The 72,089-nt window shown below is 36.4% G+C and overlaps 3 protein-coding genes across 11 annotated transcripts in view; 2 read left to right on the forward strand and 1 right to left on the reverse strand.

Moving 5' to 3' along the window:
- The first annotated feature begins 20,481 nt into the window (after positions 1 to 20,481).
- Positions 20,482 to 41,019, forward strand: LOC110452648 (peregrin-like). Of its 8 annotated transcripts, none has more exons than XM_021501289.1 (18): positions 20,482 to 20,516; positions 21,973 to 22,652; positions 22,963 to 23,825; positions 25,565 to 25,603; positions 26,721 to 26,874; positions 27,236 to 27,379; positions 28,416 to 28,544; positions 28,936 to 29,124; positions 29,850 to 29,967; positions 30,300 to 30,392; positions 30,743 to 30,856; positions 31,603 to 31,839; positions 32,305 to 32,880; positions 33,427 to 33,522; positions 36,509 to 37,111; positions 37,620 to 37,726; positions 37,898 to 38,040; positions 38,682 to 41,019. In XM_021501289.1, the coding sequence occupies exons 2-18, from the start codon at positions 22,008 to 22,010 to the stop codon at positions 38,890 to 38,892; spliced, it is 4,461 nt and encodes a 1,486-aa protein (XP_021356964.1). In that variant the 5' UTR covers positions 20,482 to 20,516; positions 21,973 to 22,007; the 3' UTR covers positions 38,893 to 41,019. The 8 variants fall into 8 exon arrangements, 7 of the variants coding, with proteins under 7 accessions (XP_021356964.1, XP_021356965.1, XP_021356966.1 ...); XM_021501290.1 differs by having other exon boundaries at positions 30,743 to 30,850; XM_021501291.1 differs by having other exon boundaries at positions 27,248 to 27,379.
- A 911-nt stretch (positions 41,020 to 41,930) lies between these two features.
- LOC110452650 (selenide, water dikinase-like) lies at positions 41,931 to 58,462 on the forward strand. Of its 2 annotated transcripts, none has more exons than XM_021501297.1 (8): positions 41,931 to 42,048; positions 50,402 to 50,643; positions 51,978 to 52,081; positions 52,840 to 52,989; positions 54,025 to 54,137; positions 54,707 to 54,897; positions 56,605 to 56,817; positions 57,588 to 58,462. In XM_021501297.1, the coding sequence occupies exons 1-8, from the start codon at positions 41,984 to 41,986 to the stop codon at positions 57,770 to 57,772; spliced, it is 1,263 nt and encodes a 420-aa protein (XP_021356972.1). In that variant the 5' UTR covers positions 41,931 to 41,983; the 3' UTR covers positions 57,773 to 58,462. The 2 variants fall into 2 exon arrangements, with proteins under 2 accessions (XP_021356972.1, XP_021356973.1); XM_021501298.1 differs by lacking the exon at positions 41,931 to 42,048 and adding an exon at positions 50,222 to 50,293.
- A 5,436-nt stretch (positions 58,463 to 63,898) lies between these two features.
- LOC110452651 overlaps positions 63,899 to 72,089 on the reverse strand; it is an 18,251-nt gene continuing 10,060 nt past the window's right edge. Inside the window, exon 3 of the mRNA XM_021501300.1 lies at positions 63,899 to 65,986. Within this exon, the coding sequence (XP_021356975.1) occupies positions 63,988 to 65,986 (1,999 nt within the window). The 3' untranslated portion in view covers positions 63,899 to 63,987. The remainder of the gene's footprint in view (positions 65,987 to 72,089) is intronic.

Below are 72,089 nucleotides of genomic sequence, written 5' to 3' on the forward strand. Positions count from 1 at the left end.
TACATCGGCGGCCACGCAGGGACCCAGTAAATTTACACAAAAATACTCAGCGATACTTTTAAAAGAATCGCAATGAACTGGAAGATTCGGGACAGGTTCTTTCCGGAAAGGGGAGTATGTCCTCCTGGTACACAATACTACCCGTTTAGAACTACCGACTCGGCTAGGGAGAATTTCTCTTTAGCTCATTCAGTGCGTAAGAGTAGTAAGCTAGAGAACCCGGGTTCGACTCCTGGCGGAGGCACCGAAAAAAATGATCACCTCTGTTAAATAGTGAAAACTGTACGATATCGGGCTATTAGCCAAACATTACAACAACGCGGTTAATAGGGAGAAACTAAGCTATCTTATACCCAAAAAATCAGCCATACTGAAATGTACGCATATACCTATTCATCTAGAGGGGGGGTATTTCAAGTCCCCTCTTTAAAAAAATGAACGTAAAAAAGAGGATTAATAACAACCGAAAAGCAAAAGGTACAGGCCTGCATATCCTTCCCATCAATATTCAAAAGGCTAAGTAGCACTACAATACCAGGAAAATTACTATGACAAACAAATAAGCATATAAACATTAAAAAGAACCCTCGAACTTTCAGCCACCCACCCAGAAATCATTAAGTACTGAATGTTCTTCGATATTGATACACAAGTTGTCCGGGTACGTTATATGTCGGTTAAGGACCATAAATCTTCCCTAACTCTGACGTCACATACCTTGAGTACGACACTACAAGCAATCCCCGATGACGTCCCCTACTGATAAATGTCTCTCTCAGAGACGTGTCACCGGTCAAATTTAACTATCGGCGGCTGGTTTATAACATTGTTTAATTTTCATATGCCTGAACAACAACAAGACCCCCTACATCTTCAAAATGACGAAAGCCAGCTTTACACTTCCGTAAACATTCTCTTTCTTTTAGACACGTGTACTACAGCGCCTCTGATAGATCCGTTGCTGCCAGCCGTGCACACGGCGAATACCATCAGAGGAGATGACGTCACAGCACATGGAGTGATTGGGTACACGTTCGTTACATACACAGCACACACATTGTTCGTGCTTTCATCAGAGTGTAATATATATCTGATAATTTGCGGAGACGTTCCGTACGATCTTTCAGATATTCTTGGTCATTTCGGCGCTCTATTTCCTACTTCCCTTCCTCCTTACGCGTGTAATTCACCAGACGTTGATACATTAAGGATAATATCACAGGATCTCCTGTAACAACTAGTACTTTCTGATTCGTCAATTAAACAAACTCTTTCGTCTTTGCTAATCCAAATCTTTCATATTGCGAAGCCTTCGTTTAGATTTTAGACAAGTGCTTGTGTGAGTGTTATACTCGGTACGACGGATGGGAAACAATACAGATAATACGAACCAATAGTTCCCGTTTAAGATGTATGCATAAATTGCAAATTTCTAAACGAAGGGACCTCACTCGGCAGTTGTCGTCCTGAGCGTGCGCCTTTTATATTCCTGGCTGGCGCGAACAATCTTTAAGAAGAGACGGACATGACCACTGACAAAGGGATGGACATGTGGACACACTGTAGTGGACTAGACATTAGAAGGGACGGACTCGCATATACGGATAGGTTACGGACGTCAGGGACAGATTCGAATATGGATAAAATTTTCTGCAGGTGAAAACGTAGGACGGTTGTGAGAACGAATGAAGCTTTCGAGACGAACATGAATACGGACGTGAGAACCAATTTGAAACGGATCTCGATGGTATAACCGGAATTAGACATGTTCCTGTCTTCGAACTGGGTCGCGGGTTCGAGACCTACGTGGGGCAGTCGCCAGGTACTGGTCGCAAGTCGGTGGGTTTTTTCTCCGGGTACTCCGGCTTTCCTCCACCTCCAAAAACTGGCACGTCCTTAAACAAACCAAACCCGTCATCGACGTTATATATGAGGTGAATTCTCTGGAGTCATCGACGTTATATATGTGGTGAATTCTCTGGGGGCATCGTCGTTATATATGTGGTGAATTCTTTAATCACTGTCTTTGTCTGTTTGCTACTTCTCTAAATTCATCGTCCTCACATGTAGTAACTTTTCAGAGTCATTGCCTTTGAATAATGACTTCCTTAGAGTCACTGTCTGTGGAGACAGGTTGGGTGATATAGATGTCGATAAGGGGTATTGGTATAACCGGAATTAGACATGTTCCTGTCTTCGAACTGGGTCGCGGTTTCGAGACCTACGTGGGGCAGTCGCCAGGTACTGGTCGCGAGTCGGTGGGTTTTTTCTCCGGGTACTCCGGCTTTCCGCCACCTCCAAAAACTGGCACGTCCTTAGACAAACCAAACCCGTCATCGACGTTATATATGAGGTGAATTCTCTAGAGTCATCGACGTTATATATGAGGTGAATTCTCTAGAGTCATCGACGTTATATATGAGGTGAATTCTCTGGAGTCATCGTAGTTATATATGTGGTGAATTCTCTGGAGACATCGTCGTTATATATGTGGTGAATTCTCTGGTGTCATCGTCGTTATATATGTGGTGAATTCTTTAATCACTGTCTTTGTCTGTTTGCTACTTCTCTAAATTCATCGTCTTCACATGTAGTAACTTTTCTGAGTGATTGCCTTTGAATAATGACTTCCTTAGAGTCACTGTCTGTGTAGACAGGTTGGGTGATATAGATGTCGATAAGGGGTATTGGTATAACCGGAATTAGACATGTTCCTGTCTTCGAACTGGGTCGCGGTTTCGAGACCTACGTGGGGCAGTCGCCAGGTACTGGTCGCGAGTCGGTGGGTTTTTTCTCCGGGTACTCCGGCTTTCATCCACCTCCAAAAACTGGCACGTCCTTAGACAAACCAAACCCGTCATCGACGTTATATATGAGGTGAATTCTCTAGAGTCATCGACGTTATATATGAGGTGAATTCTCTGGAGTCATAGACGTTATATATGAGGTGAATTCTCTGGAGTCATAGACGTTATATATGAGGTGAATTCTCTGGAGTCCTCGACGTTATATATGAGGTGAATTCTCTGGAGTCCTCGACGTTATATATGAGGTGAATTCTCTGGAGTCATAGACGTTATATATGAGGTGAATTCTCTGGAGTCATCGACGTTATATATTAGGTGAATTCTCTGGAGTCATCGACGTTATATATGTGGTGAATTCTCTGGGGGCATCGTCGTTATATATGTGGTGAATTCCCTGGAGTCATCGTCGTTATATATGTGGCGAATTCTTTAATCACCGTCTTTGTCTGTTTGCTACTTCTCTAAATTTATCGTCTTCACATGTAGCAACTTTTCTGAGTCATTGCCTTTGAATAATGGCTTCCTTAGAGTCACTGTCTGTGTAGACAGGTTGGGTGATATAGATGTCGATAAGGGGTATTGGTATAACCGGAATTAGACATGTTCCTGTCTTCGAACTGGGTCGCGGTTTCGAGACCTACGTGGGGCAGTCGCCAGGTACTGGTCGCAAGTCGGGGGGTTTTTTCTCCGGGTACTCCGGCTTTCATCCACCTCCAAAAACTGGCACGTCCTTAGACAAACCAAACCCGTCATCGACGTTATATATGAGGTGAATTCTCTAGAGTCATCGACGTTATATATGAGGTGAAGTCTCTGGAGTCATCGACGTTATATATGAGGTGAAGTCTCTGGAGTCATCGACGTTATATATGAGGTTAATTCTCTGGAGTCATCGACGTTATATATTAGGTGAATTCTCTGGAGTCATCGACGTTATATATTAGGTGAATTCTCTGGAGTCATCGACGTTATATATGAGGTGAATTCTCTGGAGTCATCGTCGTTATATATGTGGTGAATTCTTTAATCACCGTCTTTGTCTGTTTGCTACTTCTCTAAATTCATCGTCTTCACATGTAGTAACTTTTCTGAGTCATTGCCTTTGAATAATGACTTCCTTAGAGTCACTGTCTGTGTAGACAGGTTGGGTGATATAGATGTCGATAAGGGGTATATGGTAGTGGGAAATACTACACGTACACATGTCACGGGTACAAACAGATATACGTGCATGTTAAACGCACGTGAAACTTCATTGCCAGGATGATATTTGATTCATGTCCTAGAATCTCATTGAAACCTACAAAACTTTTAGCTTCCCTTTAAATACTTCCATCACAACTCTCCCATATAGGAGGAAAACCACACTAATATAATGATCGTCTTGTTCTATATTGACCTTTATGTGATGCTAACATTTTATTAACATGTAGAGTCTGCACGCAGCTCCGCCACCCATAATTCGATTTTTAAATCCGTGATACTCAGTAGACAAATTAAGACTCGCTGTTTTTATGTTCTCTTTTTTTAATAACACCAGTGTAACCATGGAAACCCATTAACCTGGTGTCATTTACAGATCTTTGTTGAGAAAACAAAGCTGATTTATATAATGCTATAAAGTATGCCGCTATAAGGTTGTATATTAAAATATTAGATGGAAACAGAATGATTTTATAGACGTTTTCCATATCAGAACCGAAGTCTGTTGCTCGGCAAAATGGCCGACTGGTTTCCAGGCCCTATGGCGGGTCTCCGGGCGGTGCAGTGTGATCCTTTGGGATCCGTTCGAATAAATCCACTATAGAATCTGTAGCCAGGAAGTACTCCACGGAATTCATTGACGTGATACTAGAAGAAATCACGCTATCTGTCCTCGCGGAACAAAAGCGTTTGGTTGGAGCCGGGAACATCCGCGATTGTAGCCGTAAACAGTTAACTGTGGACCACTTCGTCTCCAACATACCAAATATCATTTTTTTTTCATGACAAATTGAGAACATCGTATAAACGGCGAGAAATAGGAGCGGAAGAAAGTTCGAAAACAGGACTGAGAAGTTGGAATAACATAATTATAAACATAATCGCAGACTTGATTGCAGATGACATGTCTTATAAAACAAAGGGTTTGTTATCAGTCACAGACACAAGAGAGGAATCGGGTTAAATTGTATGATTCTGTGTGGTGTAATACGGTCCTATAGAACGGTCTAAATGAGCCCGATCATGCGCAATGTGCAGCCTTGCTCTCTGAACCTGATACAGAGCACACGTACGTACCGACAATTACGGGAGTATTCCATACCGTGTACCATGCATATATAGAGCCGAACGTGTCATTACAATAGCCGGGCTTCATAAATATTATCTTATCACCTAACATAAACTAGGCCCAGTGGTACGTACAAATAATTCATTTTGTCCACAAACGACTTTGATGGAAATTGACAATGATGTTGCATAAACACAGGTTTGCTTTCCCGACCAGCGTCCACGATGTTCCCGCGAGACCCGAGAGCTGACGTGTGGTATAAACAGGGTTTGATGGATGCTTAGTCTATGTCCGTTTGAACTTCTCGTCTGACAATTTAAGATGGCGGTGACCTTGACCTTTGAGGTATTATTTGGTATCAGTTCTCCCTGATTGATGATTGGACCAGGTGTGTCTGAACTTTCCGTCGGGGAATTATGCATAAAACGTCAGCGACAATTAAAACCCCTTCCCTTTATCAACCAGACAAAAGTATTTGGATGTAATGCTGATCCGGCTTGGTAGTTTAACAGAAAATAAAATGGTAAGGTCAGAAACAGATGGATATTGCTTCACGTCATATACAAAATCAATGTCGGTTTTAGTATAGTACACATAATACATGGTTCTTAACCTCCAATGTCGGTTTTAGTAAAATACACATAATACATGGTTCTTAACACGCATTGTCGGTTTTAGTATAGTACACATAATACATGGTTCTTAACCTCCAATGTCGGTTTTAGTATAATACACATAATACATGGTTCTTAATCTCCAATGTAGGTTTTAGTATAGTACACATAATACATGCTTCCTAATCTCCAATGTCGGTTTTAGTATAATACACATTATATATGGTTCTTAACATGCATTGTCGGTTTTAGTATAGTACACATAATACATGGTTTTTAACCTCTATTGTCGGTTTTAGTATAATACACATAATACATGGTTCTTAACATGCATTGTCGGTTTTAGTATAGTATAGTACACATAATATATGGTTCTAAACATGCATTGTCGGTTTAAGTATAGTACACATAATACATGGTGTTTAACCTCTATTGTCGGTTTTCGTATAATACACATAATACATGGTTCTAAACATGCATTGTCGGTTTTAGCACATAATACATGGTTCTTAATCTCCAATGTAGGTTTTAGTATAGTACACATAAGACATGGTTTTTAACCTCTATTGTCGGTTTAAGTATAATACACATAGTATATGGTTCTTAATCTCCAATGTCGGTTTAAGTATTATACACATAATACATGAGTCTTAACATGCACTGTCGGTTTTAGTAAAGGACACATAATACATGGTTCTTAATCTCCAATGTTTAACCTCCAATGTCGGTTTTAGGATAATACACATAATACATGGTTCTTAATCTCCAATGTAGGTTTTAGTATAGTACACATAATATATGGTTCTTAATCTCCAAGGTCGGTTTTAGTATAGTACACATAAAACATGGTTCTTAACTTCCAATGTCGGTTTTAGTATAATACACATATTATATGGTTCTTAATCTCCAATGTCGGTTTAAGTATTATACACATAATACATGAATCTTAACATGCACTGTCGGTTTTAGTAAAGTACACATAATACATGGTTCTTAACCTCCAATGTCGCTTTTAGTATGGTACACATAATACATGGTTCTTAACACCCATTGTCGGTTTTAGTATAGTACACATAATACATGGTTCTTAACCTCCAATGTCGGTTTAAGTATAGTTCACATATTACATGGTTCTTAACCCCCATTGTCGGTTTTAGTATAGTGCACATAATACATGGTTCTTAACCTCCAATGTCGGTTTAAGTATAAAACACATAATATATGATTCTTAATCTCCAATGTCGGTTTTAGTATATTACACATAATACATGGTTCTTAACCTCCAATGTCGGATTTAGTATAATACACATAATATATGGTTCTTAATATCCAAGGTCGGTTTTAGTATAGTACACATAATACATGTTTCTTAACCTCCAATGTCGGTTTTAGTATAGTACACATAATATATGGTTCTAAACATGCATTGTCGGTTTTAGTATAGTACACATAATACATGGTTCTTAAACTCAAACGTCGGATTTAGTATAATACACATAATATATGGTTCTTAACCTCCAATGTCGGTTTAATATAATCACATAATATATGGTTCTTAATCTCCAATGTCGGTTTTAGTATAGTACACATAATACATGGTTCTTAATCTCCTATGTCGGTTTTAGTATAATACACATAATATATGGTTCTTAATTTCCGTTGTCGGTTTTAGTATAGTACACATAATACATGGTTCTTAACCTCCCATGTCGGTTTTAGTATAATACACATAATATATGGTTCTTAACCTCCAATGTCGGTTTTAGTATAATACACATAATATATGGTTCTTAACCTCCAATGTCAGTTTTAGTATAGTACACATAATATTTGGTTCTTAATCTCCAATGTCGGTTTTAGTATAGTACACATAATATATGGTTCTAAACATGCATTGTCGGTTTTAGTATAGTACACATAATACATGGTTCTTAACCTCCAATGTCGGTTTAAGTATAAAACACATAATATATGGTTCTTAATCTCCAATGTCGGTTATAGTATAGTACACATAATACATGGTTCTTAACCTCCAATGTCGGTTTTAGTATAGTACACATAATACATGGTTCTTAAACTCAAACGTCGGATTTAGTATAATACACATAATATATGGTTCTTAATCTCCAAGGTCGGTTTTAGTATAGTACACATAATACATGTTTCTTAACCTCCAATGTCGGTTTTAGTATAATACACATATTATATGGTTCTTAATCTCCAATGTCGGTTTTAGTATTATACACATAATACATGAATCTTAACATGCACTGTCGGTTTAAGTATAAACACAAAATATATGGTTCTTAATCTCCAATGTCGGTTTTAGTATAATACACATATTATATGGTTCTTAATCTCCAATGTCGGTTTTAGTATTATACACATAATACATGAATCTATACATGCATTGTCGGTTTTAGTATAGTACACATAATAAATGGTTCTTAAACTCCAAAGTCGGTTTAAGTATAGTACACATAATACATGGTTCTTAACCTCCACTGTCGGTTTTAGTATGATACACATAATACATGGTTCTTAACCTCCATTGTCGGTTTTAGTATAGTACACATAATAAATGGTTCTTAAACTCCAAAGTCGGTTTAAGTATAGTACACATAATACATGGTTCTTAGCCTCCAATGTCGGTTTTAGTATAATACACATATTATATGGTTCTTAACCTCCAATGTCGGTTAAACACATAATATATGGTTCTTAAACTCCAATGTCGGTTTTATTATGGTACACATAATACATGGTTCTTAACCTCCAATGTCAGTTTTAGTATAGTAAACATAATACATGGTTCTTAATCTCCAATGTCGGTTTTAGTACATATTATATGGTTCTTAATCTCCAATGGCGGTTAAACACATAATATATGGTTCTTAATCTCCAATGTCGTTTTAAGTATAAAACACATAATATATGGTTCTTAATCTCCAAGGTCGGTTAAACACATAATATATGGTTCTTAAACTCCAATGTCGGTTTTATTATGGTACACATAATACATGGTTCTTAACTTCCAATGTCGGTTTTAGTATAATACACATATTATATGGTTCTTAATCTTCAATGTCGGTTAAACACATAATATATGGTTCTTAAACTCCAATGTCGGTTTTATTATGGTACACATAATACTTGGTTCTTAACCTCCAATGTCGGTTTAATATAATACACATAATATATGGTTCTTAATCTCCAACGTCGGTTTAAGTATAAAACACATAATATATGGGTCTTAATCTCCAATGTCGGTTTAAGTATAAAACACATAATATATGGGTCTTAATCTCCAATGTCGGTTTAAGTATAAAACACATAATATATGGGTCTTAATCTCCAATGTCGGTTTAAGTATAAACACATAATATATGGTTCTTAATCTCCAAGGTCGGTTAAACACATAATATATGGTTCTTAATCTCCAAGGTCGGTTTTAGTATAGTACACATAATGTATGGTTCTTAACATGCATTGTCGGTTATAGTACACATAATACATGGTTCTTAACATGCATTGAGTACACATAATACATGGTTCTTAACATGCATAACCTTCAATGTCGGTTTTAGTATAGTACACATAAGACATGGTTCTTAAACTCCAATGTCGGTTTTATTATGGTACACATAATACATGGTTCTTAACTTCCAATGTCGGTTTTAGTATAATACACATAATATACATGCACTGTCGGTTTTAGTAAAGTACACATAATACATGGTTCTTAACCTCCATTGTCGGTTTTAGTATAGTACACATAATAAATGGTTCTTAAACTCCAAAGTCGGTTTAAGTATAGTACACATAATACATGGCTCTTAACCTCCAATGTCGGTTTTAGTATATTACACATAATACATGGTTCTTAACCTCCATTGTCGGTTTTAGTATAGTACACATAATACATGGTTCTAAACATGCACTGTCGGTTTTAGTATAGTACACATAATACATGGTTCTTAGCCTCCAATGTCGGTTTTAGTATAATACACATAGTACTTGGGGCTTACCCTCCAATGTCAGTTTTAGTATAATACACATATTATATGGTTATTAATCCCCAATGACGGTTTTAGTATTATACACATAATACATGAATCTTAACATGCACTGTCGGTTTTAGTAAAGTACACATAATACATGGTTCTTAACCTCCACTGTCGGTTTTAGTATGATACACATAATACATGGTTCTTAACCTCCAGTGTCGGTTTTAGTATAATACACATATTATATGGTTATTAATCCCCAATGACGGTTTTAGTATTATACACATAATACATGAATCTATACATGCATTATCGGTTTTAGTATAGTACACATAATAATGGTTCTTAACATCCAATGTCGGTTTTAGTATAGTACACATAATACATGGTTCTAAACATGCATTGTCAGTTTTAGTATAGTACATATAATACATGGTTCTTAACCTCCAATGTCGGTTTTAGTATAGTACACATAATACATGGTTCTTAAACTCCAATGTCGGTTTTATTATGGTACACATAATACATGGTTCTTAACCTCCAATGTCGGTTTTAGTATAATACACATATTATATGGTTCTTAATCCCCAATGACGGTTTTAGTATTATACACATACTACATGAATCTTTACATGCACTGTCGGTTTTAGTAAAGTACACATAATACATGGTTCTTAACCTCCAATGTCGGTTTAATATAATACACATAATATATGGTTCTTAATCTCAAATGTCGGTTTTAGTTTAGTACACATATTATATGGTTCTTAACATGCACTGTCGGTTTTAGTTTAGTACATATAACACATGGTTCTTAACATGCATTGAGTACACATAATACATGGTTCTTAACATGCACTGTCGGTTTTAGTATAGTACACATAATACATGGTTCTTAACCTCCAATGTCGGTTTAAGTATATTACACATAATACATGGTTCTTAATCTCCAATATCGGTTTTAGTATAGTACACATAATAATGGTTCTTAACCTCCAATGTCGGTTTTAGTATAGTACACATAATACATGGTTCTTAACCTCCAATGTCGGTTTTAGTATAATACACATATTATATGGTTATTAATCCCCAATGACGGTTTTAGTATTATACACATAATACATGAATCTTTACATGCACTGTCGGTTTTAGTAAAGTACACATAATACGTTGTTCTTAACCTCCAATGTCGGTTTTAGTATAATACACATACTATATGGTTATTAATCCCCAATGACGGTTTTAGTATTATAAACATAATACATGAATCTTTACATGCACTGTCGGTTTAAGTAAAGTACACATAATACGTTGTTCTTAACCTCCAATGTCGGTTAAACACATAATATATGGTTCTTTATCTCCAAGGTCGGTTTTAGTATAGTACACAAAATACATGGTTCTTAACCTCCTATGTCGGTTTTCGTATAGTACACATAATATAAGGTTCTAAACATGCATTGTCGGTTTTAGTATAGTACACAAAATACATGGTTCTTAACCTCCAATGTCGGTTTTAGTATAATACACATAATATATGGTTCTTAATCTCCATTGTCAGTTTTAGTAAAGTACACATAATACATGGTTCTTAACCTCCAATGTCGGTTTTAGTATAGTACACATAATACATGTTTCTTAATCTCCAATGACGGTTTTAGTATAATACACATAATACATGGTTCTTAATCTCCAATGACGGTTTTAGTATAATACACATAATACATGGTTCTTAACCACCAAGGTCGGTTTTAGTATAGTACACACAATATATGGTTCTTAACATGCATTGTCGGTTTATCTCCAATGTCGGTTTTAGTATAGTACACATAATACATGGTTCTTAACCTCCAATGTCGGTTTTAGTATAATACACATAATACATGGTTCTTAACCTCCAAGGTCGGTTTTAGTATAGTACACACAATATATGGTTCTTAACATGCATTGTCGGTTTTAGTATTATACACATAATACATGAATCTTAACAAGCACTGTCGGTTTTAGTAAAGTACACATAATACATGGTTCTTAACCTCCAAGGTCGGTTTTAGTATAGTACACACAATATATGGTTCTTAACATGCATTGTCGGTTTTAGTATAGTACACATAATACATGGTTCTTAACCTCCAATGTCGGTTTGAGTATAAAACACATAATATATGATTCTTAATCTCCAATGTCGGTTTTAGTATAGTACACATAATACATGGTTCTAAACATGCATTGTCGGTTTTAGTATAGTAACCATAATACATGGTTCTTAACCTCCAATGTCGGTTTAGTATAGTACACATAATACATGGTTCTTAAACTCAAATGTCGGATTTAGTATAATACACATAATATATGGTCCTAAATCTCCAATGTCGGTTTTAGTATTGTACACATAATGTATGGTTCTTAACATGCATTGTCGGTTTTAGTATAGTACACATAATACATGGTTCTTAACATGCACTGTCGGTTTTAGTTTAGTACATATAATACATGGTTCTTAACATGCATTGAGTACACATAATACATGGTTCCAATGTCGGTTTTAGTATAATACACATATTATATGGTTCTTAACCTCCAATGTCGGTTAAACACATAATATATGGTTCTTAATCTCCAATGTCGGTTTTATTTTAGTACACATAATATATGGTTCTTAACATGCACTGTCGGTTTTAGTTTAGTACATATAATACATGGTTCTTAACATGCATTGAGTACACATAATACATGGTTCTTAACATGCATTAATACATGGTTCTTAACCTCCAATGTCGGTTTAATATAATACACATAATATATGGTTCTTAATCTCCAATGTCGGTTTTAGAATAATACACATAATATATGGTTCTTAATCTCCAATGTCGGTTTGAGTAGAAAACACATAATACATGGTTCTTAACATGCATTGTCGGTTTTATTATAGTACACATAATACATGGTTCTTAACCTCCAATGTCGGTTTAATATAATACACATAATACATGGTTCTTAACCTCCAATGTCGGTTTTAGTATAATACACATAATATATGGTTCTTAATCTCCAATGTCGGTTTTAGAATAATACACATAATATATGGTTCTTAATCTCCAATGTCGGTTTTAGTTTAGTACACATAATATATGGTTCTTAACATGCATTGTCGGTTTTAGTATAGTGCACATAATACATGGTTCTTAAACTCCAAAGTCGGTTTTAGTATAGTACACATTATACATGGTTCTTAACCTCCAATGTCGGTTTTAGTATAGTACACATAATGCATGGTTCTTAACATGCATTGTCGGTTTTATTATAGTACACATAATACATGGTTCTTAACCTCCATTGTCGGTTTTAGTATAGTACACATAATACATGGGTCTTAACCTCCAATGTCGGTTTTAGTATAATACACATATTATATGGTTCTTAACCTCCAATGTCGGTTAAACACATAATATATGGTTCTTAATCTCCAATGTCGGTTTTATTTTAGTACACATAATATATGGTTCTTAACATGCATTGTCGGTTTTAGTATAGTACACGTAATACATGGTTCTTAAACTCCAAAGTCGGTTTTAGTATAGTACACATTATACATGGTTCTTAACCTCCAATGTCGGTTTTAGTATAATACACATAATACATGGTTATTAACCTACAATGCCGGTTTTAGTAGAATACACAAAATACATTGTTCTTATCCTCCAATGTCGGTTTTAGTATAGTACACATAACATATGGTTCTAAACATGCATTGTTGGTTTTAGTATAGTACACATAATACATGGTTCTAAACATGCATTGTCGGTTTTAGTATAGTAACCATAATACATGGTTCTTAACATCCAATGTCGGTTTAGTATAGTACACATAATACATGGTTCTTAACATGCATTGTCGGTTTTATTATAGTACACATAATACATGGTTCTTAACCTCCAATGTCGGTTTTAGTATAATACACATATTATATGGTTCTTAACCTCCAATGTCGGTTAAACACATAATATATGGTTCTTAATCTCCAATGTCGGTTTTATTTTAGTACACATAATATATGGTTCTTAACATGCACTGTCGGTTTTAGTTTAGTACATATAATACATGGTTCTTAACATGCATTGAGTACACATAATACATGGTTCCAATGTCGGTTTTAGTATAATACACATATTATATGGTTCTTAACCTCCAATGTCGGTTAAACACATAATATATGGTTCTTAATCTCCAATGTCGGTTTGAGTAGAAAACACATAATACATGGTTCTTAACATACACTGTCGGTTTTAGTATAGTACACATAATACATGGGTCTTAACCTCCAATGTCGGTTTTAGTATAATACACATATTATATGGTTCTTAACCTCCAATGTCGGTTAAACACATAATATATGGTTCTTAATCTCCAATGTCGGTTTGAGTAGAATACACATAATACATGGTTCTTAACTCTTAAACTCAAATGTCGGATTTAGTATAATACACATAATATATGGTTCTTAATCTCCAATGTCGGTTTGAGTAGAAAACACATAATACATGGTTCTTAACATACACTGTCGGTTTTAGTATAGTACACATAATACAAGGTTCTTAATCTCCAATGTCGGTTTTATTATAGTACACATAATATATGGTATACACATAATATATGGTTCTTAATCTCCAATGTCGGTTTGAGTAGAAAACACATAATACATGGTTCTTAACATGCACTGTCGGTTTTAGTATAGTACACATAATACATGGTTCTTAATCTCCAATGTCGGTTTTATTATAGTACACATAATATATGGTTCTAAACATGCACTCTCGGTTTTAGTATAATACACATAATACATGGTTATTAACCTCCAATGCCGGTTTTAGTAGAATACACAAAATACATGGTTCTTAACCTCCAATGTCGGTTTTAGTATAGTACACATAATACATGGTTCTTAACATGCATTGTCGGTTTTAATTTAGTACACATAATACATGGTTCTTAACATGCATTGTCGGTTTTAGTATAATACACACAATACATGGTTATTAACCTCCAATGTCGTATTTAGTATAGTACACATAATACATGGTTCTTAACTTCCAATGTCGATTATAACATAACACACATTATCACATTGTACATGGTGCTTAACATTCACTTTCGGTCTTTATATGAATTTTTTTTGTATATGATTCTTAACACATACTGTCGGGTTGCAATATAAGCTCTAATGAAATACGCATTATACACGGTTCTTAGCGTGCAATTGTGACATACACTTCCGGGGTTTATGTAACACACAACACATATAAATGGTTCTTAACACACTGTCAACTTTAATATAATACATACACGAGGCACAAAAACCGCCTTGAAACGCTCACCTTAAGCTTTTTGACGTTTTTAAAGAAAGGTTGAAACTGTTTACATCTATTTCGAGAACAGCCCCTATAAATTATTATTTTTGTTATCACCACCGTATTTTGTTTGAAACCTTTGAAGTAGTTTGGGAGGATTGACCTCTTTTTATTTCGTTCCCCAGCCCGAAGAAGATCCTTTATTGTTTAAAGCATTTAATTTTCGTGGGCTAATATCCCCATTACACACAGCCATGTTCCCTCTTAGTCTACGTCATCAAAACATTGGGTGAACGCAGAAAGAAATTTCACAATATAGTAGGACCGCAGTAGAAACCGATCAGGACAGGATGACCCGTATTCATGAAAGCGTTGTCATGCTCAAGAGCATGTATTTTATGCTCAAGTCTAAATTCTTGTTCCGGTTATAACTTGATAATAAAATCTTATTTTGTCAAAGATTTAACAAACTTTAAGAATCTTAAAGCTGAATATTGTTTTCAATGTTTTCTTTCGTCGTTTTGTTCGTTTGACATGAATTACGTGAGTTACAAGAAAGTTAGTTTGAGCACAAAATACATGCTTGAGCATGAATACGGGCCCTGGTATGTTCTCCGTGGACATGGAGGACGTGGTCGAACTTTCCACATGGTAAAACAATGGTAGAGAAGACGTGCTTAACTCGGGACACGATTAGAACTGGGCATAACGTAGTAACGACGGCATTGACGAAGTAATGACATAGCTAAAACCTAGAAGGGGTTTCATTGACGTAAGATTTTTCTCGCTGCGCTGTCACTGTGTTGCTATGTCAACAGAGCTTTCACTACCGAACCTCTCCACGCTTGTGCTGTGGCCATGGTACGTCCATGTGACGTTGTAGAAGACCGCATTACGTTGGTAATACGCCTGTGCCTAACGTTTCTAGCTGGTTATCATCTCGCTTATATCACATTCAGAGAAGTTAAGATCAATACTGGATCCAACTCAAATTCCTCCATCACCTCCGTTCCAATCAACTTTGGATCTGAACACACAGAACCTAAGGATCTTCTTCTGAAACTTTTTTTTCTTCAAGGAAATCAGACTCTACTCCACGCATAAGCTGCACCCCATTACAGGAGCCTGAAAGTCTGTCAAAAATTAATAATAACTGTAATACACAAAACATACGTATAATATGCTTAGAAATAGAGCCTGAAATTTTGTCAAAAATTAATAATAACAGTAATACAAAAAAATACCTATAATATATGCTAAAAATAGATTCTGAAATTTTGTTAAACATTAATAATAACAGTAATACAAAAAATACCTTTAATATGCTTCTTGTATTACTGTTATTATCAAATAACGAAAGGACAAACACGTCCGTACTTGGAGAATTACTATCTTTTTCTGTCGGAAGATTGGATGACCAACGTGCCCCGCCTTCGGGTTCAGACTGGCAGTCAGGGGGTTAGTTCAGCCTACGTTGAAATCGGCATAATTATGGCGTCATATAAAGCATGCAACGTCATATTTTCCCGTCTATTTCACTACTTTCCATGTGTTGCATGGGCCGAACTTCCCAAGGTATCATGGGCCGGACTTGTTCCTAATTGTTATTTCAATAAATTCGTATATTACAGCCATACAAAAGTCAATGTATACCATTATTTGAATAAGAAGCGATTCGGTTTACCGCAAGTTCACGAGAGAAATGAGGTAATTTCTTCTCTCCCAAAACTTTCTCAATTTAAGTAATTTAATGATTGAGTTATCCTCTCCATTTTTTTCGTGTGAATGTCTCACCCAGTCAGTAAAACTGTTAAGATCCTCAAGGTTGTAAATAACGAAATAACTGCTTATGACGAAAATATTAGGGGTGGCCGGACTTACCCCGGGCCGAACTTGTCCCGATTTCCCCTATTTAATTGTGACGACTCTGGAGTCCTCGTCTTTATACATGAAGACTTCTCTGGAGTCATTGTCGTTATACATGTAGTGACTTCTCTAGAGTCATCGTCATTATATCTGTAGTGACTTCTCTGGAATCATCGTCATTATACCTGTAGTGACTTCTCTGGAGTCATCGTCGTTATACATGTAGTGACTTCTCTGGAGTTATCGTCATTATACATGAAGACTTCTCTGGAGTCATCGTCGCTATACATGTAGTGACTTCTCTGGAGTCATCGTCGCTATACATGTAGTGACTTCTCTGGAGTCATCGTCGTTATACATGTAGTAACTTCTCTGGAGTCATCGACATTATATCGGTAGTGACTTCTCTGGAGTCATCGTCGTTATACATGTAGTGACTTCTCTAGAGTCATCGTCATTATATCTGTAGTGACTTCTCTGGAGTCATCGTCATTATACCTGTAGTGACTTCTCTGGAGTCATCGTCGTTATACATGTAGTAACTTCTCTGGAGTCATCCTCATTATATCTGTAGTGACTTCTCTGGAGTCATCGTCGTTATACATGTAGTGACTTCTCTGGAGTCATCGTCGCTATACATGTAGTGACTTCTCTGGAGTCATCGTCATTATATCTGTAGTGACTTCTCTGGAGTCATCGTCGTTATACATGTAGTAACTTCTCTGGAGTCATCGACATTATATCGGTAGTGCTTCTCTGGAGTCATCGTCGTTATACATGTAGTGACTTCTCTGGAGTCATCGTCATTATATCTGTAGTGACTTCTCTGGAGTCATCGTCGTTATACCTGTAGTGACTTCTCCTTGATTTATCGTCGTTATACATGTAGTGACTTCTCTGGAGTCATCGTCATTATATCTGTAGTGACTTCTCTGGAGTCATCGTCATTATACCTGTAGTGACTTCTCCTTGATTTATCGTCGTTATACATGTAGTGACTTCTCTGGAGTCATCGTCATTATATCTGTAGTGACTTCTCTGGAGTCATCGTCATTATACCTGTAGTGACTTCTCCTTGATTTATCGTCGTTATACATGTAGTGACTTCTCTGGAGTCATCGTCATTATATCTGTAGTGACTTCTCTGGAGTCATCGTCATTATACCTGTAGTGACTTCTCCTTGATTTATCGTCGTTATACATGTAGTGACTTCTCTGGAGTCATCGTCATTATATCTGTAGTGACTTCTCTGGTGTCATCGTCATTATACCTGTAGTGACTTCTCCTTGTTTTATCGTCGTTATACATGTAGTGACTTCTCTGGAGTCATCGTCATTATATCTGTAGTGACTTCTCTGGAGTCATCGTCATTATACCTGTAGTGACTTCTCCTTGATTTATCGTCGTTATACATGTAGTGACTTCTCTGGATTCATCGTCATTATACCTGTAGTGACTTCTCTTGATTTATCGTCGTTATACATGTAGTAACTTCTCCGGAGTCATCGTCATTATACCTGTAGTGACTTCTCTGGATTCATCGTCGTTATACATGTAGTATTTTTTCTTAATTCATCGTCGTTATATATGTGGTGAATTCTCTGGAGTCATCGTCGTTATACATGTGGTGAATTCTCTGGAGTCATCGTCGTTATATATGTGGTGAATTCTTAATCACCGTCTTTGTCTGGTTGCTACTTCTCTATAAATTCATCGTCTTCACATGCAGTAACTTTTCTGGAGTCATCGCCTTTAAATATACATGTACTGTAATCTAGAGTCACTGTCTGTGTAGACAGGTTGGGTGATATAGATGTCGATAAGGGGTATATGGTAGTGGGAAATACTACACGTACACATGTCACGGGTACAAACAGATATACGTGCATGTTAAACTTCATTACCAGGAAGATATATGATTCATGTCCTAGAATCTCATTGAAACCTACAAAACTGTTAGCTTCCCTTTAAACACCTTCATCACAACTCTCCCACGTGATAACTTTTGTGAGGATGCTTATTTTCTGGTTAGCTGAGCATTCTCAATGTTCATCTTTGTTGGTCAACGGCCATGCCGCGGTGGTGCCATTGTTTGGTAGTGGTTGTATACGTATCATACTATCAAAGTTAATACATTAGTGAATCATAATCATCACCATGACGGCCTATACACCATACTTCTGGTCGCAGCTTTCCGTCCATCTGGAGTCAATGGTACATATGTATGTTATGGTGTAGAGTTGGTTATAAGTGACCTCGCCGTACTTGGCTGGATTTCCCCTGTGCAGGCGTAGATGTAGAAGTTTTGAGAGGTCTCGTTCTAAAAATTTTAAGCTACTCCTACAGCTCCGTCAGCAAACAGATGACTGAACTACGTGCGGTATTTTTAGTAATACTCTCTCATTCACACATTTTTAGAAGATGTTGTCGATAATTTCTAACCAAAAATATCAAAATTAAAATTCCAGTTACATTTGCACCTATAGACTTGCTACAGTTCCTAGTTTAACAACTGTTACTGATTCCATGTTCCATGTCACATTAACCCGTCCCTCCTATCCCCCTTCGTCTTTTAAACACCTTTGGGACTCGGAAGAGTGATGAAATGTTTCCGCATTTGAATATATTATAAATTATACAAATTTCATGAGTAATTTCAAAATGAACAGAATCAATGTAACAAAGAAATCAGCAGGCAAAATAATAAAACGCAATTTAGAAACGTACACATATAAATAAAGGAAAAATAATTATAGTTATCAAAACCTATTGCTGGATTTGATGTAATGGTGCACACAAGTCTAAAAAGTTCGTATTGATTTCTACCGAAAACTTAGTATTACCACGGAATTAGATTAAGTGGTATTACCGAACAAAAGTAGTTCTAAGTTAAAATCAACATGCAAGGCATTCAAATACATGTTTTCCAAGTATATTTTTTCAATTGGGTGTTCAAGCACCTAGAAGGTAAATTGTGGGATATGGGCGGGTTAGAATATTTACTGTGCACTGTCACACGACCAGTCAGTGGTAATATAGGAGCGTGACAAAACAATTACCATATTTCACCCAAATAACTCCATAACCTGGCTCGGTCACTCAACATCATAAAAGCTACAAATGTATCTCGCGGACTGTCACTGGGAGTCCCATAGCTCGCTACTTGGTAAAGGTATAGATTTTATCAGAGCTCTTGCGTGAGAGAATTGTACTCAGTGCCTTCATGATTTTCATAACATTTTCCTCATAAAGGAGACATTGCTTTTCGACGCTAAATCCAATGCATGAGGCAAACACAGTATCCACATATCTATTTGTCTAACCTGCGAAAGGAAGGACCAAACGTCTAGATATAACAGCACGGGTTTATCTTTAATTTACCCAGAGCATTATCCCTGTGCATAGCCAGTTTGTTAGCTGGCTGCTTTCATTTCTGTCTGGCATTGCCAGCACGAAGTGAATTTTGTAGGCCAACATGACCTTGGTCCGCCCAGCACTACGAGCTGTGGATCGATTCCCGCCACAAAACCGGAAATAGTTCATACCGGCTGTTCATGCGCAAAATTGTGCGCAGTGCTACCTATATCATGGAAGACGCCTGGTGAGTACGGTTTGTCGGTTCCGAATTCCATCAATTCCTTAAATTTAAGATGTCTCTTCTACAGAAACTTTGATCAAATGAAAGCTGATAAACCAAAGATTTTTACTTGCATTATTTTCATGCGCAAAATCGTGATTATATAGGTAAAATGCACTGTAAATTTAGGGACGCCTAGCGTTTCATTGTCCCGGACCGCGATCATTGCAGCCAGTGTGTTGTTTAGATCGTGTTAAGACAGGTTCCGGGTTGAATTATTTCCTTGTGTTATACTTTTATCAACTAAGTATTACATTTTTATGCACGATATAAGTCAGGCTGTTTGTGTGTTCTATTGGAAAAGGTATTAATCTCGATTTTCTGTCGACTGGTTGAAAGCATAATACACCGGAATCGGAAATCGAGGAAGACATGTTTTGTTTCTAAAAATAGGCACGGTTGGTTAATCAATATAGAGAAACAACCGCGCGTGTAATCAGACGGTAAACGTTCAAAGATAGTACAAAGAATTGTTTGTTTCTACCATGGCTACATACATTTCTTAGGTTTCCTAGCCTATACAGACGTTATTGGATTTGTTGGCAAAATAAAATGCTAAAAGCTAAGTACACACTACAGTTATCCCAAGTCGATTTGGTTTTGAAATATTTTATTATAGGATGTACTATATTGTAAAAGAACTATCAAGGTGAATAATCCAGAAGTTGATATTTATCACACTAAAATGAGATGTTTTAAACAGCAGACCAGTTAAGTCATTTTCATGTTGGAAATTATTAACAGCTGCAGTTATATTTTTCATTTGAAACTATTCGGCTTCAGAGATATTATTGCATACTTGCCAAGTTCTCAACGAAGAAATGAAGGTCATAGACAATCAAAATGCAATTAAATCTGCTAAATTGAAGGTTATTTATAATTAATTATGTTGGTTCACAGCCATCAAAATCAGTAGTATGGTATTTAAAGTATTAAAATTGGCCAATTATTGCAGGATTTTTGTCAATTTTTTTCAGACAAGTCCTGACCATCAATTTCAAAATTGGTGAGTCCAATGACTAAAAAGATATTGGGTCCTTAAAATCTGGACAAGTACTACAGGAAAAGTGAGAGACCAGAATCAAATTTGTGTCGCAAAAATCGCTTTCAAATGTACAAGTATTCTTTCCAAAGGAATATCTTCAAAACTTATTGCACAAGTCATTGAGGTCATTTGTAGAATACAACTGACCTGTGCAAATACAGGTGACTGCAGTTGGGAATTATCTGGTCACAGGTAGTCACCAGGACAAGTTCCGCTACATTTATTCATACATGCAAAAAAAAAGTATTTTTCCTCCTAAAAAGTATGGAAGTGTAATGCTAGAAATTATATATATAGGCACCTCATGAGAAATGATGCTGGGTTTGATGCATGAAACAATAAAAAAATGAATATCTATTATTTATTTTCTTGCAGATATAACACTGTTATGGGAAGAAAGAAGAGGCAAAATGGTTTACGACTTTGACGTGAAGACCTTTTGTCAGAACTTGAAGGCAACCAAGCCTCCTTATGAGTGTCCTGTGAAATCTTGTGGAAAGGTGTACAAGAGTTATTGTGGTATACAGTTTCACATGTATAACTATGACCATGATAATCCAGAAAATAATGCTTCCCCAGCAAAAAAGCCCCCCAGCAAGAAGAAACAAAAATGGCATCATAGACAAAACAGACGATCTCCAACTCCACCTGAATTCACACAAACATTGAGAAGAGAAACATTAACTTACGCAGAGTCTCAGAGGCTTGTGGAAGTAGACTTAGAAGGAAGAATTCATAGAATTAATATATATGAACCACTGGAAATAATTTCTCAAGATGAAATTGACAATCACCACAACACAGAAAAAGAGGAAAAAGCGGAGAAAAGTCCTGTAAAACATGTGAAGTCAAGTGATGGTTCTAAAACAAGGAAAGAACCTAGTGTTCCTAGTCATACAAACGCAAATTCTAAGTTACCAGAAGCTCAGTATAAGGTAATTGAGGACTTCATCAAGCCTTCCCACCTTCAACCAAGACCAAATTCTTACTACAGATATATAGAAAAGTCCACAGAAGAATTGGACAATGAAGTTGAATATGACATGGATGAAGAGGTATATTTCTTAATAATGCATTTTTATTAGTTTTGGAAATGGTTATGCCAAAACAATAAGTGATGGTGATTGACCATATCAAATATCAGTTCATTAGTTGTCGGTAAATGATCATTGAAATTTGAAAATGAAAAAACAGTATTACTGACTTAAACCAATTTTTCCTGAATTTTATACTGACTTCAAAAATAGAATTGGGGAGGGGGGGAGAGATATATAATACAGATTGCTTTGAGTTAATTTCAGTTTTTAAAGTTTGGCGGTGAAAATGATTTATTCTCTTATTATGTATATGAGTCTATCGTTTCAGGATCATTCTTGGCTCACATTGGTCAATGAAAAAAGGAAGAATGACGGCATAGGTTCAGTAAAACAAGAAGACTTTGAAATGCTTATGGACAGGTTTGAAAAAGAAGCATTTTTCCAAAGCCAGACCTCTGGCAAGGATGTGGGTCCTCCTATAGATGAGGATGCTGTGTGTACTATTTGTATGGATGGTGAATGCCAAAACAGTAATGTTATTTTATTTTGTGATATGTGCAATCTGGCGGTCCATCAGGAGTGTTATGGTGTTCCGTACATTCCAGAAGGACAGTGGTTATGTAGACGTTGCCTTCAGTCGCCTTCCAGGGCAGTGGATTGTTGCCTATGTCCAAACAAAGGTGGTGCTTTCAAACAGACTGATGATGGAAGGTGGGCTCATGTGGTGTGTGCCCTGTGGATTCCAGAAGTAGGTTTTGCAAATACTGTATTCCTTGAACCTGTAGACAGTATGGACCATATTCCACCGGCACGATGGAAACTTTCTTGTTACATTTGTAAACAGCGAGGTACAGGTGCCTGCATACAGTGTCATAAAACAAACTGTTATACAGCATTTCATGTTACATGTGCACAGCAGGCAGGGTTGTATATGAAAATCGAACCAGTGAAAGAACCTAGTGCTAGTGGTCCAACAATGACAGTTAGGAAAACTGCCTACTGTGATGTACATACTCCAGCTGATTCAGACTGTATGCCAATGCTTGCAGACAGTTCAGAAGAGGATAAGTCGGCCTCGGCGAAGAAAGCCAAGGAAAAGTCCCGTATAAAAATGAGGAAAGCGAGAAAAATCTTAGCTGAGAAAAGAAATGCAATGCCTGTTGTATCAATTCCAATTATACCTCAGCAAAGGTAAGGGAACTACTACAAAAAGATGCAGTATACAGTTTTTTATGACGTGACTACAGGGATTTATCATAGCCATCCCCTTTTTCAAACAGGTTGGGCACAGCCTCTCTTGTGACGGATAACATTTAGGTAGCAGTACTTATTGTTTATAGTAGAGCTGTCACAGGTACAAAATTACAGCCTCGGTCGGGAACATGCAATTAGAAACCTGAATTTTAGTTGTACCCATGTACTTGAAATATTTAACCCATGCAATAAACAGTATTATTGGAGAGCTGATAAAATCTAGTATTTGTGACTATAACAAATCTTTGTCAAGATATCAATTTCTTTATGAATTAAGCGGTAGTTTCTAACTGAAAAATAATGTACGTATCAAACCATTGTATTTAATTTGTAAATCCCAAGCTGTAGTAATGTTTGTTATGCACTACACACAACATTGTTTAAACATTAACTGCACACAATAAACCAGAAGTATGGCATACACAGATTTAATTGTACACTCTGGTGTTGTTATACTTCATATCAATGTACATATACATACTTGACATGGACACATGCATATATACAGTACAGTTACCTTAAAGTTGTAATTAAAAAATCTGTTCACAGAGCAATGCAGTTATATTAAGTGTAAAACTAGCCTTTCCCAATTTATTTCCTCACATGGTCGACATATACAAAACACACAGTAGGTTAGGGGACGTACATATACAGTTGTGAGAAAACACGATGACAAATGTATATCCAGTGTTGCTTGTGAACATGTTCCAAAGCATTAAAGGTCATTTCTGGTGAGTGAACGCGAAAAATGTGGCTTGAATATATTGAAATATTTCATTCTATCAAATGTGAACAGGAACAAAACGAGGACATCATTCTTGCAGTATTATATGCAATGAGGTACACTAACATATATATACATGCACTTTTGTGCAGATATGGATTTATTCTGATATCTATCCTTATGTGAAAATGAGTCCTCTCTATAGATAGAATAAACAAAATGTTATACTCCCCTGTGTCCCCTCCCCTCCTCAGGACTATTTAAAAGTCAGCCCAGAACAAAGTCATTGTTAAGCTTTTTGTTATTTATTTTTTGTGCACAACTGCTGAAAGAATGATGCCCCCTTTTTGTTGCAAATAGTTTGTCTTTTATTTCATTTTTTCTTCCCCATTTCATAAATAGAATTGTTACTGTTATCTAAGTAAAGGATGTGCCCAACCTGAACCCATTCCCTATTGAAAAGACAACCTGTTTTCCCCCGTTTTGGACCAGATTATTCTCAATCCCCATTCACATTCCCCTAAACAATCAACTGAAACAATGTATTCCATTTCACAATTCATTTTTCATTTGAATATTTTCCATCATCCAAGTTCCTTATTTTGTAATTATATCATGACTTTTCACAATTTTGGCCATTTCACATTCAATATCATTTCAGAAAATACACTAATAAATCCTTGTAGAAGGGTGCATGCTTTTGTGTTGTTAAGTAGCTATATATATATATAAGTTTAAGAGATCTTAATAACACTCTTGACAAGTAATTTGAAGTGAATAATATGAATATAATTTGAAATTAGCTTCACAATCTGAATGGACCATCCTTATTAATTTTCTGAAATTGGTAATTTGAATCTTAACCTGTCTGACATTATCTCCTAAATTATTGAATTTGTTTTTTTTTTGTTCAATTAAGAAATAATGGGTTGTTTTCTCTATTTTACTCCAGGTCAAGGGTCAAGATCCACACAGTAATATCCGAATCCATGTAATGCAATCTTAATACTCACTTTAGTCTCTACTGTCATGCTCTTTCATGATGAGACTCTCTGAGTTTTAAAAAAAATCACTTCTACTAACCTGAATTTATCATTTATCCTAATTAATCGTGTGTGGTATAATTGAATTTCTCAACTGAACATAGTTTAGTTTTTACCAGTTTCACCAAACTTTAAATCCTTAAATACGATGTACCTCATTGCATGATCATGATACATGCACATTTGAATTCATATAAATATAGAACAAGCTGAACAATATGTGTGTTGAGGGATTTGATTTTCCCATCAAACATCAACTAGATTCTGTAATGCTATTTCAAGTCTGTCTTGAAACTATCTTAATCTGACACCCACTTGTTGATATATCTTGATGTAACATGTGTTTCAGTCGGTTTAGATGGGATTTCAGAATATACAGGGTTTATTTGGTAGTATATATATATAATACCATATCTAATGTATGAATATTCAAGCTATTTTCGGGTAGGTCGAGTACATTCTGGCAAGTTAAATTAATTTGGTTTGGACAATTGCCTTTAAAAGTTAAATATGGAACTCTGTGATAGAACTTGACAAAGCAGGAGATTATTTAATCAAAGTATCAAGGCATTTGTTCTGACAAATCAGTCCCTTTAAGATTTGTCCAGGCCAAAATATGACATAATAAGTTAGGAGGGCAGCTTTCATACATGTACTTCTTCCTCTTTGAAGTGCTATAAGCTGATCATGAGATGAGTCGGTGAGAGAAAGATGTTACATGCAGTACTAGTAGAATTGAACTCGCATTTACGAAGAAAAGTAATATTTAAATATTTTTAGTAATAATTTAGCCCTTAAATCCCTAAAATCAATAAAAGAAAATATCTTTTAAATGCCCTTTAATAATTTGTGTGAACTTTGATTGGTCCAAACTAAATGTACACGGTGATTGCTTTTCATGATGTCATTAATTATTTTGATAAATATTTTCTGAATACAAAGAATGTGTGTTATTATTTGAATTTTGTGTCTTGTAGTATGCATGTATGTATGCATGTATTATAGTCTTAAAAATAGGATTTATACATTGATGTATACAACAGCAAATCTGTTTTGTTCTTTCAGGTTGTCCAAGATAGGTCAGTTATTTGTCTTCCCTAAGAAGCAAGTATTTTTGTCCCGGTTATTGAGCTATTGGACTTTGAAGAGGCAGTCACGGAATGGAGTACCACTTTTACGTAGATTGCAGTCAAATCATATGACAAGGAACAAAGAACAGGTGAGAGTCAAAGATTTTTACAGCACTGGTGCATACCTGGCATCTGTTTCCTACCATTCCTGTAAATGACTTGCACAGATGGACAGGACAAAAAGCCATGTTTGCAATGTATCTTGCTTGAGTAGAGAGGACTATTATTTTGTTTAATGGCTTTGATCATGACCCACTTTAATGGAAGTTACATTTTATATCTACTCAAAATATAATTATATTAAAGAATCGGTATGTTATAATAATTTTCACTTGCATATTTGCTTATTGATAAAGAGTAAATATTAGTTCGCTGATTAGTCCAGTTTTGATTAATTACTTCATAATAAAAAAACTAATTTGTTTTCATCTTATGCAATAAATGGCATAGTTCAATTTCAAGGTGAAAAATGACAAACAGAGCAATGCACTGAAGGAACAACTGAAGTACTGGCAGCGACTGAGACAAGACCTAGAAAAGGCACGCCTGCTGGTGGAACTGATCAGGAAGAGGGAAAAACTCAAACGAGAACAGGTATGGCACCATCTACTTGTCAATAGTTTATATAAAGGAAAAAACATAAAGCCTTAACTTGTTGTCAGAATAATATGACCTGACGGGGGCCATGTTATCACATGATAGGACATTTAGGTGTGAAGGCACTTTGTGACCCTTAACCTTTTCACCCCTATGTAACTTTAGTAAACTCTACAATGCATTAATCTGGTTGATTCCATTATGGACTACATTGGTGAAAGGGTTAAGTGGTCCATTATCTGTGGACACTCTTCCTGTGATCTTAAGGGCTTAACATAGAACCTGAATCTAAGCTGTTGTAAAGATGTAAAATTCCAATCAATCTTCTCTATAGACAATAAATAACAATTCAAATCTAGTTCATCACCTGTAGAACAAATGTGAACTACATCACATATTATGTGGTGTGAGTTAACGTACAGGTGCATGCATGTCAGAATGTGCAACACATGTATAAATACAGTTGACCACATGCCATTACTTGGCTCAACATTTTATGTATGTTTTATGCTCTTACTTCTTCATCTAGCCAAAGCACTTGAAAAATGCAAAAATATATCAAATAAGCTACAATTATTTCATGCTTTTAAAAAACATCTAGAATAAGAATCAAGTTCAATTTTTATTTCGTTCCACTATGCATACATCATAATCAATAAATTGTGAAATATGTGTTCAAGAAAAATGCGAATTAGGTCCTGATCAGGATTAATAATGTATTATAAGAAAGTGGTGTAAATAAACCACACATTGTTTTATAAGCTACGGTACATATAAAACTACGATAACATTTGTTCACTTTGGGGTTTTATATTACCAAGAAGACCATGGAGAATGAAGCAGAAGGATTATCTTTCCAACAAATGTCTATTTAAAGGTGCTTGTTCCAATAAATATATACAGGTGACTATATGCACAATAGATTTGCCCTGATTTTGTAGAAATCTGATCAGATAACATTGAATTTTGTTTCTAGATGTCAATATTTTTTTCAGAAGACTATATCATTATCATGTTTTTTTTGTGCTTCAAGGTCAAAGTGCACCAGCTGGCTCTAGAGCTACAGCTGCAGCCGTTTGCAGTCCTACTCCGCCACACACTGGACCAGCTGCAAGAAAAAGATAATGCCAGCATATTTGCAGAACCTGTGTCTTTGGACGAGGTAGGTCTCTCCATTTGTGCAATCAGGATGGGTATAAAAAAATCATTTCACCATATTAAAGGAATTCAAGTCAGCCAATCCTTGCTGATGTGGCACTCATACATGTAGATAAGGTTTCAATTCATGGTAATTTTAGACTTGAAGTTTTTTCCACTTCTGAGTTCAAAAGTTTGAATGTACTTTGTTTGATTTCTTATCTATTCTTTACTCTGTAAAATAATAATAAAATGTTTCCAATTTGCTTTGTTACTTTGCAGCATTAATTTGAGAAAATGTCAAGAGTTAAAAAGTTATCACAGATGAAATAAATAGAATTTGTTGTTTGGTGTATTGAAGTATCTATAGTGAGCAACAATGTAAATCATTAATAAATGTTGATTTTATTTTGAAGGTGCCAGACTACTTGGAGTATATCCAGACACCAATGGATTTCCTAACAATGAGACAGAAGGTGGAGAGTCACAAGTACAAAACAATGGATGAGTTTGAACTTGACTTTGAAAACATCATCAACAACTGCCTCATGTACAATGCTAAAGACACGATGTTTTACAGGTCGGCCACACGTTTACGAGATCAGGTACATAAAACTTAAATGATGATAGTACAGGTAAAACACTCCTTAAAACATCTATAATGCTGGATTAACTCATTACCACTGAAGACACATTTGAACTCTTCCAATTCAATGGTTGGAATAGTCCCTTATGAAATTTCAGGGGTTGATGAGTTAATGTGCCCCACTATAAAGGTATTCTGGTTCAAATCTTCATTACAATTATAAAATTCAATGTTACATCTGTTTTCTACTTTTAGATCGCTCAAATTTATTTACAACTAAACAACAGATTGATAAACAGTCAATTAAGGAAATGTAGGGCACATATGTCAGCTTAGTCATCTCGCATCTGGCATTGTCTATGTATTTGGCTTATACTGGAGTTAAATATACAAAACAATGTTAGAAATAGACGTTGTTGACTTGTAATGCACTTTGATAATCCCTAAGAGTTTTTCAAAATGAGATTATTGATCATGTTTACTTGTTTAGAACAAATGACCCGGTACTGTACCAAATCAGATATATCAGTTTATATTGATTATCCTCTCATTAAGCACAGGTCATTTAACAGCTTTGCCATTAATATTCCATTTCCTCATGCTCAATTCAATAGGATTACAACTAGATGGGTAGTTACTCCTTTAATTTATGTAAACATGCATTGATGACTTGTGTAGAGAAATACAAACAGGACAGTAATTTTCTCTAATCAATTTTTTAATTTTTCACACTTTTATTTACAGGGTGGTATGGTGATTCGAGCATCCAGAAGAATGGCAGAGAGGGTTGGTTATGACCCTGACACAGGACTTCACCTGGAGAAACCTCCCCATGAGAAGGAACCAGTTATTTTGGAGGACTGTAAGTGTGTTATATAATAAACATAAAAAATTATAGTGAGTGTTTATGTATGCAGTATGTGCTGATTTTTATGTGTTTGGGCTATACAGCACAGAAATACAGTAAAGACACATTTTAACTCCAAACAAAATAAGATTATTTAAGATAAATCAGAATGATCTGTTTGGGTAAGGAAGGGCATTTGGCTTGTCCCAGTTTTAAGTAAATTTTGTAATCACATTGTTCCACTGCAATTCAATATTGAATGGCCAAATAATATTGCATATTTCTGAAATAAATCACAAGAGCCATTTTCTTTTTAAAGCTTTATATATATCTGTTGTTCTTTACAGTTGATAGTTTCCAAGAAAAGAGGGAAAGCTTTCCCCTGGATGAACAGTTACGCATCCTGTTGGATAAAATGGACATGGCTAACAACATGAAAGGTGAACATTGTCAAGAACATATATAGCTAAAGCAATAAAATAGCAAGTTTTATATCCAGCTGTTCCACAGAATGGTGTTAAAAGATCACTATGAAATTAAGTAGAATATTATTCTTAGATTTTCATGATCTATTTTATCATATTAACAAAGAAATTATACTACATTAAAATCAAGTCAAATATTGATATGCTTTAAAGGAATTCCTCTATGAAGATTTTTTTTCTTTCTAATCTGTGTACATGCAAAATTTACAAGTTGGAATTTTAAGAAAAATCCTCTTGTTTTGTTACACTGGAAGGGGCCCCTAAAGAGAAAAGTGATGTAACATGCAATGATTTTGTTTATCCAGGACAATCCAGTCTCGCAAAAAAAATCAAGAAAGATATTATCAAAGTGAGACAGAAACTTGCTATTCAGAAGGAAGGTTTACAGGCGAGTGATCTGGACGACAGCATAGGTACAGGTAAACTGATGTTAATATATTTATTGACCACTGAAACCTATTCTGACAATTGAAATATTATTTGAAACCACTTTTGTGATGTTTTAACTTTTGTGGTTTAATATCAGTTATTTAAATTAGATGTATGTCAATAGAGTGTTAAATGATTGTCTTTGACTTCCTGTATTCACTTTTGACGTAATAAATACATTAAATCACAAAAAACATCTATAAATGTATCCATCATGTCGTTTGATTCTAATGGAATGTGATAAATATTGGCAATGGAGCCTTGATTAGTACACGGGCCCAATTTTCCAACTTTTACATTAAAAACTATGTTTGAGATAAAAGCAGAACATGACATAAACACATGTTATTTGGAACTATTGAAAGCATCAATTGTTTTATATATATTGTTACAGTTGTAATTGACTTGATAAACATAAAGTTAAGATATTGTATTTGGAGGTAATTGTATAAACAATTGCAAGCTGTCTATATAGTGATAAACTGTTATTGTTTATTTACAGTATATTATTTAAAATGTGATAAGCTAAACAACAACACTTAACACCATCACTCCAAACTAAAGGACTCTTACCCATTGATTCCCTGCCTTCTACTTCTAGGCAAATTACGATGAAGTTCAAATCTAGGGGTGGTACACTTGAACAACCTGGAGTCCTGGGATGGGATAGATATTTTACTGGGATAGCCCTTTTATCATTTCTACAATTTGAAATTAATTATTTAACGTTTTGCAGTATCTGACCAAAACGATGATTCCATGGCCGAAGATGTGAAAGAAGAAACTCCCGTCCGTAGCACAAAGTCCCCTTCTGTTGACAAGTCAGCTGGTAAATCCTCATCCAAAGACACACCCTCTGGTAGGGGGCGTGGTCGGGGGAGAGGCAGGGGGCGTGGCAGACTGACAAGTCACAGCAAGAGTGAATCCGAGTCAGAGTCAGTGGTGCTTCCCAAACATTTAGGAAAGGAATTAGGTGTGTCATCCTGATGGTAAATTTATTGATATCGTGTATTTCTGTAGTATTTGAAAACACTACCTATATCTCTTGTCTCATGTTATCTGACATCATTCGCTATTACTAACCTCAATATATTCATTTAATAAATATTATACTGTATTGAAAAATAAATTAAACTGTTGTTCAAAATAAGTTCTTTTTAAATAAAATCATGTTCATTTTTTTGTACGCTAAATTTTGGAATATTTTGTTCCACACAGACTAATAGCTTATAGGGTTTTGATCTAAAAAGACAGCGTTTCATTGATATCAAGCTTAGAAGTAAATAATGGTCTTATAGTTCACAAGATGATTATCTGACAGTTCATATAGCTCAAATTTTAATAGAAGGTAGGCACAGATTATTAGCCTTTAGGAAGTAGATCTAAAAGGACAAACAATTTATATCGCACTAAATAGTAAGTAATGGTTTCATTGTAGACAAAAGACGATCATCTGACAGCTCGCGTACCACAGAATCATCAGTTTCATCAAAAAATGAGGACAGTAATTCATCTCAGCCAACAACAAGTGGGGTGAATAGAAGAACAGCTGTATTGTTTAGTAAGAAGGTGTTCCGCAGCAAGCAGGATGTCTCCAACCCAAGTAGTCCTTGTACACCGCCCAAAAAACAAGGGAAAGCTGGTCGACCCCCAAGACAAAAAGTCATGGAGCAGTCAGACTCACCACAGCCTCCTGTTCTTGAACCCATGAGTCCATCTACAAGAAGCAGAGGTCCCAGTAGTCCAGCTTCCAGGAAAAGATCACACAGTGCAATAACCTCACCAGATAGAGAGGGAAGACCATCACCTCCAAAGCGTACCTCGTCTCTGACGGAACCCCTGTCACAGTTTGCTGAACCACCAGACCTGACTAAACGAGACAGCTTCATGGTGTATAGGGGTCCTGATAATCTGAGAAGCTCGTCAGAATCGGATAGTACCTCTATGATCAGTACAAGTGATGATTCCATATCCGAGACATCAAGCGGAACCTCCAGCAGCAACAGTCGATCAGGTAAACATTCACCTAACACTCAACCCTACAGTAAACAGACATACTCACCAGATTATAATATAGATGTTTAAGTATTTATCTGTGTTTGCACATTTAATATTATGGCATGTGTCTTATTTTGTGACAAGTTCCATCTTCTATGATACTTGGTTTTGGGAAACCTTAACTTTTTGTGTGTGTACTGCTTTTTGACCCGTGACTGCTAATTTTGATTTGTTTACTGCCACCATATTTTGTATTATGTCGTTAAAGATGGCTTTTGACTTGAAATATACATGTGCATTATTTCCCCTTTAATACCCAAGTTAGTTAATGTATTCCTTTGGTGTTCAAAACATGACGCCAAATCATTTTAGTTGCAATAATTCTTTGCTTTTTGCACACATTTTCACTGTGGTTGTTTTTCGTGAAATAGCAATGTTAATATAATTTGTGCTAAAATATGACAGATAGCTTGCTTAATTCATGATAAACACATTGTGGCATGTTAAACTTATGCTTGGTGCCTGCTTCTTTCATGCCTTGCTGTGTGCTGTTCGTGTGTAGAGTTAAATTCAAACGGAATGCCAAAGCTTTCTGAAGATGGTACAGAGAGTGAGTACTCCGGGTCCCCGGGCTCCAATGGCACTGCAAGGAAAAAAGGTATGGATAAGGCCTGACCCTCATCTCTAAAATTCACCTAATATCTACTAGAACAAAACAATAACCAGTTATGTACTCTAGTAAGATTTGGGTGGTGAAGCTAAATTCAGATTACTATATATGTAGATAAAATGAGGAATTGTATTGCGTAAATTATATTTTTGGTAACTATAGCATATGAGAACATACAAAAGAAATTCATATATGTAATCAACATTCGTGAGAAAGACGAACTTACAATCAGACGTTACATTAATGTGGAGGTAGCCATACAGATGTCCGATAAGTAGTTTTGATACAGACGTCACTTCTGGTACACAGTTTACAATGAGGTACTGCAGTTTCTGTCTGTTTTTCAACAATTTTAACAAATTTTAAATGGATTTTGCAAAGTTGACTGGAAACATCCTTAGCTTAGGTGGTAGGGATTCAAGGTTGTGCAAATGGAAGGAAAAGTGGTGTTGGGGGTAATTCAGCAACTTCTCCTCGGGAACTTTGTGATGGATGTTTGGTTGGAAACATTCTCAAGGGAAGGAGATTCAAAATTGAAAACGTATATTCTAGTTGGATTGGTCAGGGGTACAACCACTCCCCCGGGGGCTTAATTCTATGATCAAAGCATGGAAATGAGTGAGATTCCCATCCTAAACCATATATACAATAGCTGTGCAAGAGAAGATGGATACAGGATTGGCCCTAGGGTCTAGGGCTGTCCCTTGGGACCTAAATAGCAGGGTCAACACTTTAAGACTGTCAAGATCCCCACCCTTTAACCATACAATGTGTATGTTCTTGATGCATATGAACAGACAAACAATCTTGATACGTCCTGGGATCTAGCCAAGTCCTAGAGATTTATTTTGCCATATTTCTTCCAATGAGAATTTGTTTTGCCCTGCATGATAACTTGAATATCTAGATATTAAAGCAATATATATACTTTGCTTCTTGTGTATAATATGTATAATGAATCAAAGAAATATTTTAGAAACATCACCAACATTGTTCTTAATTGTATAGTGATTAGTGTTGGTTACCACCTGACCTGGAATACTTGTCATAGTTCAACACCAACCTCTTCCTAGTTATATATTATATATTTGTTTATATCTCCATTGTTGTCTGCTTGTAACAATGCTGTTTACATGTGTTATATAAATTACTGTCTGGATGTAGTGGGATGCACAGAGATGAAGGGGCCACCAGCGGAGTCCTCTTTGTGACCCCATTTTAACATCCACTAATTATACGGGGCGGAATGGGTTAACATTTTACCTGTCCCCTGAATGCCTAGAACTCTATATGATCTTTGAGAGCTGGTGTTACTGAATTGGCACACTGGCTTATTGAGTTGTTTTCAGCAGTTTAGAGTCCAGACATCGGTTATTTGCACTCTTTGCTTAACAAAGAAAACCAATGTTTTCGAAAGCCCGTAATAAGTTTTAAATTCCTGTTTGTGTTTATTATTCTCACTAAGCTGATTAATTTTATTCCGAATATAAGACTAAAAAGTTTTATTTTGCTGGTGTATCTAAATTTCTTGGTAGCATATATATCTCTTTTAGGCATTTTGTCATATTTCAGTTTCTGTTTCAGTTGTGAAGTTTGAGTTGTTAGATTTTGAAGTGGATTTCAGTCATTCATATGTAGATGAAAGTACAGTACCAATATCAGCCCTATTTCTTGGGATTGTTTTGATATCTCAACTAAGATAGAACACTACCTTATGTATAAAGTCTACCTTTTAGTATTTTATATTTAGTCTCATTTTGGTGATAAAAACATTCATAAATATTGTTCTGAATGTCAGCCTTGTCACATGTGATTGTTTCAAGTCTCGACTCAAATGTATGCAATTACAAGCATTTGAGTGAAACTTTTGTTCTCTAAATATGGTATAGCAAAGTTATGTTCTTAAACATGTACTAGTTATAAGAACTGGGAACAAATATATGGCTTGCAATTGGTGCGTGATATAGATCCATGGAAGTGTTGTAAACTATTGTGTGTGCTTCCCTTCTCTGCCATGATAATGTACGCTGTATCTGCTGTAAGCCATCTTTCTTTCCTTTCCTTGCTTTGTCTGGTGCTCCTCTTGACACCGATACACTTATCCAGTACCTGTAAAAATGTAACATGTATAATGTAAAACAGCTATGTACTAGAACACAGCACAACACCTAAAAGTTGGTCATGTGTTAAGGTTTCTTTCTCTGATAGCACTGCTACACATAACTGTGTTATCTATACACAATGCTTGATGGACTTGCATCAGTATCAGAAATATATCACATGTTTGGCACAACCCATTGTTTTTGTGGTAAACCCTCTCACCCCCACAAATTGATGTGGGTAGTGCCTAGATTATGCAAGGTCCGGTCCACTGTGGGGATGACAGGGTTACCTGATTGTGTCTCCTTCTCTTTACAGTGTTTTCCCCAGGTTCACATAGACGGCTGTAGACAGGTGGACGCCACATAGCCACATTTGATTTCACATTTTTATAAGGGGAGGTGGGCTGTCATTTTAGACAGATAAAGCATACAAAGCCATTTAACTTATTCCATTTACAGATTTTCCCATGTTTTTGCTGGCTGTTTGTTTACATATTCTGGGGAAATCACTGCTCCTTTTGTGCACATTCCAATCAATACCTCACTTATGAATGGATTTTTTATGAAATGAATTGTGATAAATGTAACAAATGCTCAAGTTTTATTGTCATGATTACGAGAAAATTTCAAAATTTGTGATATTTTTAGAGTAGACTGCTGCTTTTTTGCAGGATAATGGAAGTACTGCTGACATTTAATTACTCGTTGTGTCTTGAATTGAGACCGGACGATGTCAATATTTCATCGTAGTAATCCATTCATTGCTTACATGTTAAAACATGCGTGACTGATGCTTGTGTTGTTGAAGGGTTTAATCTATTTACACCTTGTCTTTGCTATAGTAATTTGTGTATCTGGTGACGGACTTTCAGTTACTGGTGTGAAGTCACGCATGCTGACTGGTATCCCAGGTTCTCCTGCATGTAACCCTGCTACAGCTTCTCACAGCGTACAGACCAATAATGCTTCTACTAGTTCTCTGCATGCTTTGCTTGTTGAGGATGCAAACTTCCATGAGCTCTGCCTCTCGGATGGGTTGGATGATAGTGCTAATGCTCCAGTTGATAAGTTAAATGGCAGTAAGATTATTTGTGATTCAAAAAACAAAAAATGTAGTAGTCATGGATTTGTCATTGTCAAAAAGACAAAATCAAATCAAAAGAAAAGTAAACTCTTTAAATCGAAACAAAATGAGAAGCAAACTTGTGGCAGTAGAGTAGCTACAAGTAGATCTAGTCTGGCTGAGAAACCGGCCGTTGGTAAACAAACAAGGCTTCACCAGACAGACGCTCCTGACAACAAACCTCCGTCCAAATCTGTCAGACACTTGAGATCTTGTGACTCTGTCGGACGAGCCAAATGTTGTTTAGAGCCTAAAGCCTCTTGTGCTACTGGCTGCTCAGGAAAGCTGGTCTGCAGGATTGATAGTAAAGGTCCGGGAGAGCGTATCACTGGCATAAAGAAACAGATAGTAGGTATATATGAACAATGCTGTTTTGGAAATGTTCTTGTTATGAACTTGTTGGCTTTTCAGTATGGTTTGTGGTGTATGTTTTTGTTGACAGTTTTCTACTGTTTCGTTAGTTTGAAGGTTGGCTATGTTTTTGAGTTGTGTTTGTTACATTACTTGAAGTTTTACTATGACAATACATGTATATGTCTTTTTATACCTGTATCCAACAACTTAACATGTTTAAGAAAGTAAGGCTGATAAATATATCAATTTCAGATTGGACATGTTTAAGAAAGTAAGGCTGATAAAGATATCAATTTCAGATTGGAAGTTTGCAGATGAAAGTTTACATCAATAACGTATGAAATAGTTAAGTATCATTAATAAAAAAGTGAAAGTATACTTAATTCTCAATGTGAAATTAAACATCCTTTTTACTTGTGCGAAATACATTAAATAAAGTGGCAAGATGAAAATTTGTTTTGATGAATAACGATCTTGATCTGGAATAAAATGTTATTTTCCTTCAGCACGAGCTCACCGCAGTACGAGTGTGGACTCCGATGATTTGATCCCTTTAGAACCGTTGGACCTTGTGTGGGCCAAATGTAGAGGCTACCCTTGGTATCCTGCACTGGTAGGTGGTTTTATCCTTGTGTACAGTCAAACCAGCTGTAAATAAAAAATACAATGGGTTGCTGATAAACATAAAAAAAAAAAGATACATTTCTTCATCAGGTTTTTATGTCGAATACATGCATCAACCAGAGTATTTGTGTTTTCTGATCATTTGTTTTTCTTTTCAAAGATCATCAATCCAAAAATGCCGAAGACTGGGTATTTTCACAACGGTGTTCCCATCCCTGTACCTCCTGAGGATGTTCTGCTCCTGCAGCGCAAATATGATGAGCCGGTGTATCTCATTCTGTTCTTTGATACCAAGCGCACATGGTCAGTTTTGATCCTAATTCTCATAAAAACTTCCAGAAAATGCCAAAAAAGTAACTTTAGGTTGTTTGCTCTGTTTTACAGTGTAATTGTGACGTGTGTATGAGTTAATATATGGATGTGATGCCATTTTGTCCAGGTGATGATATTGTAGTGAGATGGAACTTAATAATAGTCCTTGTGGACCAATATGACCTTACCTTTTGCAAAAAAATAATCAAATTCATCCCAGTCTGTTAATGAATACAAACGATACTTTTTAAGAAGCAAATGAATACAAGCAATACCTTTTAAGAAGCAGTCATCTTATAACTTAGACATGTCTGAATGTTGTCAAAGAATGCATGTTTTAACCAAGTGTAAAGTTGTATAAAATACATTTGGTGTGTTTTGTAGAATGTCTTTTAGAAAAGGAGACACATGTCACAATAGTTGGAATTATTTTAAGAACAGTTTAATTCTGTAGTTGATCTTATAAATTGTTTTTAAATCTAGTTGCTTAAAAATGTATAGTTGCATTTTAAGCTGTACAGATTACAGATACTATATTTGAATTTCCTCTAAGAAAGTTTAGTGTAAAGCAAACACTAGTACATGATTTTGATTTAACAGAATATTTTGTAATCCTTTGTATTTGGTTTTAGGCAGTGGCTTCCACGCAACAAGTTGGAACCTCTAGGAGTAGATTCTGGCCTTGACAAAGCCAAGCTGCTGGAAAACAGGAAGCCCAATGTGCGCAAGGCTGTACAGAAGGCCTATGAGAAGGCCATCCTCCATCGGTGCAGTGTGACGGGCGAACCCAACCCACTCTCTGGAGACTCGGACAATGAGGAAATTGCAGAGCTTGCTGAATAGTGCAAACACCAGCTGTCAGAAATTGTTATATTTTTTTATATTCATTCTAAATAGACTGAAAGGATAAAGTCTTCTTGTGTTAATATCTATTACAGGGAATACAAGTCCTGGTAGAAGACTGCTGTTCATCTGATTTAAAGAACAAAGTTATTTTGCCGATAGAAAATTAATCATTAACTGTGCTATTTGTCCATCATTTTCACTTGATGTAGAATTATTCCTATGTGATTTGTGGTAATGAAATGACTGTTAGATTGGAGGTTTATGGCGATGTTAGATGTTGGATGAAAGCTATAGTGTGATGTAAATGTGAAATAAAAGGTTTATATGGTGGTGAGTGTGTTTGATGTAAGGTTGTCCATTTGTTAAACCAATTAAACATTTGGTTGGTAATATAAATACCCTTATGTTGGGTTTATAACTAACTCGGCTATGTTTTAGTTGATGGTAAATCTGGTCCAAGTTACTTTTTCAATTAATTTTGTATTTCTGGAATGTAGTTTTGTGTTGGTGGTGTCTATGTTTGTGTGTATAACTCGGTGCCAGGTGAACTGTAGTGTGGGACCTCTGTGATAAAGACAAACTTGTAAATCCTCTCACGTTGTATTGTTGTTGGGTGACAGATAGATCTAATAGCTACATTGTATCTTTATTGAGCATAAATTATTACGATTTATTTTATGTTACATTGTATTGCAGGGTCTGAAAGTATATTTCAGATAACTGCATCGAAGTTCAGTTTGATTTGTGATAAAATGATGTATTTATTTTGCAATCAGTTGAGAGAGATATAATGAGAGTTCATGTAGAAAATTATCTTTAAAACAAAAATGTCTATTTTCTAGTTAATGATATAATGGCCTACAATACAGAAATTCTAGCTGCTGGTATCGAATAGCTTAAATAAAACAGTTAACTGAATAGTAAGAGTATTATAATATAAGGAACTCGAGAGCAGATTTCAATATACCAACGTAGTATTTGTAATCAGTCCAATGGCAGGCTAATGATAGTTAATCTTGTTCCCACAACCAACATTTTCAGAGCTGAATATTCACACATACCTGCAAAAAAAAAGCAGAAAGTGAAAAAAAAACAGTAATTGAAGGCAAGTTTTAACGTATTATTTTCTCTACATAATTAAAATGAAATTAATTATTTTTTCTGCAAATTGACAGCAAATGTTTTCAGTTTGGCATAACATAAGGTACTGTTTTGTAATGCTGTATAGGTCACAAACTGGTAGCTGTATAATTTTATATGGGAAGGAAATACATTGTTCACATGTAATTTAAGAAAGTAACATTTATTGTCTCAAGGTTGCTTGTTGTTGGAGTTTTCTTGTGTCTTGAATTACTCACAACATCAGGTATCTGTTGTTCAACAAGTCAACATCACAGGTACTGTGAAAGAAATATATTAATGTATCAAGATTTTTATATAGATATTTTGATAAATGAAGTTAATTTCAGAGTTTGATTAATACCAATTTTAAAACTTGAATTAAATTCGGTTTACCAATGAGTTACAGATAAGTCTTGCAGGTGAAATCTTACAAAGGTTTTACTGTCAGTTAAATAGGTGTTTAATAACATTTGTTAGATTTATATGGTGCCAGTGAAGCCATGTTTTATAAGGGTATAGAAACTTGGAGAATTTGCCTGTGTTGTATCTAGTCTTGTTAAAAGTGAACTCTAGCAGTGTTCCATTGTGTCCTTATAATGGTGTTAAAATGTCGTCATACATTTGGCTGGTTGTTTGTTATATTGTGAAAAAGTACTTTACTTAGCAAGTTTCATCTGTTGTGTTCTATTAAACATCTGTTTGTTAGCTAAAGTAATATATATTGATGTACAAGTCCAATAGTTGTCCTTAAAATGTGGCGCAAAAATGTTAAGTATTAGATCCCATCGTTGTCATATAAATACATCTGTATATGGACCATTCATTAGTCATTCGTTGTGAAGAGAAAGTGATCGAGTTTTATGTATAAAACCATATGATTCCTAGTTAGAACTGATCAAAGCCCTTTGTACAACTGTTAACATACTCTGTATAAATACAGTTTGTAAACTCACCACATTTTATTTGTACATAAAAGTATTGTATCAAATATTGAGAAAATTAATAAATACTGTATTATTATTATGATGCGTTTTCCTGTTTTCTGTAGAAGCTGTTAGCATTCCACTGATGTATTTCTTCAGTAAAAATGGCAATGAAACCTAATCAACACAATGCTATGTTAACATGACAATTTGTCGGGTCATTGTCTTTCAACATAACTTGCGGAACTAACCTAGCTTACCGACTTGACACCCTTTTTTTTTAACGCTGGCGTCCACAATGTTACAAACAAGGCAGTATAATGTTATCGATGTAGATTACAATGGACCTTGACATACAAACCAGGATAACCTGTACATGGATGCTGATTAAAGATGCTTAATTTTACATTTTATCTACAATACACATACTGAAGATAACCCACCTTTGTGGCTTGATACTGAGACAAAGCTTATGACTTTGAAGTGAAGCTTTAACTGACATCTGTCTTGTGCAACATGATTTTAATTACATTTTTGATATAAAATATCAAGTCGCTGAGACACAAAGTATACATGAGAGAAGTGCCCGTGCTTCGCTAGACCGCTTACTTTGTTCCCGACCCTTGATGTCCATCAATTATAGTCCGACCCCGGTTTCATAAACGTTCCTTAACCTTTTTCGGTATTCTCAGCCTTAAAAACACTTACGATTGAATTAAGTTGGGGAAGACTCGTGTAACGTGCTTTGTATGTTAATTTGTGGGGTTTGCGTCCTCGCATAGATAATGTCTTCAAGTTCAGGAATCTCATCAAAATTTTTAAAAAAATGTCAATTTAAAGAGCTAATTGTAAACATACGTGAAATCGAGGCTAAGTTTCACTGAATGAGTGAACAGCAGATACGTTATCTGTAGCGCAAAGTCGGGGTTAACAGAGTGTGTACAGTAGTGAAAGGTCCTTGGTGTGAGACATCGACTCACATGACACTGACTGGCCGCCAAACCGGACCACATTTCTGACCAAAGGACAACTGAGGGGTGAAGATGGACCCCGAGATCTCGGGGAGTGGCACACTGAGCGAGGAAGAAACGCTAGGTGCTACGGGCAGGTAAATTATTGATAATCTGTGTTACTAACTATACTATCTTGAAACTTTGCTAAACTGTTTCAATTTTATTAAATACTGATTGAAGGTGTTGAAAAGGGAATTAGGTTTGAGGATACCCCTGATCCGTCGATGGCGGATGGAAGGCTGTCCTTGCCACAGATATATATCACAATTCCAGTATCAATGGCTTCCCAACACGGTGTCGCATTCCGGCAAAAACCTGTTCGATCACCTGGAAAACATTCCACCCAAACCACAAGCGTTATTCATCTGCATTTTTCACCAAAGCGCATCCGTTCTTTATCACTAAAAGATAAAGCACAGGAATAGTAAAACGTTATAATGTGCAAAAATGTATCCGCCCAATTTTGTACCAAAACCGCTAAAATTTAGGCGACACCACAATATCCCCAAGTACGTACAGTATCATAAGAAGCGGGTCACTGCGATCACCCCAGTATAGATCCCGTCGTTAGTATTCACTCTCATTTAATCAAGCTGATGCTCTCGAATTTTGTTGAATTTTGTACAGATTGTACTTTTCTAACGATTGTAGAAATTCGTATGTGATTTGCGAGTACAAACAAGAACTTCATGTGAAATGATAGACGAATTAAATCTGGTATTCAATGTTTGTATCTTAGCTCGGCTTCCTAGAGTAATACCGTAGTCAGCAGTTAAAACATCGTATTAGCAAACTGACCTACAGGGAGATAAACATTGACGTCAACTCTAGTCCCTAACCCAACTCCCCTAACCGCTACATTTATACCGTATCTAGTCAGTAAACATCCTAATGCTCTCATACTAGGAAGTGACCTTGAACGTAAACCAAAAATCCATCCAACTCCATTTGGTTTAGCTTCTATTTTTTAGATTGCTTTAATGTCGCCGCCCATTTCGAGATTGTGTTAGTGGTCGACAGCACGTGAACTCCTGGGGAAACTTGAATTACGCATTCAGAAATAACGCACGTAATTAAACACTTTTAATCTGATTCATATCCGGAATATTTTTTAATTGCTCCATTTTTTTCTCTTAAATGTTCTTGATCCTCTGCAGGTGTTGGAATTTAATATCTGTTTGATAGTCCAAAACAAAATATAGACTGCATATGAAATATTTCACTAAAGCATAAGGGCCCGTATGCGTCATGATAAGATATTCGTCGACAATACTTTAAGTACTCTTTTTTTTTTTTACCTCAGTGATAGTCCCTCCCTTACCTCCCTCCCTTACCTCAGTGATAGTCCCTCCCTTACCTCAGTAATAGTCCCTCCCTTACCTCAGTAGATAGTCCCTCCCTTACCTCAGTAGATCGTCCCTCCCTCACCTCAGTACATAGTCCCTCCCTTACCTCAGTAGATAGTCCCTCCCTCACCTCAGTAGATAGTCCCTCCCTTACCTCAGTAGATAGTCCCTCCCTCACCTGAGTAGATAGTCCCTCCTTTACCTCAGTAGATAGTACCTCCCTTACCTCGATAGATTAACCCCTCACCTCAGTAGATAGTCCCTCCCTCACCTCAGTAGATCATTCCTCCTTTACCTCAGTAGATAGTTCCTCCCTTTCCTCGATAGATAAACTCTCCCATTCCTCAGTAGATAGCCCTTCCCTTACCTCAGTAGACAGTCCCTCCCTTACCTCAGTAGATAGTTCCTCCATTACCTCAGTAGATAGCCCCTCCCTTACCTCAGTAGATAGTCCCTCCATTACCTCAGTAGATAGCCCCCCCCCTCCCATACCTCAGTAGATAGCCCCTCCCTCACCTCAGTAGATCATTCCTCCTTTACCTCAGTAGATAGTACCTCCCTTACCTCGATAGATTAACCCCTCACCTCAGTAGATAGTCCCTCCCTCACCTCAGTAGATAGTCCCTCCCTTACCTCAGTAGATAGTCCCTCCATTACCTCAGTAGATAGCCCCCCTCCCATACCTCAGTAGATAGCCCCTCCCTAACCTCAGTAGATAGTCCCTCTTCCTACCCTCAGTCCCTCGCTTACCTCAGTAGATAGTCCCTCCATTACCTCAGTAGATAGCCCCCCTCCCATCCCTCAGTAGATAGCCCCTCCCTCACCTCAGTAGATCATTCCTCCTTTACCTCAGTAGATAGTACATCCCTTACCTCGATAGATAAAATCTCCCATACCTCAGTAGATAGCCCCCCCCCATTACCTCAGTAGATAGCCCCCCTCCATTACCTCAGTAGATAGCCCCCCTCCCTTACCTCAGTAGATAGCCCCCCTCCCTTACCTCAGTAGATAAATCCTCCCTTTCCATCCCCTCCCTGATGTCTACCCTTAGAGTGTCGTTCCCATTGGACCTGTTGTCTTGCTCTGACGTTATTCTGGACACCGAAAAATGTTTACTTCTTTATTTACCCGATTTGTTGCGTCATAGGCCAAAAGAGGGGATGAGACTTGGTTGGAGGTGCGGACACGCCCTCTTCTCAACTTTTTTAGCCATCGAACTTTTATAAAACAAATGACAAGCTTGGTGTTCAGCGTAATATGACTCCCACTTTATCATGGTATGACAGAATCAATTTCTAATTCTTATATGATTGATTTAAGTGCGTAAAGCATATCTTTTTCAAAATACATAAAATATAGCACAGAGTGTCTACATTTCTGTTTCGTTCTTGAGGTACGCCTCAATGCACAATTTTTAAAGTATTATAGATTATTGTTCATAATTTCTATTTCTATTGGTCAAGAATGTTAAAAATGGAAAAAAAATGTTCTTAAAACTGGATTAAATTGAAAAGCTAATTTCAACTTTAAAGTGCCCAAGATCGCTTCTAAATTCTTTTTTCCGGTCTTGGTGAGAAAAGGGGCATCCCTCGGAGCGTAGAATTGAACCTCATTTATAGAATTCCTTGATCCGCCCTTTTTACCACAACCAATAATAAAACGCTAACGGCTAGTTACTTCACTGTTACTGTAACCTCAACTGTTTCGTTTGTGTTGTCCCGACACAAGTGTTGCCTCACTGTTACTATAACCACGGAATGAGATTAGTCCGTACTATAACCTCAACCGTGTGTGTTGTCCCGACACTAGAGTTACCTCACTGTTACTATAACATCAACCGTTTGTGTTGTCCCGACACTAGAGTTACCTCACTGTTACTATAACCTCACCCGTTTGTGTTGCCGACAATAGAGTTACCTCACTGTAACTATCACACAAACCGTTTGTGTTGTCCCGACACTAGAGTAACTTCACTGTTACTATAACATCAACCGTTTCGTTAGTGTTGCCCCGACGCTAGTTTTGCCTCACTGTTAGTATAACCTCAACCGTTTGTGTTGTCCCGACACTAGAGTTACCTCACTGTTAGTATAACCTCGACCGTTTGTGTTGTCCCGACACTAGAGTTACCTCACTGTTACTATAACATCAACCGTTTGTGTTGTCCCGACGTTAGTGTTACCTCACTGTTACTAAAACCTCAACCGTTTGTGTTGTCCCGACGTTAGTGTTACCTCACTGTTACTAAAACCTCAACCGTTTGTGTTGTCCCGACACTAGAGTTACCTCACTGTTACTATAACATCAACCGTTTGTGTTGTCCCGACGTTAGAGTTACCTCACTGTTACTATAAAATCAACCGTTTGTGTTGTCCCGACACTAGAGTTACCTCACTGTTACTATAACATCAACCGTTTGTGTTGTCCCGATACTAGAGTTACCTTACTGTTACTTTAACATCAACCGTTTGTGCTGTCCCGACACTAGAGTTACCTCACTGTTACTATAATATCAACCGTGTGTGTTGGCCCGACGCTAGTGTTGCCTCACTGTTAGTATAACCACAACCGTTTGTTTGTGTTGTTCCGACGCTAGTGTTGCCTCACTGTTACTATAACATCAACCGTTTGTGATGTCCCGACACCAGTGTTACCTCACTGTTACTATAACATCAACCGTGTGTGTTGTCCCGACGCTAGTGTTACCTCACTGTTACTCTAACATCAACCGTTTGTGATGTCCCGACACAACTGTTACCTCACTGTTACTATAACATCAACCGTTTGTGATGTCCCGACCCAACTGTTACCTCACTGTTACTATAACATAAACCGTTTGTGTTGTCCCGACACAACTGTTACCTCACTGTTACTATAACATTAACCGTTTGTGTTGTCCCGACACCAGAGTAACTTCACTGTTACTATAACATCAACCATTTGTGTTGTCCCGACACTAGAGATACCTCACTGTTACTATAACATCCATCGTTTGTGTTGTCCCGACACTACAGTTACCTCACTGCAACTATAACATCAACCGTGTGTGTTGCCCCGACACTAGTGTTACCTCACTGTTACTATAACATAAACCGTTTGTGTTGTCCCGACACCAGAGTAACTTCACTGTTACTATAACATCAACCTTGTGTGTTGTCCCGACACTAGAGTCACCTCACAGTTAATATAACATCAACCGTTTGTGTGGTCCCGACACTAGAGTTACCTCACAGTTAACACAACATCAACCGTTTGTGTTGTACCGACACTAGAGTTACCTCACTGTAACTATAACATCAACCGTGTGTGTTGTCGCGACACTAGTGTTACCTCACTGTTACTATAACTTCAACCGTTTGTGTTGTCCCTACACTAGTGTTACCTCACTGTTACTATACCATCAACCGTGTGTGTTGTCCCGGCGCTAGTGTTACCTCACTGTTACTCTCACATCAACCGTTTGTGATGTCCCGACACTAGAGTTACCTCACTGTTACTATAACCTCGACCGTTTGTGTTGTCCCGACACTAGAGTTACCTCACAGTTAATATAACATCAACCGTTTGTGTTGTCCCGACACTAGAGTTACCTCACTGTTAATATAACATCAACCGTTTGTGTGGTCCCGACACTAGAGTTACCTCCCAGTTAATATAACATCAACCGTTTGTGTTGTCCCTACACTAGTGTTACCTCACTGTTACTCTAACATCAACCGTTTGTGATGTCCCGACACAACTGTTACCTCACTGTTACTATAACCTCAACCGTTTGTGTTGTCCCGACACTAGAGTTACCTCACTGTTACTATAACATCAACCGTTTTTGTTGTCCCGATACTAGAGTTACCTTACTGTTACTATAACATCAACCGTTTGTGCTGTCCCGACACTAGAGTTACCTCACTGTTACTATAATTTCAACCGTGTGTGTTGCCCCGACGCTAGTGTTGCCTCACTGTTAGTATAACCACAACCGTTTGTTTGTGTCGTTCCGACGCTAGTGTTTCCTCACTGTTACTATAACATCAACCGTTTCGTTTGTGTTGCCCCGACGCTAGAGTTGCCTCACTGTTACTATAACATTAACCGTTTCGTTTGTGTTGTCCCGACGCTAGTGTTACCTCACTGTTACTATAACCTCAACCGTTTGTGTTGTCCCGACGCTAGTGTTCCCTCACTGTTACTATAACATCAACCGTTTGTGTTGTCCCTACACTAGTGTTACCTCACTGTTACTATAACATCAACCGTTTCGTTTGTGTTGTCCCGACGCTAGAGTTGCCTCACTGTTACTATAACATTAACCGTTTCGTTTGTGTTGTCCCGACGCTAGTGTTGCCTCACTGTTACTATAACATCAACCGTTTGTGTTGTCCCGACGCTAGGGTTACCTCACTGTTACTATAACATCAACCGTGTGTGTTGTCCCGACGCTAGTGTTACCTCACTGTTACTATAACATCATCCGTTTGTGTTGTCCCGATATTAGAGTTACCTCACTGTTACTATAACCTCACCCGTTTGTGTTGCCGACACTAGAGTTACCTCACTGTTACTATAACCTCACCCGTTTGTGTTGCCGACACTAGAGTTACCTCACTGTTACTATAACCTCGACCGTTTGTGTTGTCCCGACACTAGAGTTACCTCACTGTTACTATAATCTCGACCGTTTGTGTTGTCCCGACACTAGAGTTACCTTACTGTTACTATAACATCAACCGTTTGTGTTGTCCCGATATTAGAGTTACCTTACTGTTACTATAACATCAACCGTTTGTGTTGTCCCTACCCTAGTGTTACCTCACTGTTACTATAACATCAACCGTTTGTTTTGTCCCGATATTAGAGTTACCTTACTGTTACTATAACGTCAACCGTGTGTGTTGTCCCGATATTAGAGTTACCTCACTGTTACTATAACATCAACCGTTTGTGTTGCCGACAATAGAGTTACCTCACTGTAACTATCACACAAACCGTTTGTGTTGTCCTGACACTAGAGTAACCTCACTGTTACTATAACACCAACCGTTTGTGTTGTCCTGACACTAGAGTAACCTCAAAATCCAAGATGGTGGCCTATCGGCCATTTTGTTTATCTGATCAGTCTCAAAATTAAACATGCACAACTACAGACCTAGGGGGGCCTACATAACAAACTTAGGAAAGATCCCTCCAGTTCTTCCAGAGAAAAAGTGATAACAAACCTTCACTGTCACAATCCAAGATAGTGGCCTATCGGCCATTTTCTATACCTTATCAGTCCCAAAAATTAACCTGCACAACAATAGACCAAGGGGAACCTACATATAAGATTTAAGAAAGATCCCTCTGGTACTTCCTGAGAAATAGTGATAACAAGAATTGTTTAAGGACGGACCACGGACGCAGGGCGATTTGAATGATGATGGCGGGCTAAAAAACAAAACTTAACAAAATTAGATGGCATACTATATAATACAGTTTATTACATAACATAATTTCTTGTACTATATAACAAACTTTCAATATCAAGCTAAAATTGACCCCATAAGTGTAAAGTATTCTCACCGAATTTCCGCCGAACTTATCAGTAATGTTTTGATCAGCTTGATGACGTCATTATGCCGCTATTCGATTCCCCCTGATTATCGTTAATTAACGGCCACTGACGTCAGTTAGATGAAAAAGATTATGGATTTTTACTCAAATGAAAATATCATCTTTTAAATGATACTTGGTTTTAAATTGATTCTGAATTAAAGCCGATGTTCAACATTCCACGTAATATACTTATCTTCATTTTAGCCTTTTCCACAAAGCATTCGAGACTTTATCTCCTAATTAAATATCTCAGCTGTTTTATAGCGTAGCGTGTTTAGTTTTTCTGGCGGGAAATGCTTTAAATTCTTTGGTCGAAGCACGGGCATTGGGAAAACATAATTCAGCGCATAGAATTTCTCTAAATCAACATTCATAAAATCGATCGAGGTTGTTTTGTCAAAACATTGTGATATGTTTTTATATCCATTACTTAATTAATGCATGAAAAAATAAACAAGATAAATAAGTCAAGAAGGAAGTTTGGAATGGTGTTACCGTTGACCGGTTGATGTTAGAAAAACGAAGTAATATATGGGGAATATCGACTTTTTTTTAAAACTATAATCGTGACATATACAAGGAAAAATTAATGTTTTTTTTTATTACTAAATCGCTGTGTACGATTTAGGCTGATAATTTAATTGAAGTGTTGTTTTTTCTTTATTAAATACAATATGCATCATCGTGGTACCACGGAATTAGAATGTTATCCAAGTCCGTGGTGGTACGAATAATTTTAACACAAAATTAGACTAGCTGTACGTCTGTAGCATTTAACGAGGTATAAATGTAAAATAGGTATATGAACTACCATAAGTTCTGACTGTAATATTTGAATTTACGACAATATTGGTCAATCTATGAGCCCTACAGTATACCAAAATTGTCTTTGGAGGACGGCTTATAGCAGATCTTGAATTCTAATAGAATTAGAAATGCTGGCTATAGCTGATCCTATCAATTTACAGTATCAGAAATTAACGTATTTACCAATATATTACATCTAGACATTTTTAAGGACACTGAAACAAAACAAAAAACATCAGTGCAGTTATATATATATAAATTTCGACTGAATGTACATAATGTAGACAGACTCACATGCCTGACATGGATGGAAGACTGGTTTTCCGTCTCCCCGGTTACAATAATTTTAAATATATTGACAACTCAAATGAAACTTATAAGAATTACTGACATTTTAACTTTGATAAATTATGTAATTTTGAAACTGATAGTGCGTGCAAAATTTAGGCAAAAAACTCGCATCTTCAATACATAAACAATGATTCCTCCCAACACGCATCCGGGTACCTGTTATCCTCTCAGTAATATAGCATACATACGGGGTTTTCTGACGTCATACCATACCGCGTGGGGAGGTAGCCATTATTCTGGATTTTAGGTATTATCCGGTGCAATGAAATTTGAAAAATATCGTTAATTTACAGCAAATATTGCAAAACGATTATTGTTGCGTGTATGTATAATGTTTCAATTTTATTATTTGCAGGTTAAACATTCGCGACATGATGGAATATCCAGAAAACATGGCTTTGCGGCGACCATTCGATCCTGCTGCACATGAACTGGATCCTAGTTTCCGACTTACAAAATTTGCTGACCTAAAGGGATGAGGGTGTAAGGTCCCTCAAGAAGCCCTAGAGCGGCTCCTTGAGGGACTACAACAGGACAGCAATGCCCAAGTCGCGGATCAGTCGCAATTTCAATATCTTGCGGCCACCCCACGAATAGGTATATTTAATTTTTGATAAATAAAATATTTATTCGGAAACGAGATAGTCAACAGGTTGTTTCGTTTCCGACAAATGTATTTAATCTATATTCTAACAAATAGTGCGTTGTGAATGATTCTTTTTGCATGATATGATATAAAAAATAACAATGTTGGTATGTGATAACATTGTAGTATGAAACATACAATTTTATTGTGCTTATTATGCCAGAATTTACTTTCCCTATCGTGTCCCTGATATTCAAAATGGCGTCTGTTGTTGGTGTGGCCGAGTGTAAACTATGACACGTGACTCCGGAAACTGATGTTAAACCCGGCTAAAAAGCGCGGGAATTACCATGATAAATTTTAATTAAAGCCTAATTAAATAATTTTTAAATATGCAACTATATACAGCTAAAAAAATAAGTAAATGCAGAATATTCACTTTTGATTGATTTTTCATACAGGGAAATTGTATGCATCAACATTCAATTATCAGACTTTTAACCATATTTTTATTTTATTTTAAAGATTTTACTTTATTCATAAAATAGATATTGACATTATAAGGCATTATGAACATAAATGTATTGATCACATTTTCTTTTTGTTTTGGTTGTATTTTCAAAGCAAATTTAATTGATTAACATAATATTAGTCAGTTTTGACCCTTCAGATGTTGTATATTTTGCATTTAAGTAGATCAATCTATTTCTCCACAGCGTTTGGTTCATAAAAGGTCTAGTTTACTTAAAATGTTCAATAAAGTGCATTGCAAGGTAATGACAGCAGGGATGTCGTGAATTTCATATTTGGAATACTAGCCCCAGTTTGATTTTTAAAAAGTTCAACTTGCCTCACCAGTCAGTCACCTATATCGTACATTTTGAAAAAAAAATCACCAGCCAAAAAATGTTGGGAGTACCATCAAGGTCCAGATATCGCAGTGTAACAATTGTGTAGTATCAACTCTCGAGGGTGAATTTTCCCTAAATAAAATCTTTGTGCACTTCTGTTTCTCATAAATGTGTTCAATAATGTCTTCAGTCTGAATAATTCCCATCATTTGATTTATCTTAAATTGTCACAGCAGGGAGGATTGGTTATATATGTATTAACAGGAAAGGGAACAATGTTCCTCCATCTGGGATTAAACCATCGATTTCCATGTTCCTAGTCGGACGCTCTACCACTTAGCTAAAGAGAAATTCCCTCTAGCTCGAAGAGCTCTAGAAGGCGAACGTTATCCTTTGTATCCGTTGTACAATTAAGATCTGCCACATATATATATGTCCTGTGAATATGAGTTTATTTAATTGACAGCTAGCTTCTTGTGATGTTTATTTTGCAGGCATTGGGATGGATGCCTCTGTCACACCACTAAGACATGGAGGACTCTCTCTTGTCCAGACCACTGATTTCTTTTATCCTCTTGTTGATGACCCATATATGCAGGTGAATACAGATACATGTTACATACACAATGTTTTACTGAAAATAAATTAATTTCATCCATAGAAGTAAACACTTTTTTCCCTATTTCAAGATAGTGAAATGTCTGTTCAGCAGGGATATTTGGATTTTGCTTATTTTATGATATGACACTTCCAACGTAAAATTTGTGCTTTAGAATTAGATAACCTTGTGCTTCAGATAGATTGCTAAGGAATGAATGGTCTTGCTTTATTTCATTTGTTAAAAAATAAGTCAACTTGGTATTATTTAATACAAGAAGTTATTTAATTATTATTAATATTTGGTTATAGCTAACCATCATTGACTGATAATTTGTACTTTGTGGATAGTCAACATGATGAATAGACAACATGTTTTCGAGATTCCATAATCCAAGTCTTGAAGATGGCCACCAAGACGTCCTGATTAAACGAAACATTGCACACTATAACCTTTGTTCTGCTAGACAAGGTGATGAGTATAACTGCTATATGTCAGGTTACATGTAATGGCATATTGCAGTATATTGGTACAGTGTAGTATATTCTGAAATCCAATTTGATCATATGATGTGACCCTTGCTGCCCTGTTGGTGTATAGTCTGTATGTATTGAAGTGATGTTTGTCAGTAGGAAATTAATAACATAGTTGATACTATGAGATATTGAGAAATAACCAAGTCTTTAAAATCAAACTTCAAAAATTAAATTTACAATTACTTATGGTACAGTAAGAAATGTTTTACATACATTTTACAGGGCAAGATCGCCTGTGCTAATGTACTGAGTGACCTGTATGCCATGGGAGTGACAGACTGTGACAACATGCTGATGTTACTAGCAGTCAGCAACAAAATGACAGAGAAAGAGCGTGATGTTGTCATTCCGATGATGATGAGAGGATTTAAGGTTTGTTGAGTAAACACTAGGGTGTAAAGGTTACATGATATCTTTGAGAATTAAACAAAATATTGCATCACTGAGATTTTTTTTAAATTGCAGTTGTAGCAGTCAAAATGTCTACTTATTTGATCAATATCTGAGTTTCAAATTTTTTGGTTTGGGTTGTTAGTGTGTTCTTTGTACTGTATTTGTTAAAAGGGGCATAACTCTTCATATTGAATGCTTTACCTAGCCTGTGCTGAACATTTTTCATGATAATGCCAAAATGAGTCCGATCTTATAAAAATCACTTGTACTGTATTATGAAATTAAGAACTTGGACATTCATGCCTCAAGTTTCAAATGTGGTATTCTAGGTAATAACCTGTTATCACAGACTGACTAAAATTGATGTCATTGTATTATTTGACTAAATGAACATCTGGGTCATAATATATTTCTGACATAATTATTATATTGTCAACATGTTTTAGTTTGATACATTATGTAGAGATAATTATTATATTGTCAACATAGTTAAGTTTATTATGTAGAGATTCACATTAAATGTAAAACAAAAGATTGAACACCAGAAATCTTTAAAGTACTGTACTATTTTATATTTGCACTGAAACACAGTTCTATGTGAACCCTGTCAGTACTTTGGCTTAAGAGCTGTGTACTATGGTTACATGTACTATAATTACAAGATGGTGAATATATAAATGGTAAATATAACAGTATTAGTTTGGGGAAAATGTGACCATTATTATGTCATATAATGATGCAAGGTGAATGTTGATGAAGAAGATTATTTGCCTTTATATTTTGAGCTGTTTTTGGCCATACAACTGCAATTCCTTGCAATTTCTTAATGTAAAGGTAAAGATCATTGACTCGTAAGCTTACAAGGAGCCATAGCTTGATGACTAGGAAAGTCTGATTATAACTTACTCAATAATCAGCATCTGTATCTACTGTTTGGTATGTGTAGTGAAAGTGATGTTACATTTACTGGGTTTAATTCTATAATGCTGTTCACAAGTATAAGTATCCTTGTAGGATTTAGCAGAGGAAGCCGGGAGTGGAGTGACAGGTGGCCAAACAGTGCTGAACCCCTGGTGCATCATTGGTGGGGTAGCCACCTCTGTCTGTCAACCCAACGAGTTCATCACGTCTGTACAATATGTTAAAATCGGTGAAGCGTGTAAATTAGGAAATGATGTAGCAGGAGATAACTTGTAACTAAGTCTAAATGATTATTGAAGAATGTAGAAAATATTTGTTTGAGGAGCTCTGTATACCTGGTACCAATGTAATAACACAACTAAGTTATCATCTTCCTTGATAATAACCATGTTTTCCCTAAAGGAATGTTGAATCCTTATTTTTCAAAAAAGATACATTAATAAAAATATCTCAGACTTTTTCTCTTTTCTCCTTCTAAAAAATTAATTTCATGAAGGAAATTGCAGATTATAAAAAAATAAAAGTAATTTCCAATCTTTCAAATTTGTTCTCAGTTGAAACGAAAAAGTGAGGAAAAAATGTAGTTGTTGAATGTGAACCACTTTTCACCAGTGTAGATACTGATTGTTTCCTATGAATCACACATTGGATGTGTGATTCGTTGTTAAGTGTACTTTAGAGATATTTAGATTTTCCTTGGCCGAGTGTCATGAGAATTAGGGGACACTTTAAACAATTGTATTTTCTGTTGACCTGTATGACCTTGATGTGACAGACCAGACAATGCCTTGGTGGGTGATGTCCTAGTGCTAACCAAACCTCTGGGAACACAGGTGGCGGTGAATGCCTATCAGTGGCTGGACCAGCCGGAGAGATGGAATCGTGTCAAACTGGTGGTGACGGAAGATGACGTGAGGAAGGCTTATCAACGGGCTATGTTCAGTATGGCCAGACTTAACCGTACAGGTATACGTATACATAGGTTTTCTATGAATAGACTTAACAGACTAAGGGCAAGAACTCCATTTTCAAACACACTGGTCCTTTCTGTCGGTGATTTTGAAAGTGTACTTGCCCAAAGTTGTTATAAACTGGTTCCTAAATTGTCATACATGTGTAAATGAAAATTTCATGGATACGATTCTATTATACATTGATTACTTTTAACAGTATTAACACTAATTTTCCTGTTAGTTGTGTTTATTGATTAATAATGAAAGAATATGTCATGAAATAACTAATATTTAACAGATCTGACATGTTGCAATAGTCCATCAGGCAAGTCGAGGCAAATACAAAGTCTGTTAGACCAGGGGATTTGTTATTGATGATAGATTTACCCCTGTTTAGTGTGACAAGACCAATCTGTACAGGTGCAAGTATCAGTTCTAGGAATTAATAGGATTAGTGGATTAGTCACTTGTCGTTAATGTGACTAAATTGACCATTGACAATAACAGCTGCTGTGCTTTCAAACTCTTCTATTTAAAACTGTAACATATAAAAATACCCATTAAAATAAGTAAGAACTTGATTGTTCCTTTACAAAGAGGATACAATTCAAGTTTGTTGGAAGAAGAGTCATAAAATGACCCAAGGCCAGGTTTGTTAGACCCAAGGCCAGGTTTGTAAGACCCAAGGCCCAGGTTTGTTTGACCCAAGGCCAGGTTTGTTAGACCCAAGGCCAGGTTTGTTAGACCCAAGGCCAGGTTTAAAACATTTGAAAATCTGATGAATCACAAAAAATTACTTGGCTGTGGGTCCTCAATTTTTTTTCCCTAGACTTCAATAATTATACCTGCCTCTCTATCCTCCTCCTCCCCCCCATAATGGCCATATGTTTAAGTCCGTCAAATGGAAAGTATATCTATTTACTAGTACATGTACAGATTCATCTGGTTCTGCATGTTTGTCTATTGTCCTTATATCCGGGAGGGACATCATAATACCCAAAAAGTTATTAGTAGAATATTAGGCCCGCAATTTCAGTACTTTAGGGGTAATAAAACTCTGTAATTTTGTCCTGAAGAAGATCGCTAATGTGTCAAAACCGGTCAACGAACACAAACTGACGAAACCTACTCTGATGCTGTGGTGATTGATACCCTTACCTAATCCCACTCTACTACTCAATCACCCTGCATACTCCGGGTATCCAGTTTAAGGGTAAAGGACCCCCAGATCCAAACAAATGGCATTGGCTCTACTCCCTGCACCTCTCATTGTCCTAATATTGTAACAACTTGTCTGGGCCGTCAGTTTTAAACTGTTCAAGATATCTTAATGATATGTAAAGGATACCTGCATCACTCACAAAAACAGTCGCCCCAAAGTCAAAAGTCAGGGAGTTGAAAACAGGGAGTTGAAAACATTTTTCAGTAATTCTGCTGTTAATATATATTTTAAATATTTTAATGAAACTATAAGTATATCTGCATCTTTCATGGACAGTGTTTAGTGCACTGTAATTAGGTCACAGCTTACCTTTATCTAAAGGGAAAAACCCTAATTTATCCTTAATTATCAGTGAAATCTTGTCCAGGCTATAACTTTCTAATTGTTGATGATATTGATATCACTGACTAGGACCTTTACCTGGTTAACTTTCTAACTGTTGATGATACTGATATCACTGACTATGACCTTTACCTGGTTAACACTTCTATTTTGAAGCGGCCCGTCTGATGGCTAAGTACAACGCTCATGGTGCCACGGATGTGACAGGATTTGGTCTACTTGGCCATGCAAAGAACCTTGCCAAAGTACAGAAGAACGAAGTCAGCTTCGTGATACACAATCTGCCTATCATCGCTAAAATGGCTGCCATCAGCAAAGCTTGTGGAAATATGTTTGGCCTACTGCAAGGTCTTTCTGCAGAAACTTCAGGTATGGCTTACTGACTGCAGTTCTTTAATTTGACGGCAGTATTATGGTATGGGGTTGTCCGTCCGTTCGTCTGGCCTAAACTTTTGTTTGTCCGGCAATCTCCTCCTACATTTTTCGACTGATCTCTTTGAAACTTGGTATACATTATAATCATGATATGAAGTTGTGTCTCCCTTAAAAGAATTTTGAATCAACAATTTTTCCAAAAGTTATTGGCCTTTGTTCATTTCAGTATTTGATTTTTTGTCCGTAGATCCCTTTGTTCATTTCAGTATTTGATTTTTTGTCGGCAGATCTCCTTCTACATTTTTTGACAGATTTCTTTGAAACCTAGTAGGCTAAATAATCACGATATGAAGTTGTGTCCCCCTTTAAAGAATTTTGATTCAACAATATTTGTAAAAGTTATTGCCCTTTGTTCATTTCAGTAACAATAACACTATATGGCATTCAATGGCCGTATATTGTTCCGTCCCCTGGTACTCTTGTTAAAACTTGTTATTGGTTAATCAGTATTGTTTGGATGTATTTGCCAATAAGTAGATGGGTACATCACAAATTTATATTATCACCACAATCTGAGAATGGTTTTCCATAAAAGCCGAGCCTTAGAGACACTTCCTGTCAATTTAAGGCTAGGTGCATGATATAACTGAAGTTATCTCCCTTATATAATATTACTTCAGTGTTATCAGAATACAGCATAAATTGATTAATAAATTTAAATTAACCATTCGCTTTGACCCATTTTGCTGTCCAATATATTGCAGGCGGTCTATTGATGGCCTTACCCAGAGAGCAGGCTGCAGCCTTCTGTAAGGACATAGAGAAACAGGAAGGCTACCAGTCCTGGATTATAGGAATCGTAGAAAAAGGAAATCGTACAGCTAGGATTATTGACAAACCACGGGTGATTGAAGTGCCAGCTAAAGACCGTGATGGAGAACTGTGGTAGTAAAGAAAATGCATTTTAATTTAGATCTCCTCCAGAACTTTAAGGAAGGAACACACTGCAATTCTGACATTTGTCAACTGAAGGACATTCCAAGTTGTTACATTTTCTTGTGTATTGCCTCGTCTACAAGGTTTTTAATGAAAAGTTGTTGATAAATCCTTTCATTTGAAACCAGTTTTTAGATCATGTTTGTAAATGAAGATCTACAATTTTAAGTGACTTTCAAGAGTTTAAAATAGACATTAATCACCTATTAAGGTGACAAGATTCAAATCCTTTGTGAAAATTATGGATAAAATTTACTTTATGCATATTATGCACAAGGCTATTTGAAAATTAGCTAGATTTGAAAAATCGGATGCATCATTGTTCTTGTCTTTTGCTATGTTTATTATCATTGTTTCATTTCTGGGAATACTGTTAACTTGTCACCTGTGAGTTTACGTGTATGAAGTTGTCCTGAAGAACCAAAGTATTTTGGGTCAGGGCAGTAGATGAATTTGTAAGCCCACAGGTGCCAAGTTACCATGACCTGTGGAGCCGTTGTCATGACGTACTTATACGATATTGAGGGTGACTACGGCTTCAGCCACCAAACTCATTGTATAGTTTTCATCAATTTGTGTCAAAAACAACATCATTCATCATGTCATCACACCCGTGAAGAATAAACTAACTTCAAGTATTGTATATTGTCTCCATTGTTTGTGATAGCTAACTTAAGACAAGTTCCCATTGAGAATGATAGCAAACTTGATAAGGACATGGTGAGCTTGTGAGGTAGTTTGACATCTGTCCATTAACGATTTCTTCAAATGACTCCTTTGAACCAGTGATTGGAATTTAACAAAATTTGACTGAAAGCATCCCTATGTCTTGAGATTCAAAAATGTCACAAATAGGGGGATCCGAGTGTATGGCCAAAAATGGCAATTGGGCCATATTTCTTTGCGACTTCTTTTCTGGAACTAAGAGATTGATATCAACCATATTTGGAACAAAGAGATTTATATCAACTGAATTGGTTGGAAGCATTCTCAGTCAGTGGGGATTCAATATTGAGACTGACCCACTTAGAGGTGGGACCAAAAAGAGGTTACAACTTGGAAATGGTTGAGATCTCCATCCTGTAACTATATATACAATTGCTTAGTATAAAAGTATATAGACTGTATATCTGCTACCTTGATGGTCCCACCCTTGGAAACATGATCCCTGGGTGATAATATTGAATCACTAAGTACAATTCCTGGGTATAAAGAGGCAAACATATTCATGATTGTAGAATTGACTTTGGGGTCTGGTTTCTGTGTGAAAATTTGTAAAAACAGCTCCCCACCTCTTAATCAGATATACTACTGCTGGGTTAGGAGATGTGAACACCATACATGCTACCATAGTTTGGTCTGGGGTCTGCCCATACTCTTGGGGACTTTATCCAGGAGCCATAACATGGAGAAATTTGAAATCCCAAGCTTATAACAGCATAATCAATCACTTAGCATTAAGATCTCTATAAACATGTGGTACTAGGAACGGTCCTTTCTCCAGGAGCTTACTGCTTTAGTGAGAATATATTGACATTATTGTTTGAATATCCAGCTGAACTGTTGCACTGATTTGATCTTTGAGTTCAAGATCAGAATAACCTTAATACAGTTCACTGCACACCTTCAGTAAGTTATGCAGATGTCATCCAAATTCACGAGATACCTGTCATGGTTTAAAAGCTACAGTCCTCAAAAGATTTTACTGAAATTTTGTGCTCTTTGACCTAAGGGTGAACTTGAAGGTTACGGTGAGCTTATTGTGCAGTGCACACAACCTGGGAGTAATACAGGTATACTTCAAGTTTCATCTGAATATCTATATAAACAGTTTAAAAGTTATGTCCTGAACAACGTTTCACTTAAAATTTGGCAGCATCTTGGGAAGGCGGAGTATCATGCAAGCTGGCTACAACATCCTGCATGTCTATGAAATGAGCCTGTAGTGTAGCGAACTTATTCGTTGTAAGGACCCCTGTCCACTGCACTGTAGCGGTGTGACAAACTTATACGTTGTAAGGACCCCTGTCCACCGCACTGTGGCGGGGTTACAAACTTAAACGTTGTAAGGACCCCTGTCCACTGCACTGTGGCGTTGTTACAAACTGATACGTTGTAAGGACCCCTGTCCACTGCACTGTTGCGGTGTTACATACCTATTCGTTGTAAGGACCCCTGTCCACTGCATTGTGGCGGTGTTACATACCTATTCGTTGTAAGGACCCCTGTCCACTGCATTGTGGCGGTGTTACATACCTATTCGTTGTAAGGACCCCTGTCCACTGCATTGTGGCGGTGTTACATACCTATTCGTTGTAAGGACCCCTGTCCACTGCACTGTAGCGGTGTTACAAACTTATACGTTGTAAAAACCCGTCCACTGCACTGTAGCGGTGTTACAAACTTATTCGTTGTAGGGACCCATACGCTGCACTGTAGCGGTGTTACAAACTTATACGTTGTAAGGACCCGTCCAATGCACTGTGGCGGTGTTACAAACTTATTAGTTGTAAGGACCCCTGTCCAATGCACTGTAGCGGTGTTACAAACTTATTCGTTGTAGGGACCGTCCGCTGCACTGTAGCGGTGTTACAAACTTATACGTTGTAAGGACTTGTCCACTGCACTGTGGCGGTGTTACAAACTTATACGTTGTAAGGACCCCTGTCCACTGCACTGTAGCGGTGTTACAAACTTATACGTTGTAAGGACCCGTCCATTGCACTGTGGCGGTGTTACAAACAAACTTATTCGTTGTAGGGACCCCTGTCCACTGCAATGTGGCGGTGTTACAAACTTATTCGTTGTAGGGACCCGTCCACTGCACTGTGGGGGTGTTACAAACTTATTCGTTGTAAGGACCCCTGTCCACAGCACTGTGGCACTGCACTGTGGCAGTGTTACAAACTTATGCGTTGTAAGGACCCCTGTCCACTGCACTGTGGCGGTGTTACAAACTGATACGTTGTAAGGACCCCTGTCCACTGCACGGAGCGGGGTTACAAACTTATACGTTGTTAGGACCCCTGTCCACTGCACCGTGGCAGTGTTACAAACTTATTCGTTGTAAGGACCCCTGTCCACAGCACTGTGGCAGTGTTACAAACTTATTCGTTGTAAGGACCCCTGTCCACAGCACTGTGGCACTGCACTGTGGCAGTGTTACAAACTTATGCGTTGTAAGGACCCCTGTCCACTGCACTGTGGTGGTGTTACAAACATATACGTTGTAGGGACCCGTCCACTGCACTGTGGGGGTGTTACAAACTTATTCGTTGTAGGGACCCCTGTCCACTGCAATGTGGCGGTGTTACAAACTTATTCGTTGTTGGGACCCGTCCACTGCACTGTGGGGGTGTTACAAACTTATTCGTTGTAGGGACCCGTCCTCTGCACTGTGGGCGTGTTACAAACTTATTCGTTGTAAGGACCCCTGTCCACAGCACTGTGGCACTGCACTGTGGCAGTGTTACAAACTTATGCGTTGTAAGGACCCCTGTCCACTGCACTGTGGCGGTGTTACAAATTATACGTTGTAAGGACCCGTCCAATGCACTGTAGCGGTGTTACAAACTTATACGTTGTAAGGACCCCTGTCCACTGCACTGTGGTGGTGTTACAAACTGATACGTTGTAAGGACCCCTGTCCACTGCACGTAGCGGTGTTACAAACTTATACGTTGTTAGGACCCCTGTCCACTGCACTGTGGCAGTGTTACAAACTTATTCGTTGCAAGGACCCCTGTCCACTGCACTGTAGCGGTATTACAAACTTATATGTTGTAAGGACCCCTGTCCACTGCACTGTAGCGGTGTTCCAAACTTATACGTTGTAGGGACCCGTCCACGGCACTGGGGCGGGGTTACAAACTTATACGTTGTAGGGACCCGTCCCCTGCACTGTGGCGGTGTTACAAACTTATACGCTGTAAGGACCCCTGTCCACTGCACCGTGGCGGTGTTAAAAACTGATACGTTGTAAGGACCCCTGTCCACTGCACTGGGGCGGTGTTACAAACTTATACGTTGTAAGGACCCGTCCACTGCACTGTGGCGGTGTTACAAACTTATACGCTGTAAGGACCCCTGTCCACTGCACTGTGGCGGGGTTACAAACTTATACGTTGTAGGGACCCGTCCCCTGCACTGTGGCGGTGTTACAAACTTATAGGTTGTAAGGACCCCTGTCCACTGCACTGTAGCGGTATTACAAACTTATATGTTGTAAGGACCCCTGTCCACTGCACTGTAGCGGTATTACAAACTTATATGTTGTAAGGACCCCTGTCCACTGCACTGTGGCAGTGTTACAAACTTATTCGTTGCAAGGACCCCTGTCCACTGCACTGTAGCGGTATTACAAACTTATATGTTGTAAGGACCCCTGTCCACTGCACTGTGGCGGTGTTACAAACTTATACGTTGTAAGGACCACTGCACTATGGCGGGTTTACAAACTTATACGTTGTAAGGAACCGTCCACTGCACTGTGGCGGTGTTAGAAACTTATTTGTTGTAAGGACCCTTGTCCACTGCACTGTGGCGGTGTTACAAACTTATACGCTGTAAGGACCCCTGTCCACTGCACTGTAGCGCTGTTACAAACTTATACGTTGTAGGGACCAGTCCACTGCACTGTAGCGGTGTTACAAACTTATTCGTTGTAAGGACCCCTGTCCACAGCACTGTGGCAGTGTTACAAACTTATTCGTTGTAAGGTCCCCTGTCCACTGCACTGTGGCAGTGTTACAAACTTATTCGTTGCAAGGACCCCTGTCCACTGCACTGTGGCGGTGTAACAAACTTATACGTTGTAAGGACCCGTCTACTGCACTGTGGCGGTGTTACAAACTTATACGTTGTAAGGACCCCTGTAATGATACTCCACCATTTGTACTTCAATCATGTAATGATACTCTATAATTTGTACTTCAACCATGTAATGATACTCTATCATTTGTACTGCAACCATGTAATGATACTCTGCAATTTGTAATTCAGCCATGTAATGATACTCCACCATTTGCGGTGTTACAAACTGATACGTTGTAAGGACCCCTGTAATGATCCTCCACCATTTGTACTTCAATCATGTAGTGATACTCTATAATTTGTACTTCAACCATGTAATGAGACTCGACCATTTGTACTTCAACCATGTAATGATTTGTATGTACATGTTCTCTAAACTTAATAGTTTTTGTGAGAATATAAATTGTCATACTGCACTGTGGCGGTGTTACATCCACTGCACTGTGGCGGTGTAACAAACTTATCCGTTGTAACGACCCGTCTACTGCCCTGTGGCGGTGTTACAAACTTATGTAGCGGTGTTACAAACTTATACGTTATAAGGACCCCTGTCCACTGCACCGTGGCGGTGTTAAAAACTGATACGTTGTAAGGACCCCTGTCCACAGCACTGTGGCAGTGTTACAAACTTATTCGTTTCAAGGGCCCCTGTCCACTGCACTGTAGCGGTGTTACAAACTTATTCGTTGCAAGGACCCCTGTCCACTGCACCGTGGCGGTGTTAAAAACTGATACGTTGTAAGGACCCCTGTCCAATGCACTGTGGCAGTGTTACAAACTTATTCGTTGTAGGGACCCGTCCACTGCACTGTGGGGGTGTTACAAACTTATTCGTTGCAAGGACCCCTGTCCACTGCACTGTAGCGGTGTTACAAACTTATACGTTGCAAGGACCCCTGTAATGATACTCCCCCATTTGTACTTCAACCATGTAATGATACTCTACCATTTTTACTTCAACCATGAAATGATACTCTACAATTTGTACTTCAACCATGTAATGATTTGTATGTACATGTTCTCTAAACTTAATAGTTTTTGTGAGAATATAAATTGTCATTGACTATGTAGATGAGGGCGTAAGTTTCTTCAATTGACCCACTTTCAATCTGACATCAGAATTATGAGGCCAAGCTTCATGATAGTTGTTATACTACTTACAAAATCACTGGTCAGTACCTCTTTTACCGTAACGTACAATACAATAAACAGTGACATATATATAAAACGATACATTTGTTAGGAAATACGTGGAGTCGAGGTATCTATTCCATTGGTCACCCATATAACAAAATATATGAAAACAATCAAACAATACAATTGAAGTTAGCTTTAAAACTAATTAACAATAATTTATTAAGGATTTGTACAGTAACAATACTTTTTTAACTTATGTTTTTCTATACATTTCGATTGGTCCCCGTATAAATTAATTCTACTGACGTCACTAAGCATCTGGTACTCGTCTCGCCTCTCGTCGAACCGGACCGTGGCCTCGAATAGACCACCCCCGGGGCGAGCACGTAAAGTCAACTGGAAATCAACGTACGCTTTCGCACGTTCACCGTATTTGACGTGTCGATTGATGACGTCATTTTTACTTTGCTCAAAACGCAACACTTTGTCTGACGGAATAAGTTTTGTTGCGTTGAGCACTATATCCAGGTTCAGGTAGGCACACATGCTGGAGTACCCGTCTAATTGTTTATTGATAGACAGAACGATGTTGACGGCGATGTTCTGTACTTGGGGGTGAGAGGTCGACATGGTCTGATGGATTGGGCACGTGCACCAGTGGGGAAGAATTCCCGCCGTCTGGCACGAGCGTAAGAAAGGCACCTCGTCGAAGAGACTAACCCCTCTCTGTTCCGCGGGAACTGTTCTGGTTTCCCCTGTAAAATTCAGTATATTACGCAATGTCTCGTAAATATCAAAAGGCGTTGTTAAGCGATTTGAATTAATCTTCAAATTTTTCGTTATGTTTGGATATTTTTCCAAAAACCATTTCGGAAGTATCACATACATAAATGGTAATCTTTCTTCCAATTTGCCTACATACGTTTCTCTAATTTTCCCAAATCGTATTCCATGGTCACTATAAAATATCACAGCAGTTTTGTTGAGAGCTCCTGACTCTTGTAAATCGGCGAGCAGCGTCCGATAGGGAAGGTCCGCCACTGCGGTGTGCTCCAATACGTTATGTGTCAAACCTGTGATAAAGGCAAACGCAAAATGCGGACGGTTCTTGTACATTAACATAAAATCCTTTACATAATCGAGCATAATTTGTGTCTCTAGCTTTGTCCCTACACATTTGCCCTCGTTGTACCATAGTCGTTTCTGCTTTGTCATGGCTAAACTAAAGTGGCGGTTGAAATAATCTGCAGGCTGTTGGTGAAATCCTTCCTTAAGATAATCAAAGATGGCGATTGCTGGTTGATCCTCAGCGTAAAGGGTACGGAAGCCTCGGTTTGAGAACTGCTTCCATATGAAGTCGTATTTGTCGAACGGGATGTCATTTAGTGTCTCGTTCCAAGGAACTTCCTCCAAGAATTTTCCAAGCGTCATGGGGACAATGTTAACAAACGTATTATCAGCCACCTTGTTGTAGCCCTTCATCTCTATAGCGCCCAGTGTGTTCTCCAGGTAGTCCTTGGTCCGCCGCATATAACGCATAAAGTTAAGTCTAGAAACGGAGTCCACCCCTATCATAGCCACATTTAGAGATTCCTTTACGCCCGTTTCCTGCCGGTGTTTCTGGAATGTCCGCTTGCACTTCCGGTCCAGCTTTGGTTTTGGCCGTACAAACTGATGGAAGTTTGTGTACATCAACCCACCGCCTCTGTTATAACACCTTACTCTTACGAAGTCATAACGCATTATCTGTGACGTGTTAAACGCGGCACTTTCCTCTAAATAGTTATAGTAGTTATTTCTCTCTACAAAAGGTGGACGATGAATCGGTTGGTACTTACAAAAGCTAAAATAGTGTCTGTCTTTTGAATGAATAATGGCTGTCCAATTGATCTCCAGCCGAGTTCCATTTGCATAGGTCAAAGGCAAATAGCGATCACACTTTATAAAGGCTCCTTGACGAAGATATTTTACAACAGATGAATCGAATGGATCAAGATTTGGGAGTTTACAGTGCGGCGTGTCTACGAGAAACTTCATCTGGAGGTCGTAACCACGGCTGTGACCTCCTACACGTGGGGCCTCGGCAACTCCTGTGAAGTTGAGTTGTCCAGAGTACCTATGTACCTGATAGAACACGAACAGAAGCAAGGACGTGCCCAGAAAAATCATAAACTTGGCCAACCGGACCACCAAGGACCCCTTCATTGTCATCAACCGCCTGAAAAAAAGAAACACCAGTTTACTAAACCTCATGTCTACCTTCTTGTCACCAAAAGAGCAAGAAACATTCACAGTGTTGGCCCTTTCATATACTAGTAGTCACCAACCTTTGAAAAGGAGAAACAGTTCACGGACATTAAGTTTATTACCGATGATATAGTTTGTCCATGTGGGCCACCAAAGTCTGTAAGCTCTGTTTCTGTAGGTGAGACGCTCACGTATACCAATCTGATTTGTTACATTTTTCTAGTAATATCGTGTTTATATCAGATTGGTCGCACACCAATGGGCACCCGAGCCTACTAACTTATGTTTGTTACGTTGAAAGTCTCAGTTCCTTACAACACGGTACCCATCACCAATAAAACCTACACTAATAGTTGATACTTGCTGGTGAATTAATCATTCATCCTTTAACCTATATTTTTAACAAATCCATCAGTTTTGGTTCATTTCCAAAAGACTGGAAGAAAGCCAAAGTCACCCCAATATTTAAAGCCGGGGACATGACCTCTGTAAATAACTATCGACCTATTTCTGTCCTCTCTGTGGTTAGCAAAATATTAGAGAGACATGTGCATAACTCTTTTTATAAATATTTGTCATCACGGATGTTTTGCTTTTAGATCTTCGTAAAGCATTTGATACCGTAAATCATAAAGTGCGCTTGCATAAGGTTAATGCTTACGGGGTTTCTGATATAGCATTGAACTTTTTCAAATCATACCTTTCCGGTAGAGTGCAAGCGGTAAACTTTAAAGGTACTTTATCAAGATGTAAGGAAATAAACATCGGTGTCCCCCAGGGTTCGATACTTGGGCCACTATGTTTTATCTTGCATATGAATGACTATCCAACATGTTTGAAACATTCATCAGTTGTAATGTACGCTGACGACACATCACAGGGTGTAAAATGTGATGCAGTTGATGATGTCGAAGAAAAGTTAATAGTTGACCTTGAATCAGCAAGTGAGTGGATGACCAATAATAAAATGAGTCTAAATCTAACAAAAACCCAATGCACGATTATTGGCTCATCACAAAAATTATCAGAACACAGACAGATGCGTGTCAAAGTGGGTGATATAATTATTGAAACTGTACACAATGCCAAACTGCTGGGAGTTTTTATTGACAGCTGTTTATCATGGAATGCACATATTGAAAATGTATGTAAGAAATTATCAAAGAAAATTAGAGTGTTAAAACGAATCAGAAAATTCATGTCCCAAGAAATGTCCAAAATGGTGTATACGACTATTGTTTTACTTCATTTTATGTACTGTTCTTCAGTATGGAGCAATCCTACAAATGTGTCCCTTAAGGAAAGAATATTTAAACTTCAAAAGAGAACAGCAAGAGTAATTCTAAATATAAGAGAAATTCGTACACCAACTTTGTTACCTTTAAAGACTTTAAACTGGATGCCTATTCACGATTTTTATACTTTTAGAAAATGTGTTCTAACTTATAAAATCCTTAACACCCAGGCTCCAGGATTTTTAAAAAAAAAATTATTTACCTATGTAACCCAGATTTCCACAAGAACCACAAGATCTTCTGCAATGAACCAGCTCTATATCCCCAAGTGTAGAACAAGTTTTTACAAAATTTCTTTTAGATACACTTGTACTATTTTATGGAATACTTCGGAAGAAACCATACGAACCACAACAAATGTTCTGGCTTTTAAAAAGGCATATCTGGCCAACTATTTTAAAAATACTAGATCATGAATACCATGTGTTACCGGCGGAGCAAGTAGGTAGGGGATTCCCAATCACTGGGAAACCGAGTACTATATGCTATATACTATATGTATCTTTTAAAGTACAATATTTGAAATTATCCCTATGGTTCTGTTTATTATAATTTCCTGAGATAATCCTTATATTACCCTGTGATTAATATATGTATGTATTGACTTGTAATATGCTGTGATATTTTCTAATGTTCTAAATGCAATTCTGTGATATTTAGTGATACAATATAATAGGTTGTCTTAATAATGTATTGTACTATTTAACTGCTTTTTCTATTTTATTGTATGTCATATGTCTCTGTATGCGTGATGTGCTGTTGTTTTATGTATGTATATATAATGTGTTTTACAGGGCCATATTGTAAACTAGATGAAAATCTAAATATGTTACCCTGTCTAAATAAAATAATTTATTATTATTATTAATAATATATACTAAATAATACACTAAAAGTTAATATATACTAAATATTACACTAATAGTTAATATATACTAAATAATACACTAATAGTTAATATATACTAAATATTACAATTATACTTAATATATACTAAATAGTACACTAATAGTTAATATATACTAAATATTACACTAAAAGTTAATAATTCAGTCTTGCTTGTAACAAGCATTTTCATTGGCTTAAAAAATTATGTTATCAGCCCATAACGTAAAAAAATGACGTCGCCGTTTGTAACGTCGCTTTTGATAGGCTGATACAGCAGCGCAATAATTTCTAAGAGAAAAGAGTCCATCAATAAAAGTGTATTTCCACAGGGATTGTGTATAGTAAATCAAATTATAAGGATTAACTTGAATACATTTTTCATGTTATGGAGATATAACACAAAAAAACGGAGTGTGCTCTAAATAAACCGCGAAATATTACACTAATAGTTACAGTTATATATACTAAATATTACACTAATAGTTAATATATACTAAATATTACATTAATAGTTAGAGCAGTAAGGAAATATCTGAGGCATAAAGAAATAGGTAATGATGCTGATAGTTATCCTTTTATTCAACTTAATCTTGAGATTTTCTTTGAAAAAAATTAAAGGGTCAAAGGACTTCTACAAAATACTATGCAAAAATAATATCACAGCAACAGGTAAAAGAAAGTGGAATGGTATTTTTAATCTAGATGATGAAACATGGAATTGTATATATAAAAGACCCTTTCAAGTTTCGAAAAATTCCAAATTCGAAAGTTACACTGGTTACAATATAGAATAAATCATCACATTTTAACAACCACTTCGCATATATTTAAGATAGGACTGGTAGAAACTCCATACTGCTTTTTTTTGTAAAACAGAAATAGAAACGATAGTTCATATGCTATGGGAGTGTGAAAAAGTACAGTCATTTTTTCAGAACTTTGAATTTTTATTAGACTCATTATTTATTCCATTTACTTTTAATAAAGAAACTTTCATTTTTGGCAAGCATAACTATAAAAGTACTTACTATACAACTGATAACCTTATTCTGCTAATAATGAAACAGTATATCTATAGATCAAGATGCTTGCAACAAACTCTATCAATTCATGCTTTAAAAAATGCTATTATAGATCACTACAGAATTCAAAAATATATTTCTATAGGCAATGGAGTAGATACTGCTTTAAAAATGGAAAATTCTTGGAAGAAATGGAATAAATTATTAGAAATCACTCCCAATCCCTGACAAACCCAAAAAAGATAGAATTAGTGTAATATTTAGTATATATAACTGTAACTATTAGTGTAATATTTCGCGGTTTATGTATAGTTTACCTCTGTTAGTCAAATTTTGGTTAAAAGAGAGAAATGTAACTCCCTGCCACTTTACTGTTGAAATTAAAATTATTATTATGTTTCAGGTTAAATAAATAGTTGCACTAATAAATGGACACACATGGACTCAACATCTTCACCACTTTGACCGCTTGTTGTCTTCTCAGCCCCCTCCCCCCTCCCTCCATTTCTATTTCTGTAAAAGCTCTTTTGCTCCTCTCTCTCTCTCTCTCTCTCTCTCTAAAAACAAATCATTACAAAATTTGTATTAAATGTTGGTTGAAGAATGAAGAATGAGTGTGAAAATTAATATTGTAATTATTCTGTAATGATCAAAATGTTTCAAAAGAAAATATATAAAAAAAATATAAAAAAATATTACATTAGTAGTTAATAATTTAATCTCGCTGGTAACAAACCTTTTCATTGGCCTAAAAAAATATAGTATCAGCCCATAACATAAAAAAATGACGTCGCCGTTTGTAACGTCACTTTTGATTGGCTGATACAGCGGCGTAATATTTTCTAAGATAAAAGAGTCCATCAATAAAAGTTGATTTCCACAGGGATCGTATATAGCAGATTAAATTATAAGGATTAACTTAAATATATTTTTTATGTTATCGAGCTAAAACACAAAAAACAGGAGTGTACTCTCATCATTATTTAGAGTACACTCCATTTTTGTGTGTTATAGCTCCATAACATAAAAAATATATTCAAGTTAATCCTTAAATATACACTAACTATTACACTAAAAGTGAATATATACTGAATAAAACACTAATAATTAATACATACTAAATATTACACTTAAAGTTAATATATACTAAATATTACACTAATAGTTATTATATACTAAATAATACACTAATAGTTAATATATACTAACAATTACACTAACAGTTAATATATACTAAATATTACACTAATAATTCTACATATTTCACTAATAGTTAATATATACTTATTATCACACTAACAGTTAATATATACTAAATATTATACTAATAATACTAAATATTACACTAATAGTTAAAACATTATAAAAATTCACTAATAGTTAATATATCTTAAATATTACACTTATAGTTAATATATACTTAAAATTACATCAACAGTTAATATATACTAAATATTACACTTATAATTCCAAATATTACACATAGTTAATAAATACTAAATAATACACTAATAGTTAATATATACTAACTATTACACTAACAGTTAATATATACTAAATAATACACTAATAATATTAAATATTACACTTACAGTTAATAAATACTAAATAATACACTAATAGTTTATATACCAACTTTTACACTAATAGTTAGTATATACTAAATATAACACTTACAGTTAATATATACTAAATATTACACTAATAATACTAAATATTAAACTAATAGTTAATATATACCAACAATTACACTAATAGTTAGTATATAATAAATATAACACTAATAGTTAGTATATAATAAATATTACACTTATAGTTAATATATACTAACTATTACACCAACAGTTAATATAAACTAAATATTACACTAATAATACTAAATATTACACAAACAGTGAAGATATATTAAATATTACACTTATAATTAATATAAACTAAATATTACACTTAAAGTTAATATATACTAAATATTACACTAATAGTTATTATATACTAAATAATACACTAATAGTTAATATATACTAACAATTACACTAACAGTTAATATATACTAAATATTACACTAATAATTCTACATATTTCACTAATAGTTAATATATACTTATTATCACACTAACAGTTAATATATACTAAATATTATACTAATAATACTAAATATTACACTAATAGTTAAAACATTATAAAAATTCACTAATAGTTAATATATCTTAAATATTACACTTATAGTTAATATATACTTAAAATTACATCAACAGTTAATATATACTAAATATTACACTTATAATTCCAAATATTACACATAGTTAATAAATACTAAATAATACACTAATAGTTAATATATACTAACTATTACACTAACAGTTAATATATACTAAATAATACACTAATAATATTAAATATTACACTTACAGTTAATAAATACTAAATAATACACTAATAGTTTATATACCAACTTTTACACTAATAGTTAGTATATACTAAATATAACACTTACAGTTAATATATACTAAATATTACACTAATAATACTAAATATTACACAAACAGTGAAGATATACTAAATATTACACTTATAATTAATATAAACTAAATATTACACTTATAGTTTAAAAAAAATATACTAAATATTACACTAATAGTTAATAAATACTAAATATTACACTTATAGTTAATATATACTAAATATTACACTAACAGTTACAATATACTAAATATTACACTAACAGTCAATATATACTAAATATTACACTAATAGTTAAAATATACTAAATATTACACTAATAATTAATATATACTAAATATTACAATTATAGTTAATATATACTAAATATTACAATAAAAGTTAATATATATTAAATATTACACTAATT

Source organism: Mizuhopecten yessoensis, unplaced genomic scaffold, assembly GCF_002113885.1.
Source record: "Mizuhopecten yessoensis strain PY_sf001 unplaced genomic scaffold, ASM211388v2 scaffold6779, whole genome shotgun sequence".
NCBI classification, from domain to species: Eukaryota; Metazoa; Mollusca; class Bivalvia; order Pectinida; family Pectinidae; genus Mizuhopecten; species Mizuhopecten yessoensis.

What these genes read in the sequence shown, in the direction of transcription:
- LOC110452648 (XM_021501289.1), top strand. Translation starts at nt 22,008, where the DNA reads ATGGTTTACGACTTTGACGTGAAGACCTTTTGTCAGAACTTGAAGGCA. An exon ending in CCAATTATACCTCAGCAAAG is followed by an intron (nt 23,826 to 25,564) that starts GTAAGGGAACTA and finishes ATTTTACTCCAG; the next exon opens with GTCAAGGGTCAAGATCCACA. An exon ending in CATAAAGAAACAGATAGTAG is followed by an intron (nt 37,112 to 37,619) that starts GTATATATGAAC and finishes ATTTTCCTTCAG; the next exon opens with CACGAGCTCACCGCAGTACG.